This window comes from Tachypleus tridentatus, chromosome 7 (genome assembly GCF_004210375.1).
Source record: "Tachypleus tridentatus isolate NWPU-2018 chromosome 7, ASM421037v1, whole genome shotgun sequence".
Lineage (NCBI taxonomy): Eukaryota > Metazoa > Arthropoda > Merostomata > Xiphosura > Limulidae > Tachypleus > Tachypleus tridentatus.
Genome location: NC_134831.1, coordinates 54,726,299 through 54,791,399, shown reverse-complemented (window position 1 = coordinate 54,791,399; position 65,101 = coordinate 54,726,299). Strand labels below are relative to the sequence as shown.

Here is a 65,101-nt window from a genome sequence, read left to right as displayed (position 1 = left end):
ACGTTACATACTTTTCGACAGCATCACACTTTCTAAGAACACCAAATCACGTAAAATTATAATTTTGATGCATTCCGTCCCACTGCAGTTTCATATGGCCTGTGAATTTCACGTGAGTTGCTGTTTTGCATATTCAAAATGTTTTTGTAATAACGTTCTCATTTCTCTATATTTACCATTCAAAAATATTCTGATATAAACTTTGCAGTATAAACGGTTAGTTGCAAACTCTCTCTTTGTTAACCTGAAGATGACCTAAGGAGGTCGAAACGCTGTTCTCTTCTTAAATGTTGGTAAAAATGTTAATACCCATACCAGCCTTTCTGAGATACATTCTACTTAGTGATGTTTGTTATGCATCAGGAATATTTTCAACATGGATGTTAAGCATTAACGAAAATATTACATCAGTTATTTTCTAAGCACTATTTTTTAGATTAGTACCAGTGGACTGTTCTATTTAATCTCAAGAACTTGTAAAACTTGACAGTGTAAATACATTCATATACAAATAAATACACAACTTTAAAAGGAGTACAGAAATAATGAAGTTTATTTGTAGCGTGGAATTACTTGTACTGAAACATGAGAGAAGTTTGACAAAAGATCCCTTTAACGTATTTTTAGACTAGTTTATCCGTTCGTTATTAGTCGCTTTTTTTACGACGTGAAACTAAAAATGTTTCGAGAAGAAACGTAAGTCTTGCAACACTGAATTATTGAAGTATCCTTGGAATGAGAAGTTTCCTGTCTTGTGTTTTATTAAGAGTTCTTTATTTCTTGATTACAGCAAGATTATACCAAAGCAACGTTTTTGCAACCGTATCAATTGTACAATAAAACAATAAAGTTGTTACAATAAATCAATAAATTATGGACAATAACTATACAGTACTTTAAAGGAGAATAGAAAATATTGTCAAGCATCATTCTCAGTGATGTTAACGTTATTACTTTTCTAAGTGTAAAGTACAAAATTTCTTTAGGGCTATTTTATTTAACTCATAATCTCAGCAGACAATATTTAAATATCTTTAAACAACATTTGCAAAAATATCAAAATAATATAAGCTTCTTTACTGTAAGCCTACATTGCATCAGTTAGTTAAATAAGATCACAAAGTTATCAAATTTGTAATTGTTCTGAACCTAAGTTCCTATGTGACTTTTTTCTTATAAAATTAACTAAAATAACGGAGCAAGACAATAATTTAAAATATTAATAATATTTTTCTTTTGGTGGCTTCGCATATCAATGCAAAAGACTTATTCATATTATATCGAAACTAAAACATAATTGTATTCTGAACTTAAAAATGTCTATTTTAAATCTATCATATGAGTGTACTGATGGCTTAGAGCAAGGAACTTTTTTTAGTGCATATTGGAAAAAATAGTGTTCGAAATCACAAATCAGAAGAGTTATTTAAATAGGTATAAATAACGTAGTCAGAGATTTACAGATAAAATAAATGTTCGATCCTTTTGGGAGTGCTCCTAAGTGCTAGGTGCTGGAATGAACTATTTAGCAGTGTATCAGGTTTAAATGGCAAGCAATCAGAGATATGCTTAAAGAAAAGAGTGGACGAGTTATATATATGAGATAGTTTGTAAGATAAGGATGAATTATACGATGGAGTGGGCTTCACGTAAATCTGTTAAGTAGCAAGTTATTTGGCGAAGCTCTAAAGATGTTAATAAGAGATAGTTTTAAATCCAACCTGTATACTTGTAAAAGAATTTGGAATAAACAAAAGGATAACATAGATAGAGCCACAAGTAGATTCGAAATAGGAGATTTAGCGCATAACAAATTAAATAACAGCTTTAAAAAGATAGGTATATCATATTTAAAGACAAACAGCAGTATAATAATTTAGGACCCTAAGTAGAATGGAAGATTACAGTATAATTAGAATTAACGAAAATTAATTAGATTTATAGAATACTGATAATATAAATTATTTTCAAATTTTAGTTAACTGCATTTAATATTGGTATACTTTCTAAACGAGGGTTTGTTAAATAAGGAATGAACTGTTGCCTGCTAGGATTGAAAAAAAAAATCAGAAAAATGGTAGTCAATAGATTGAATTTATGTAAGATACATTCAAGAATTTCAAAGATGAAAAATTTTAATTGACAATTCTTACGTGCTACGTGTTCAGACAAGAAGTGGTAAATGAGAATTTTGTAAAGAAATCATAGTTGCTATTTACAAGAACACAGACGTACTAATTATGGGAAATTTTATATACATTTACTGGAATAATATGAAGATAACTAGCGATGGAGAGAGCTTTATTGAAGTGATTAAATATGGTTTTATATATCAAATGGTCAAAGCTAATTATGTAGGACGACGTTTGAAATTTAGTGTTAACCGTTAATAAGGTTATGGTTGAAAGCATTACAGTAGGGAATATTTAGGGAAAAATGATCATTGCATTTATTAGGTTCGATATTTTACCATGTGTCGACATAAAAAATTAAATACTAATTCGTATTTACCAAAAGCCAATTCTAAAGCCAAAAAATAATATCCATCATCAGTGAATTGGAAAACGAATTAAAAAGTGATGTGTGATACATAGGGAAATTTTAAAGAATAATTTCTTTAGTTTAAGATAGACATTTTCATAGAAATAGTAAAAGGGTACCAGTGGAAGATCAAACCTAACTAAAGATATAAAATTAACCTCGAAGTATGCTGTTAGTAGGGTTACTATTGGTTACTACGTGATTTACAGGTGAATAACAGAAAAAAAGAAAACTTTGCAGTCAAAGGAACTACTCATACTGATTAATTTTGCAGGTTCACACTTTTTATAAAAAATATGCGCTAATAAATGAAACATAGAACTTGGTGCAGAAAGAGCCCTTTCCGAGCGGCAATCCGAACGTTTTAGTTTTTACGTTTGCCGCTAGGAAAAGTACTGTGACGTAATAGTTGCCAAACAAACAGCCAACACCAGCGCATTGAATGTAAATAAATATGGCCAGTGCATACGGAGAAACAGAGGCGGAGTCTGTTTTGACTTTGTGTTCAATTCGAACCTACTCTGAACGAACCTGGAACAATTACTTTTGACATAGATCTGACAAGTTCTAGTGATGAGGACAGTTCCACGAGCGAGAGTAGCGGAACTGTGAGTGATACTGATAGCGCCCAGTCCAGTTGCGAGTCGGTCATACCTCCAATGGAAGAATGGTAAGCCTAAGTCATGACAACAAATATGGTCTGTATTATTTCACGTGCAATTTTAAGCATCTCGAAATCTGTCTGGTGTTTATAACTTATTGGTACCACAGACTGGGTTTTATTTGTTCATACTTTGCCGACTATGGTAACTAATACTCGGCCCTTCCACAATCATTGTACCGAGCATTTATGACTCGTAACAAGATGGTGGGGACGATCCTGTCTACTACCGATAATTTTTTCAGTCTCAACCTGCCTGGCTTGAAACCCACGGAATCCAAAACAGTGGGATCCGACACAAAACATGAGCGCTCAAAGTGCACTTGACAAAGCTTTGCATGGTGTGAAGAAGTCCAGTTCTTCCTATTGACCATCCGCACCCACTGTCGCCACATTGCCGGTTCCTTCTCCTTTCACGAAAACGAAAAGAAGCTTTTTCCCCATGCCGAACTGTTTTTACAACTATAAGCAACGGATTAAATCATGTTATCAAAAAACAAACATAAAGTAGCAATATCAAGTCAAAACATAATCTCACAAAGTATGTAATCCGAGAAAAGTACCGATAGATTTACATAAAACACCAGCATTGAAAGGAACAATATGGTCGGCGTGCAACGAAGCGTGTTTGGCAACTATTACATTATAGTTGTAAAACGTCACGGAAACAGCCGAACGACCGAGAGGAACTTGAGTTCGAGGACCCGCATATTTTGTTTCATTTTTTATTCAAAAACTAAAGTGTTTAAAAATTTGGCAACCACACAGGAATTATACCTAATCAAAGTACAGTTTCTAAGGCAATTATCAAATTTGTTGAAAATCCACCTTTAAAACCTCTTCTTCTGTTATGTTTTTGCAAGATGGTATCTTAGCAATATTCTTAAATTTGAAACACATTGGAACTGACTTGAATCATTTAGATTTTAAAGGAATGGTGGTAAGTAAATATATTGAGATATTAAGGGTCAATAAAGCATTGGATGAACAATATTTTCCTCAAGGTTTTAGAGGAGGTAAGTGTTCAGATATGTAAGTCTTTTGTATATTTAGTTGACCATTAGAAAGTGAGCAAGTATCTAAAGATTGATCAGTCGCTTATGTTATTTCAGTTTTCAAAGGGAGTGATAAGAGCTAACCTGGAACAGGGTGTTAAGAAAACATTCTAGATAATCTGGTATAATAACTTTACAAAATAATTTATTGAAATATAATATCATAAATAAAAGATAACATGAAATCAACAAAGGGAAATCTTGTCTTGCTAACATGTTATCTTTATTTTGAGAATGTTATTTGTTATCTAGTTGAAGATTTAAGTGCCCTTAAAGTGTCACAAAGTTTTATTTATCACTATAAATAAGTACACTGATTATCATTTAAATAATTTAACTTGGCGTACTTAAAGTTTCTAAAAGCTTGAGATAAGGAATCACATAAAAGAATAGATAAAACTATTACCTTTCTAGGTGTTGGGGATGAATTAGTTAATTGATTTATAGGATGGATGGTTTGGAGAAAGCAAATGATTGTTAAGAACTGAGCCCACCGAAACTGAATTCATAACTATTACGACTAGAGTCCTTCAGGCCTTTGTTCTGTGTATATATTAATGATACTGATAAAGTTCGTTGTATCTAGGATGATAAGGAGCTACAGAATGACTTGGATCAATAGGTATATTGGACAAATATTTGGTAGATTATATTTAATTGTGTGATCTCAGTTAATCTAAATGCATTATCTTGTAGCTTATATAATTAAATGTAAACCAACTCAGTATCATGACTGAATAAAAGAATATCGGCATAGTGGTGAATAAGTTACTGAAATCTCACTATTGTTATTAGCAAAGTTTGTTGAATGGTTCACTCTTGTTATTAGCAAAGCTTATTGAATGGTTCACCATTGTTATTAGCAAAGCTTATTGAATGGTTCACCAATGTTATTAGCAAACCTTATTCAATGGTTCACTATTGTTATTAGCAAAGCTTATTGAATGGTTCACCATTGTTATTAGCAAAGCTTATTGAATGGTTCACCATTGTTATTAGAAAATCTTATTGAATGTCAAACTGTATTTATAGAGGTATTGATAACAAGCCACAAGAGTAATTATTTCTTTATACAAATCATTCTTTTGGCCTCAATTGCAATATTGCATAGAGTTTTGATCTTCTTATCCAAGAAAAGATATAGACTTACTGAAAGGATTAAGAGGAGAGCTACTAGGATGATTTCATGAATAGAAAAGCGATCTTACAGGGTTAGGGTAAGATTTCTTTTACGAGAAGAAGGGTAAATGCTGATTTTATTTGAAGTTTATGAGATTATCCAGAATATCAATATCATGGAAGTTTATGGTTTCTGAAGATAATAGGACGAGAAAATGTAAGTTTTATGTTTGGAAAAGGCACTCCAGGCTCCAGCTAAAAACAAGTTTGATTTTCTAATAGGATGGCTGGCTTATGAAATGAATTGATGTCGGCAATAGTGGTGGTAAGCACTTTAGAAAAGTTTAAGTAAAACATCGATTGGTTATTGAAAAATAAAGAGAGGATGAGTTTGGAAGGATAACCTTGAAGGACCGAATAGTCCATTATTTTCCATAGTTTGTGACATGTGAACTTAATTACGCATTTGATCTACATCGCACTCAAAATTTTTTGATTTTTAAGTAGTTTACCATTAAAATCTCACTCTCTCTCGCTGTGTACTATCTCTCCTTTTCTCTTTCTTTATATGTAAACTATCATTGAAAATCGGATTATATACCAAAAGATCAAACCATTCATCTACCATTAATCTTGCCCAAAACCAACTAAATACAAACAAAAAACAACTACACATACAAATGTATGTTTGGCTTCCCACCTCATTTTTTTCCTATCAGAAAAAGTAAACAACGGCAGATGCTCTCTTCGCGAAAGAAACCCCTTCAAAACAGCTACACATACAAATGTATGTTTGGCTTCCCACCTCATTTTTTTCCTATCAGAAAAAGTAAACAACGGCAGATGCTCTCTTCGCGAAAGAAACCCCTTCAAAACAGCTACACATACAAATGTATGTTTGGCTTCACACCTATTTTTTATCAGAAAAAATAAACAACGGTAGATGCTCTCTTTGTGAAAAAACAACAACTACACATACATGTGTATGTTTGGCTTCATACGTATGTTTTTCTATCAGAAAAGAGTAAGCAATGGCAGATGGTCTCTTCGAGAAAAAAAAAATTCACATTCACGTGTATGTTTGGTTTCACACGTTTGTTTTTCAACCACAAAGTAAGCAATGTGTTGGTCTTTCTTGAATGGCAGACACTTTCTTTACTAAATAAATAATGTGCATGTTGGGTATAGCTTAAAAAGTTCGAAACAGATGGTTGGACCTCATTTGAAAAGTATATTTGCTGTTTGTGATATAAATAACTATTGAAACTTGTCTGGTTTACAGTTCCAAGTGAGGACCAGGTGTTTGTATAGCTCTTTCTATATGACCAACTTTTTTATATATAAAAACACACACACGTTTACACGGAAGAATTTGGTCAATTTCTCTTTTGAATAAATTACAAGTTCTTGTTAGTTTTATTAATTAAAAGTGTGTGTATACGTGTATTTAAAAAGATACACATAATATATGAACACATTTATCTTCTGATGTTTGTTATTACAGGATAACTCTATGTTCTCCATCATCTTTCTTATCACGATATTTTAATAAACATTGAATAAAGTAGCACCACTTAGCCTAGAAACATGATATTGTTTCAGAATCTCTAGATGAATAAATATAGTTTTCATATTCTCCTTCTTTCTTGTTTTTGAAAATTAAAATTATATATTAAAATAGATAAAATTAAGCAAAATGTATGCATGCTTGGTATGACGTACAAACGGGTCCTACTTTATACTAACAAGGAAAAACAAGCATTGGTTGTGACGTGCATAAAAATGGTTGTATACAGTTACTTTCACTATAGCTTTGATAAGTGACTTATAATTATTGATATGTCTTTTCTATATTAATAATTAGATGACATTTACTCCTCCCGTTAGCTGTGCATGACTTCAACACATAATGTTCAACATATCTAGATGCAGGAGGAAGTCAAACGAGGTTTAAAATATTAATTTTACAACTGCCCTAAAGAATTGTGATTCACCTCATCAACATGTAACTTCATTTTTAATAATAACGAAATAATAAACATGTTAAAGATGATTAAAATGTCAATACGACTTCAAAATGTCGATTTCTAATTCTTGAGATAATCAGAATTTACAAGAACGAAATCTACGTTTTTAAACCAGTTGATAAGACTGATAAAAGTGACTTTTCTCTTATGTAAACTTTGTTATGTTGAAGTAAAAAACAAACCATAAATCTGTCAGGAAATTAAATAAAGTGCGAAGGGTTGGTGCTGAAAGTTAGGACTTGTTGTCAACCTCGTGGCGTTTCAGGTAACAAGTGTAGGTGATTGAATGTCAAGAGTTAGGACTACCAAGGTCAAATAGTAGTTTTGTACCTTAGTAACTACGATATTTTATGGAGTATTTTAAATTTCAAAGATAATTTTGTACGCGTAAGGAAACTATAAAAACTACCACAAGTATCTGAATTAATAAAATTTTTGATTTGTGAAAAGACATCAACAAATTTTACGATATAACTGAAGCCTCCAAGAAACAGTTCTCGGTTTGTTTTTTTAAGAGCCTATAAGGCGGTTCGATGGTTTTCTTTAAGGCCTTAAAAATGGTTGAGCGGACTCCATATAGAATTTATAAAACAATTGTTTTTTTAGCACACTATGAAATGATTTGATTGATTTTCTTGAGGCCCTTCAAAATGTTTATTTTAGTGCTTAAGGTACTTAAAGAGATTAAGGCCCTACTAAACACTTGAGTTGGCTTGTTTAGTGCTGAAGAGATTTTTAACGGTTGGTTCGTGTTGAAGAAACAAAAAGTTTGACTCACATGCACTTGCAATATTATGTGAATCTTTGCGTTTGTTTCAGCAGACTATACTAATATTATTTAAATCGATGAAAAATGGAAATAGAAATTTAAAAAATTGTTATAGTCTAATTATTGAAAAGTTGATCTTAGGATTGCAGCGACTAAAAATATTTTATGGACCGATATTCTGCTAGAAACTTCTAATGTGAAAACATGGATACTTTTCAACTTTAAGATTTTGCAAAGCAGCTAATTAGAAAACACTAAATATGCAGCAGTATAAGTAAATTTGTTCAATTTCTTTAATTGATAATATTTTTGAAACGATTATCTCATTAGCAAGCGACAATAGTTTAAAGCAGTTTGACCTGTTATTTATTAATCAGTTTATTTTGTCTCCAGAAACGTGGTATAAGAGAAAATGATAAGGAAAATTTCTTGTTTACTGTCAGACAGATTTACTCAAACTCGGAAAAACTTAAGTTGAAGAGGAGAATACTCATCGACTTTTAGAAAACCTTAAAACTGATCTTCTTTCAAATGATATTAGATCATTCAATCAGAGTTTAAAGTAAAACTATTGAATCAATTATCTAACTGGAGTTATTTTGGAGAATTTAAACTTTTTATGATAATACTGATCAGTTTACTGCCTTTTTTAAAAATAATTTATAGCGAGGTTAAAATATTTGAATTTGTTATTAAACAATAAAACTATCAGTTTTTATCATGCGTTTTAAGACAGAGTATTAACAGCCGACTTGAAATTACTAAAATTCTAAGCACATTTATTTTAAGGAGTCTTTATATACGTATTATATTATATTAAATACGTATTAACGGTCACTGTCCTATTATAATTCCGAAAGCACGTCTATAGCTTGAATAACGAATATGAAACTGCTATTGAAATATACCATGTCTTAACATTGTTCAAACAGTAATGGTCAATGCAACAATGATAATAAAAATTAATTTACAAGAATTGTGTGTGTGTGTTTTTCTTATAGCAAAACTACATCGGGCTATTTGCTGAGTCTATTGAGGGGAATCGAATCCCCTGATTTTAGTGTTGTAAATCCATAGACTTAACGCTGTACCGGACTTACAAGACTTGATATAATGATTAAACTATTTTACTGGTACATGCACTTCTAGTTTTATACTTAATGTTGCTTACTCTAAATTATTTATACCAATGTTAAATGAATAAATCAAACATGATGTTTTTTAGTGATTAGGCGTGTGTCAGTCAATGATGGTTAAACCTCAAACCACCATGGAAAAAAGTCATTAAAGTTCAGTCTAATCGTTCACAGCTTTAAGAATAAGTTTACATTTCACAAACTGAGGAAACAAAGGTTTAAAAATAAATATCTTCCTTGGGCTCTCAGCAAACTCTTGTTTACCTTCAATTAAACCAGATACAGCAAAGATCTCGTAAGAAAGGACACTGTCCAGAGTTTAGAACTTTTTTAGCTTTAGAATTATTTGCACAAAACTATAAGTTTTGAACTAGAGATAGAAGGAAGTTTGCGAACAGCTCCTACAAACATCTTCAGATCTGCTCAGTGGGATTTTATTGTCACAGTTCCAGCACGATCACAAAATTTGGAATGCATTTTTCTGTGGCAATAGAACGTGAACCATGAATTTTCGAATTCACAGGTTAGACACGTTAGCCACTTGGAAACACCCGGCTTACAATTTAGTGATATGACTTATGAAATAATTTCTTTATATTACAACCGTTATAGTGCAAATGCGACCTAGTTTAGCATTATATATATATATATTGTTTATTACAAAGCTACAGAATGGACTTTTTGTGATGTGCTCACTGCGGCTATTGAAATTAAATTTCCATTGTTATAAGTTCTCAGACTTACCAATAAATCACTAAATAGTTTTGTGTTTACACATTTTTTTTTATAATTTTAGAATAAATATTACTTCTAGAAAATAAAATTACGAGACGGTTTTATTTCGGATTTCAGTTGACTTTAATTAAGACTACAAAAAGTAATGAAAATTGGCCGAAATTCTAAAAACTATTATTTAAATATTTAATTATCTTTATATATTTTTATATATATGTATAATCTATGCCAATTTTTGACTAAGTTATATTAGAATATAAAAGAGGCTGATCTATGTTTTTGAAATGAGTTAAATAGACATCTGACCAAATTTTAATTTTTGACAAAAATTGGGTATCTAAAGTAACTCCAACAAATATATCGATGCGAAGAAAAATTGTCTTGATAAACTGTTATTTGGTAGGTAGCGATTAAAAATAATCAAAGTTACAAAACATAAATACATCTAGGCACGTGGCTTAAATTTTTATTCAGTTGATTTTTTTTGTGAACTAGAACACAAGTGTTTTAGAGTTACTTATGGCTATTTCCAGTGGTGAAAGTCAACGTATGTTTATCGATTGATCCACAAGTTCTAGATTCACCATCAGGTGGCGAAGAAGTGGCACGTGCCTTTCGCCATTTGGTCCTCCTATTTTGAAACCACACCTGTGGAAGATAACATATGTACACTACATATAAAAATATCACTGCAGAAATTTTATAACATATAAATGTTTAAATTAACATAAACAGCTAAGTTCTAGCGTTAATTTCTGTATCGATTAATTCAATTTCAACTCCAAAACAGTTAATATTGTTTTTAAAATAAAATATTATTATAATAAATTAAACCACCGACTTTGAAACTATTATTAAAAAATTACGAAGGTTGACATTGAAAAAAAAAAAGGAACAATTAATAAATAAACTAAGCAATTAAGAATAAACAAAGGTGTTACTGAATGGTTACCAAAGGATTAGAGCCAAAGTTTATATCGAAAACTCGACCTTAATTATGCTGAAGGATATCGAAGAAAAATATCTGTAACATATATTTTTGTTCGATATTGAATGAGTTTTAATAGCTAAACAATTTCGCTTCCGCTTACAGTTTAATGCAAGAATTATCTCGTTCAATAGTGTATATGTATAGGGAAAGCATATATTAACAAATAACATAACATTACATTGTACTTCGTGTTTGTACAGTACAAAAGTCGGTTTAACTAAAGTTAAAGAACACTTTGTTTTGGAAATTTTCAAACAAAGGTTTGGAATACAAAGCTATTCATCGACTTTCTACCAGAAACTAACTACTAAGTAGGAAAGAGCAAACACTTTATTATTTTTATATGTCTGAGAGTAACATAAGACATATTATAACATTACAAATTTGATGATGGATGACCTAAAGTAATGTTATTTTGCTTATATCGCTAGAAGCAGAGTTTCGACACCCGTGGTAAGCAGAATACAGATAGCTCATTGTGTAGCTTAGTGCTTAACTTCAAACAAATAAACGTAGCTACAAAAATTGCAAAATGCATAAAATACCTTAAGTATTGACTTTCTCTTTAATTTTTTTTTTAGTTTTAATTACGGCTTAAATGCTTTGTTTGTTCAGAATTAAGCACAAAGCTACACAAGGAGCTATCTGTGCTATGCCCACCACGGGTATCGAAACCCGGTTTTTAGCTGTAAACCCACATACCACTGTGCCACTGGGGGGGGGAGTTTAAATGCAGTTATTGCTATTAATACTCAACGGATTAACTATCTTAGGAGTTGTGTGCATTTTATATGTGGCTTAATAAATTATTTATTAATGCGTTAATTCAATTTGGAACAAGCACAAATAATTAAATCAAATAATACCAGAAGTTTAAAAAGTAATAATCTTATTTGAAAATTTATCTAAACGTTCATTCTCTCATGATGACGAATAACCCACTTGAAGTAAAATGTATTCTCAACACGACTGGTAAGGGTATTAAAATTTTAATAAAATATAAAGTACAGAACAAGTTTTAATACCATTACCAGCCGTGTTGAGAATACATTCATTCTCTCAGTAATCTCATCAATACGGCAGCTTTACGGTTGATATTTTGTCACCTGAGTAATATGTAATACCAACCTACGTGACTTATAATAAAACTTGACATAGTACAGTGGAGCGCCATTACGTTTCGGTACCAGTAAACCGCAAAATCGCTTAAGCCGGTGTAACAAGTCTTGTGAGCGAGGATTATCGCGGCTCACCGCTAATTTAAGAAAGTGTAAAAACGCGGCTTACGAATTTAATCCTGGCTTTATAACTTCAAGGGGATATTTAAAAAGAATTTGCTTTAATTTGGGAAATAAATAAAATATATTACAATAGAAATCGACCGTTAATCTACCTTATCCGCTCTCTATGTCAGCTTTATGGAGGCCGCCATTGTTACCGAATCACACCTCTCCATATATTAAAGTTAATCCGCGGTAAATCCGTGAAAAAAGTGATCAATAATTAAAGTATTATTTTTAATTCGATAATCCGATATAATGATCACGCAATGGCCCGGATGAGGCTACTCGGGGGAGCTGTTGGCGACTTCGGCTTTTCAGTCACAAAGGTTTAATCCGCGGACCACTCAAGCCGCGGTTAAGCAGTTTGACCCCCCAAATACCGCGACTTATCGGCACTCCACTGTACTTAATGGAAAAGCTAAAATTCACATAAAATTATCTTACAAAATTAACACATAACAATAATAGACTTGTTTAATTAATCTATGCCATACATGCAACTAATTACACTTAACACACAGACTAATATTTTGTTCTTAATATGCTAAATATTTAGCACAGAGGCTGAAGTTTCAATATTTCCTGTACAATTTATGATGTGTAGTCATTAGTTCCTGTTATTAATTTGTGTTATAGCTAACATGCTGATTGTAATTCCTGCTGTTAATCTATGCTATACCTAAGAAACAAATTGTGGTTCCTGCAGTTAACCTATGCTGTATCTAATGTAAAGATTGTAATTTTCTAAATATATATTTAACCCATGCTATATCTAACATTATTATAATTTCATACATATTTATCTGTGCTAATACTCAATTACAGACTGTAGTTTTCTGTAGTTAATAATGTTATACTTAACATCGAGAGTTGCTGTTGTTGTTTTGAATTAAGCACAAAGCTACACAATGGGCTATCTGTGCTCTGCCCACCACGGGCATCGAAACCAGGATTTTAGTGTTGTAAGACATCGAGAGACGTTTAGCTTATTTAGAAAGAGTAAACTCTTATATACAACTTGTTTTGTATATAAAGACGGGACAGCAGTTTCCTATAATTAACATTACAATACTCAATACAAGCCAGTAGTTTTGATAGTTAGTTATCAATATAAAAAATCTACGTGACAATCTCCAGTTGCAGTTTAACATTTTACATCTTAAACTTATGTAATCAAATAGTCAATTGCTACAGTAAATCATCACGAACCGTATCAGCTAGCTACTAGCTATGTTTATTATCATTACAATGTATAAAGCTAGTTAACATATCAAGTAATCTTTCGCCCATGGTTGAGCACAGAAAAGCCAGCAGACAAGATAAATAAAAATACTGGGTATTTAAAAACATACAAATATAGGTTGTAAAAAACATTAAGCAAACAAGGTTAAAGATACTGTAGATATTATTTACTCAAACTATAAATCTCTATTTTGACTCCAAGAAATGTACTGTTATCCTTAATTGGAACTACTGACCATAAAAAGATGTGGAAATAAATTATCCACTTAATAGGATTGATTGCCATGGTTATAATGCTTTTACGTCCGAAAGTAGGAAACGTGATTAGTATCATATCGCGAATCGAACCTTGGACCTTCCATACTCATCTAACACTATAAGTGTTAGTTCATAACAAGGTTCACGAATACAGTAAGAATATAAAAGTACTCGAAAATTAAATGTTTGTGTAGTATGCGCATACTATCCTATATAAACGTTGGATATTTTTACTTCGATAAGACAAAGTACAAAAATTATTTATTATCAAATGTTCACTTTCTTCTTAATAAAATCACTTATTTTTATATATGCCTGTAAGGATCATATAACTTATTCTTCGGAAACCATCCCATACATGTATATTTGTATATGCAACTGAAACTCACCAGACAAATTATTACAAGCATCATATATCTCATTTTGTAGCTTAAAACAAAAAGTTAAGCAATGGAGAAAATACATGAATTATATAACACATTAATTGCAGATAATTTTGAAAATATATTTCAAAATAATCGTATTATAGAACTTTTTTTTTCCGATTTTTGCGCAAAGCAACTAGAGGGTTATCTAAGATAGCCACCTCTAATTTAGAAGTGGTACATCATAGGGAATGTAGCTTGTCAAAACAAACCACTATCATTTCTTGGGCTACTTTACCAACAAAAATGGGATTGACAATCAGACTATAACTCCTCCACGGCTGAGAGGACAAGCATGATCAATGACAGTATTCAAACACATAAATTGCGAGTCGAATGCCAGACATATATGTTGTTTGTGTTTTCTGTAAGTTTGCACAAAACTTTCATTGGTAACGATGTGACATGCCTCAATAGCATCAACATTTGTTTTTATGTTTAGTGAACAAAAAACAAAACAAGTAAACAGACAAATGATTTTGAGTTTTAGTTCTTATAATGCTTTTATAACATATTACTAAAGATTTAGGTAGAAAATCGGACAACAGATGTCGCCTATGTTCATAAAAATTACTCCATCAGTTAGACATTTAACCTTCGGACATTTCGGTTATTGTTTTTTAGCACAGTGAGTTACTTATCTACACTCTGACCATCGTGGAGATCAAATCGAGCAAAAGGACAATAATGACTAATTAAGAAGGAATGTGTTTGAAACCCTCTGATCCGGGTTCGATTTCCTGCGGTGTACACAGCGTGTAGATAAATGTGACATTGCTCTAAGACGGCCAAACAAACGAACCGTTAAAGTTTTGAGACATAAGATAATGTGGGGTTATTGAGAAATTTATATTGATTTTTATTTTCTTGTCCTTTGATGTTGTACTGGATATGAACAGTTCGGAAGATTTATATAGTTGATTTATAAATTGTAGCCAGAAAAGTGTAGGATTCTGTATTTAGCGTAAAAACTACTGAATTTAGGGGGTAGGGAAGCACAATGTAGCCTATGGGCTTCGCACTTTGGACTCGTTGTTGAATTGTTGCAAGTTTGCTTTAAGCTGTTGTGTTCTTGGATAAAACAGTTTATCCCAGTTGTTTGAGTCTACCCAGCTGTACAATGGGTAACAGGAGGTAGCTGAGGGTGTAACTTGCGATGAACTGCGTCACCATTTGCTTGTACCAATTATGCAGGAGTAGTGCGCCAGATCCTGTGTCATATCGGTATGGATGAGACTTGAATCTGACTATTGAAATTAGGTTTAGTAAATGTAATCAACCAAACTGAGAATTCTATATTTAGGCCAAGCATTATTAAACTAAGTTATTAATCATAACTTGGCGGATCGTTAAACAATGTGGTCTGTATGAAAGGTCAACAACCTACAGCTCTATGAAGAAATGTTGAGAATTTATCAGGCACAAAAAGATGTTAAACATTTAATCTCAACATTTGCATTTTTTTATGCAGAATATATTCGTGTTGTTAACATTATGGATGATTCCTAAAAGCCCTCCGCTAGTACAGCGGTATGTCTCCGGATTTACAACGCTAAAATCAGAGGTTCGATTCCCCTCGGTGGGCTGAGCAGATAGCCCGATGTGGCTTTGCTATAAGAAAAGCACACACAGGCTCCTAAAAATATTTAGAAGTTAGACAAAGAAAAAATTCACTTAAGAAAATCCAGTCGCTGATATTAACGTTGTAAATTCAAAAATTTACTCTCGAACCTTTTTAAGTTAAATCATTAGGGAATAATGTGTTTTTCAAATATTTCAGTCTTAGACAAAGACAAAAAAAAAAGATCTTTTTTGAAGGGCATCCATACCCCTGGTCTTGATGTTTATTTAGTTACCAAGTAATTGAACTAAGTAAATATCTTATTTTAAGACATTTTACTATAAAAGCAGTATCATCCTCAGATTTAAATAAAACAGCTATGAATTAACCAGTGTTACTTATATCATAGAAAAACATGTTACAAACAATTTTAACTTTATTTTAATCAAATATGATTTACGTAACAATAACTTCGGAAATCCTTATAACAAACTTGCTGAGGTAAAGGTAATTTTAGTTACCATACTTAACTATCTTATTTATATTAGTATGTTCAAATGTAACGAGAAAATTTAAAGTGTAAACGAATGAAATTGCATACGTATCAAATAATTGTAAATACAAGAACATAAAAGATAAGTAATATTTTTCAGGTAACATTCAAATTTAGTTAAACAAATCGCTCAATATTTCATCGACGTTCTTTTATTAGTTTCGATACTGCGATTAAGAGTTTCATTTAAAAAAAATTCTGTGTGAATAACATCTTCATTACATTACAGTCATTCTGCCTTGGATAGCATCTTTAACTTTTAGGTTCAAACACCTACGGTGCCTTCTTTGTATAACGTTTTTTTTTTTTCTCTGAGCTTTAAGAGGCTCCAACCGACTGTTATATTTTTAACGTCCGAATGCCTTTGTCTCATAAATATCCAGCTGCTGAGTTACGTATAAGGAGGCCTACGGTTCGATCCACGATATGCTACTGAAAACTTTGCTTAAGAGCAGCTGCATAACTGTCGGTTGCTGTTAATTAACTGGCTATCGTTCTTGGAGTAGCATTTCTAAATCAGAAACGTCTGTGTCTAAGCCTTGAGATCACTTATAGCCAACGAATCGCATAAGGTGTCGTTCAGGTTAAAAATATCATATACTCTTTTCTTTTCTGTAGCGATTTCACTAATTAACGATACTGATCCCTGAATTTAAAATGCCGTATGTCCTAATTGACAATCTTCTAAAATGTAGGTTCATAAATTAAACTTATCATTTATTTCGATGTGTAAATGGACAAAATTATCAACTTAGCAAATCCTTAATTTCTATAAAAGATTTAATTGAAGATCTAGAGTCTGCCGGACTAGTTTGAAGTTTGTGAGGAAAATAAAGGTTTAGCATTTCTTATAACATTTAAACCGTGAAAATAGTTGGAATTTACGTTGAGTTACAACAAAAGGAAGATGAATCAGACATGTACTTGTTTTTCTACTGGAGGTTTCTTATATACATTTTTATTTAATTTATCTTGTTATGTCATAAAAAATGAATTAAATTTATTTCAAATATATTCCACAATTCCAAATGGGAAGGGTTATCCTAGGGAATTGATAGTGTAAACTAGTGCCATGCCTTATATTCAGCAGTTCAAGGCTTTTGGTAATTTTTCTGTTTCTCTGTTTGGGGTTTCTGACGTTGAATTTGGGTATTGGGTAACGTTTGTTATTCTATATCGGTCTAAACAGCTTTTCTCACATTTTTGTCATCCACGGGCCCCCTCTTTAATAATTACGGGTTCTTGAATGCACTCCTGTTTTGTTTTAAACGAGTGATTTAAGTGAAGAGATATAATACATGGATACACATTAAAATATTATTCGTGTTGTAGTAATTACTAATTATTTTCACCAATAAAAAATAGTAAAACGTTTAATTTTTTTATTATTGCATTATTGACTCTATCCTTAAACCTCCATCCCTGCTGGACAACACACCCACACTTTGGAAAACGCTGGTCTGCAAACTTAATGAGATATCTACTATTAACGATAAATTAAGGTGGTTTCCCAAATTTTGATTAATCTGATCATTCTATTTATAAGTCCTAACGAACCGTTAATAACTTCCTTCAGTCGTACCTATCGTCAGTTTTATGTTTTTATTATCTAACATTTGAATGCAAGCTAAAGCATATCTCAACTATTTGAAGACATTTTAGTCGTTTTTTTACGTTAAAATTTCTGTGTTTGTGAAAAAATTAAATATGTTTTTTCGCGAGTTTATTTCCACCCACTCTGGAATCTGAATACTTCTATTTATTCGAAAGTCATCACTAAAATGAACTGTAAGTTTCAGCAAGTATTGATTGTTGCGCATGGTTTTCATTTATTTCAAAAGCTGAGAAAGGTAGCCGCTTGATGTTACGACGCTGTGAGAAAGGTTTCTAGACCTCCAAGAGGAGTAGATACTGGGAGCAGTAATGGGTGGTAAGGGTGGCCGACTGACATCAGACTTCATGATCCTAGCCCATTCTTCTAAAAGTTGGCGGTGATTTTTGTCGAATAGCAGCTTGCCGTTTAATCTGTTAGATTAAGTGTGGGAATGATTTTGCTCCGTTAGCTCTCGGCCAGGTGGGTTAAGGCGTTCGGCTCGTAATCTGAGGATCGCGTATTCGAATCCTCCTTGCACCAAGCATGCTCACCCTTTCAATCGTGGGGGTGTTATAATGTGACGGTCAATCCCACTATTCATTAGTAAAAGAGTTTCTAGAGAGTTGGCGGTAGGTGATGATGACTAGCTGTCTTCCCTCTAGTCTTACACTGTTAAATTAGGGACGGTTAGCGCAGATAGCCATTGTGTAGCTTTGCGCGAAATTCAAAAACAAAGAATCTGTAAAGATGTACGGGAAAATTCTGAAACATAATTTTATCTACTATACTCATACTCAAATCTTAAGCTGAGAATATTTAAATGCCTGGCGTGGCCTAACGCGTTAAGGCGTGTGCTTCGTAATCTGAGGGTCGCGGGTTCGCGCCCGAGTCGCGCCAAACATGCTCGCCCTCCCAGCCGTGGGGGCGTTATAATGTGACGGTCAATCCCACTATTCGTTGGTAAAAGAGTAGCCCAAGAGTAGGCGGTGGGTGGTGATGACTAGCTGCCTTCTCTAGTCTTACACTGCTAAATTAGGGACGGCTAGCACAGATAGCCCTCGAGTAGCTTTGTGCGAAATTCCAAAACAAAAGAATATTTAAATGTGTTAATGTCCAAAGGATCTTCTACCATTCAATATAATTATTCTTTATTTCGTGAAAACTTTCGAAATGAAATCACATATCTAACATTAAATCTATCACACACAGCTTTAATTCGTGCAAACTTTTGAAACTAAATTGCATATCTGGCATTAAATTTATTACCAACGGCTTTAGTTATGCACATTTTTGAAGGAAACCACGTATCTAACATTAAACCCATCACCTACTGCTTTAGTTCGTGCAAACTTTTGAAACTAAACCACGTATATAACATTAAATCTATCACCTTCTGCTTTAGTTCGTGCAAACTTTAGAAACTAAACCACATATCTAACATTAAATCTACTACCCACGGCTTTCGTCTGCCCAGACTTTTGAAACAAAACCACGTATCTAACATTAAATCTATCACCTTCTGCTTTAGTTCGTGCAAACTTTAGAAACTAAACCACATATCTAACATTAAATCTACTACCCACGGCTTTCGTCTGCCCAGACTTTTGAAACTAAACCACATACCTAACATTAAATCTATCACCTACAGCTTTAGCGAAAACTAAGATCAAGGCTGAAGCGCAGCACTCCAATTTAATGCTGAAGTTGTGGACTATGACGCAGCCCATTGACAGCTGTAAATGAAAGACATTGAATTTCATTAAAACATTTGATCGTTGAAATTGGAGCGAAAAAGAAAAAACAACAGAAAAAGAAAATTCCACAGAACGAAAAATTTGGATAACTTTTTTTTTTCCGGAGTTTAGTTCGAAAGCGACTTGGAGAATACATGGACTGTATCATTATAACGTCAAATATTAGGGCTGGTTAGGACTTGATCTATTAACTTTGGATTAGGAAGTTGTTAAAGCTTTGTATTTTGATGTTCTGGACAGTGGTGTGTTGCTGTATCTTGGGAAGGATTTTCTTCGTTTATTTTAAGGGTGAACCTAATTTCAAAATATTGCCTAAAGGGAAGACAAACAGTCAAAAAACACGAACCATCTACTGTAAAGGATTAAGTACCATTCTTTTAGCACATCCAGGACTTAAAACGTGGTGCGGGATATTTTGTGTTATTGTACGTACTCGAACCCGTTTCGCTAGCTCCGAAATTTAGAGCTGTATTGTTTGTTTTTGAATTTCGCACAAAGCTACTCGAGGGCTATCTGTGCTAGCTGTTTCTAATTTAGCAGTGTAAGACTAGAGGGAAGGTAGCTAGTCATCACCACCCACCGCCAACTCTTGGGCTACTCTTTTACTAACGAATAGTGGGATTGACTGTCACATTATAACGCCCCCACGGCTGAAAGGGCGAGCATGTTTGGCGCGACCGGGATGCGAACCCGCGACCCTCGGATTAAGAATCGCACGCCTTAACACGCTTGGCCATGCCGGGCCTTAGAGCTGTATTGCGGCCAACTAAGTCCATAGGAAAATAACATATTCCTTATAAAATATGGTAATACGTCGTATCATATTGTATGTGGTTTCAAAGAACTAGCAGCCATGATATTCAACAAACCCTAACCTCAATCCAATTGAGCTGATCCTGAAACTTCACACCTTAGAGCTACTATGAATTGAGTGGTCCTCTGTTTCATTAGATCTACACCCATTTTGAGGCGAACGTTAGCAATAAAGCCCAGATTGTGATTAATGCCATAGTTAAATGAACCCCAGCGTGAAAACACGAGAATCTCATTATCGAAGAGCGTCCCAAAACTTTGACTATTATGCATATACACAGTGTGTATAAGAAACAGCTCACAACATTTCTTTGAAATTAATTAGGACAATTTTCATCATTTAATTCTTGAAATAGAAAGAAAAGTTATGTGTTACGAGTACCAACTAACCTGTGAAAAGAGACCTATTTTGAGACCTGAGAGTCACTCCTGAAGATGTTCTAAGAGTTATTATAGTATTAAAACCTTGTTTTCATTTTTCGAAATCTTTAATTTGAAAAATAAAACTACAATACATTTCTCGCATGATTATTAGCAAGAAAAGAAAAACAGCATGTTTATAACATCGTATCAACATTTTCGTTTAACAGCTGAAATACCTGTGGGATCAAATTTTTATTTTGACCATTTAAGATCGTTAGTTGATTTATGCTTCTGTTTCCATATTTCAGATCTTATTATGTATTGGTAACATCTTTGCGATTCACCAGTTTCAGTTCTTTATTTTTATTTACAAAATTTTATGTTTTTTTCGAAATAGCTGGAAAATAATTCGAAGTTAAAGGTAAAGTATCAAACACTGTATAGAAAGCAGCTGCTGTATCAAACACATTCCCATAACCTGAAGCTATTTTGAAATTGTGTTCAATATTTATATTAAAAAGAAAATGGAAAGTATAAAACTTATACTTTCTAACAAATATGCACATAAATCCAAGTTTGTTATTTCTGTGCACTTTTAATACAAACTGCTATATAAAATAAACATGATGGATTTTATTGATATGAAACGCACGCAAACACAAACAATTTAAATTAAGCTATACGAAACGAAAATAGCATACGATAAACTTAGGCGAACGCTTGTGGATACATGTCTGTAAGCAGACTCACTCTCTTCATTGTATTTATTTGTTTAGTGCTACTTGAATACTTCTTTATCTGAGTGGAATATGAATGCCTAACTACTTGTTTTATCCTGCACGACCCTGGTTCCAATGTTACCCTATTTATAGACATCGTATTGCATGTGAAAAACCAAAATTTTTAAATTATTAAAGTGAAGCGTTAGAAACACAATAAATGTTATCATATTTGAGCATCTCCTTCCAACTCAAAGACAGGCCCGGCATGGTCAGGTGGTTAAGGTACCCAACTCATAATCCGAAAGTCGCAAGTTCGTATCCCTGTCACACCAAATATGCTCGCCCTTTTAGCCGTGGGTACGATATAATGTGACGGTCATTCCACTATTCGTTGGTGAAAGAGTAGATGGTGATAACTAGCTGCCTTTTCTTTAGTCTTACACTGCTAAATAGGGACGGCTAGCACAGATAGCCTTCGTGTAGGTTTGCGTGAAATTCAAACCAACTCAATGACACACTGCTAAAATTCTAATTCTGATACCCGTAGAAGGTACAAAACAAATAACCTACTGTGTAGTTTTGTATTTAACCACAAATAAACATATCTGAATAACGTATATTTTCAAATAAAATGTAGACAGCAAATTTAATGTGTTATGCTATTAGTGCTTGTTTATCCTGTTCAACCGCCTCTTTTCAATGAAGAATTACTTCCACCATCTTGTCTTTTGAAGCAGTATAAACGAGACACTATTTTCGTTTTCACTTTTAGATTATCTGATCGCTCGTGTTATAATTCATCGTCCTAGATCATATTATTTTTGTTCATTTATTTGTTCATTGTTGAAGCGCATGTAACTCATCCAATCACATGTTTGTAGTTGCTACTCGTATCTTTGCTCTGTTGCTCAAACATTCAAAGCTGCATACCTATTATTTTCAACACTATTTGCATATCTACTGTTGCACTACAGTTTAGCTACTATGTCTGATATGAATTAAGTGTTCATTGTTGCAATATAAAGCTTACACATAAAACGCTACGATTTAACGTAGAAATCAATAGGCCTAAACTTTATAGTAGATATATATATATATGTGTGTGTATCTATTTACTTTCAAAATTTAAAGCATTTCAGACATATGTTTGACACTTACATATCGAGGAATATTGAGTAATAATCGAGGAACACCATAATGAAAAAGGCCTTTTGGTATTTTTATACCTATTCAGTTACAGGATTAAAAATATATATATACTGCAAAGTGCATATTGTGTTGCCTAAAGATAACATGGAAAGAGGCCACAACATGATGTGATAAATTTAAATATGAATGATATAAACATTAAATATTAATGAAGTTTTAACAGTCAGGGATGTCACGCGTATGACGACCAAACTTCAACTAGAACATCAATAATCAAAATAGTACAATATTAGTTACACCATAAGCTGATACAAATGTATAAAAATAGTATTTTAATCTGTTGCCCTTAAGCGAATAAGTTTAGACCCTCTAAAAACAAAAAATATACTTGAGTATATATGTTTGGCTAAAAGGGTAAGAATTTACTCTCGTATAGTGCCAGGGAACAAAACACCAAAACAAAACAAATTATATTAAAATGCACGTCAGTGCTATGAATTTAACATGTTTAGATAGCCTCTTGCATTAGTAGTGAAATTTACGTCTTCCTTTTTCTTTAGAGATGGCCTCTAAACACGGTTAAAACTATTTTTCATTAACAAATAAGATAATCAGATCGAAAAGATATCTACTATATTATTTCAGTCTAAGTTTCAAGAATAAATAAACCAAGTTATTATTTCATTATTCAATGAACTACTTGGGATAAAGTTTGGTTTCGTCAAACAATCCTAAAGCTGACCTAAATTTCATACACTTTATTTTTGACATAATTATTGAAGTAACTATCTAGAAGTCCTTTAATATTATTTTTTGTATTTAGCTTTAGTTTAAGACTTTGTTTGTTTGTTTGTTTTGGAATTTCGCACAAAGCTACTCGAGGGCTATCTGTGCTAGCCGTCCCTAATTTAGCAGTGTAAGACTAGAGGGAAGGCAGCTAGTCAGCACCACCCACCGCCAACTCTTGGGCTACTCTTTTACCAACGAATAGTGGGATTGACCGTCACATTATATACCCCCACGGCGAACCCGCGACCCTCGAATTACGAGTCGCACGCCTTACGCGCTTGGCCATGCCAGGCCTAGTTTAAGACATAAAACAGAATAAAATTCTAAAAAATTGCATTATTACTCTAAATAGGCGTGACTAGGCTTAAACTGACAATACTAGGCCTAACATTGCAGATACATAATTTCTGTGAATGATAATTACTTCAAAAAGTAGTCCTACAAAACAATTTTTAATTGTTTTTATCTATAATAAAGATCTTATTACTTGTTACAATATTATTATAACATTTGAGTATAACATAAAATATGTAATATTTCATACAACATTTAACCTATAATACACTGTATGTAATAAATAACATTTAAATCAAATTAAATTGGAAATTATTGCTAGAAGAAGTTTGAAGAGATTTATGAAAGGCAGTCGTCAAACTCTTCAAGCGTATAACAATAATTGAAGTAATAATATTAACATAACAATATTTACTCTGGGTACTTGATATTTAAAAAGATACAATAATGATAATAATAATAAAGCGTATAACAATAATTGAAGTAATAATATTAAAATAACAATATTTACTCTGGGTATTTGATATTTAAAAAGATACAATAATGATAATAATAATAAAGCGTATAACAATAATTGAAGTAATAATATTAAAATAACAATATTTACTCTGGGTACTTGATATTTAAAAAGATACAATAATGATAATAATAATAAAGCAAAAGAAGTAAAAGCTAATTCTGCTTTCCTATTTTTGTCGGTAGTTTGGAATTAGGGACAAAACCGAACTATTTGGTCTGCGTACTGGCAAAGTTGTAGGGAGAAAAACCCCATAATGGGAGGGAAGAACCCCTATTTTTGGTTGGAGGTAAATTCTTCCAGCAGTATATCAAATCAAGAATAGGTGTGATGCTTAGCATTTATACGAATGTGTAATTTGTTCCAAACTTTTCGATGTGCGGGTAGACTAGTGACTGACTGTACGAGTACGTTATGCTGTATTCCAACAAAGAGTGTTCGTATAATGAAATTGTTTAACGATGTGGAGTAGAAATACGTAATATTTTGGATAAAAGAAATTTCAATATTTTACAAGGAAGCGAGAAAACTTGTACGATAGAGAGTTTAGCGCGGAATCAACTATGTAATAAAAAGTAATTTGAACCCATCAAAAGCTGGACTTAGATTGGTGGCTAGCTGGCTCGAACTTTGAATCCGAAAGTTTGTGATCTGCATTCTGTTACCACTTTAGAATTAGACTCAAATCCTACCAGTTGCTTAGACAAGAATAATCCAAGAAATGGCGGTAACAATTTCAAATATATTTATTATTATTCACAAGACGATTTTACTTCTGTTAGTGGAAATCACGATTAGATAAAGTTTGTTTGAACGTAACTGTAAAATAGGATAATAACTACATTTTTGTAAAATTAAGCATGCAACAGTGATTTATAGTTTCAGTAGCGCAATTTTAACAAAATCTTGGAGAGGAGGCAAAGTTGAAACCTAATTTCTACAAAATACTTGAGCTGTTAATAACCTGGCACTTTTCAGAGGTCACACATCAACTGCAATAATTATAATGGAAATAGAGGGTTATGAGTAACAAAAGAAAATCATGCAAATTTTCTCTTTGTACTTTTTATAGATTGATACGAGTAATTTACCAAAAACGTGTGTGTGTGTTTTCTTATAGCAAAGCCACATCGGGCTGTCTGCTGAGCCCACCGAGGGGAATCGAACCGCTCATTTTAGCGTTGTAAATTCGTACACATACCGCTGAACTAGTGGGTGGCTTACCAAAAACATAACCAATTAACCAGATATTGTTCAGGCTACTAGAAAATGCCGGACAGTTAATATAAAACACAAAATCAAAGTTGTGGACAACTTATGCACAACCAAATGTACCAATTTAACGGGCACTGTAACATAAGCAGGAAATCTAAAGCAACATCTTATATTGGACTATATGATGCTACTAAGTTGAAAAACGTCAATCCGTGGAATAAAATACTCAATTAAAGGAGATATGGAATTAATTGTTACTCTCCGAACATTTTAAAAACCTTACCTTCACTTGGCTTTCAGACAGACCAAGTGAGACGGCCAGCTTCGTCCTCTCCGGACCTGCTAGGTACTTAGTGTGTTCGAATGTTTTTTCTAAAAAATAAATCTGTCGGCCTGAAAACGTAGGTCGGGTAGGTTTTCTGCTGCCATAGTTGGTGCCAAGCAAGTTGCGTTCTCCTAGTATGAAAAACAAAAGGGATGAAATATGTTTCAAGCCTGTGTATGTGTGTTTTTAAGGGTAACTACGAAGTGCAACAATTATCAAGATGATAAGGGTTGATTTTTGTAAAAAGCTGAAAACGTAGATTGAAATGTGTTAAATTGGAAACAACCTAAAACACATATAAATGTTTGCTAAAAGTATTTTAATACATAGTGAATGTAACCACAAAAGAGAAAAGACTCAAACTTTGAAATCATTGATTTAGTGTTCAGAAATCAATTTTGTCTAAGGCGTGTTCGTATTTCTACGTGTATCTAAAACCAATAAACGTATATAATGCAATGTGGAATAAGCTAAACAAGAGGGAATTCTCAATAGTCATGGAATTTGAAATTCTTTTAGATATAATTTGAATACTTTAATTTATAATGCCCTTTTTCACCTTTTTATTAGCTATACATATATTTATGCTTCAGTGATATCAAGCGTGAGGCTCGTGTATACACAATTCGATTTTATTACTCATTAGGATATCTACAACATTACATTCAACCATGAGAAAGCCGCAAAGGCAAAGTGTGGATTTAAAAAATACGTGTATATATATATATATATATATATACACACACACACACATATAGAGTGTAAACATAGTTTTTTCTAAACTCTTTTTACCAACAAATTTACCTTCAATTTGAAATTATTTTGGGCAGGATTAGAGTAAATTAAGCTATAAAATCTTGGGCATGGCCAAATACATCAATCAAAAGGTTAGATCTCCTGAGTCTAAAACTTTAATTAGATATCAGATCAGTCAAGAGATGACGGTACTGTAAGCTGAACGTTTGTACTTGAAAACCAAAACAGATTCAAACCATTTTATAAGATTCTATGCCGTGGATAAAAATTAAACTCAAAAATAATTATCATCTGCTGGACGAATTCACTTGAACCCAATATTTCACACACTCAGAAAATGTCTTATTATAATAACGAAAATACAACAACTAACAGCTACATATAATAAACAAAACGAAAACTGTAATACCATAAGTAACAAAAATACATTGAACATTGTATCCAAGTTCTAATTAAATATATCTAGGGAAAGCTTGCTTTGTTTTCAATTTCGCGCAGAGCTACAAGAGAGCTATCTGCACTAGCTGTTTCTAATTTAGTAGTGAAAGACTAGAGGAAAGACAGCCATCACCATCCTCCGTCGACTCGTGGGCTACTATTTAACTCACACATTACAATGTCCCCACGCTGAAAAGGCAAACACGTTTGGTAAAACAGGAAATTCAAGCTTGCAATGCGCAGATTGCAAATCAAGTGCCATAACGACTTAGTCATGTCGGGCCATATATAGAGAAAATAGGATACTTGTAATAAGAAATTAAGAAACTACAGGAGGTGCACAACATATTTCATAAGATGATGTAACTAAAATCATGTAAAGTTTAGGTATTTATGAAAACTGATGTTGAAATTAGGATGTTAGATTATATTTAAACAAATTTCACGGAGTGAGTCCTAAAAGCATTTAGTTTTACATATTTTTCTGTTATCTTATAAAAGATATAACAACATTTTAAGGGAGAGGCACTTTTTTGTCCACACTCATTATATCTTAATATTATACGAATATTGCATTGATAAAATGAAATATCGCCCAGACGAAAGAAGAAATAAATGTTCATATGAAGTTGGTTAGACCTAAGTTCAAAACATATGTAGTTCTTCTGTCATTCCAAAAGTGAATGTTGAGCTTTGCCTGCATGCAAAGCTTTTCAATCGGGTGATAGACGAACACGCGGATAGACACGACAGTTCGTGATATCATACTATAATGGAACTTTTGCTTATATGATACTGGAAAAAACGTTCTTATTACGCGATGTGCAACTTGTAACTTCGCAAAATTATTGTCTTCTTGGATATAAATTTGCAATAGGGGTCATGATTGTCCCGTTTCTTCTCCGTTTTGCGTCACAGAGAACCTTATATTTCTCCATTCATGAATACATCACAAAAGCATCTAATACACTGACACCACGAAATATTTTTGTCCATAAACTTCACAAGTGTTTCAAAGTTCATTAAATCGGGTGTTTTGTGTAAATATGATAAATAATTTTAAAAAGGTTGAAGACTGTGCACTACATGCACTAATAGACAAACTATTATTAATAAATTAAGAGGCCGATACAATTATTTTACTTGGTCATGTACATTTTATAATCAATGCACACAGTTAATCATTAGTTAAGCTTATTGTTAAGAATATTGAGATAAGTGCTGCCACCTGTAGTTAGGAATAACTCAAGGAGAACATTATTCATGACAGGAACAGGAAGTATTGTAATGTCACACTTTGTATTTTTTTTGTACATGTGGACTCAATGAATAAACACATATCAACATGTTATGGGCCCAAGAGCCCATATTAGAGCATTCTAATAGTGCTTAAACAGATGAAACTGTTTTAAAATTGTTAGTACAAGTATTCCAGGAGATACTGAGGATTACTGTAGAACAGTTTTGGATGACAATTTTTATTGAATGGCACAGGATTTACATGGATATTTTATCACAAGTGCTGGGTGATTTGTTTCCTTTGTCTGGAAGCCATTGTGAAATACCAGGATAAACTGTAAGTAAAATATTGATTGACACTCTATTTTCTCAAGTCATATAAAGGGAGAAATAGATCTAAATCAAAGAAAGGAATATTACAGTTGTGGTTGAAATAGTTTGACAATGGAAGATAAAATATCAATTGATAAGTTGGGAGAAAATAATTGGGCCACATGGAAATTTCAAATGGAACATTTATTGAGAGGAACAGGACTATGGGGCCATGTGATTGAAACAGAGGTATTGTCAGAGACAGCCAATGATCAAACAAGGCCAGATTTCAACAGGAAAAGGGAAAGAACATTTTCAACAATTGTTCTGAATATTCAAAGTGCACAACTCTATCTTGTCACCTCATGCACAACTCCTAAGGAAGCATGGAATGTACTGCGTGCTCACTTTGATAGAAACACACTAGCCAATAAACTATTCCTGAAAAAGAAGTGTTTTCGATGTGAGATGAAAGAAAGCATGACGGTCCAGGAACATTTGAAACAAATGAAGAAATTAACGGATCAACTTGCTGCGGTTGAGACGGAAATAGCAGAAGAAGATCAGATTGTTACCTTACTTGGTAATCTGCCAGCTAGCTATGATACAATTGTAACAGCCCTAGAAACCAAAATTGATGATATCTCTATATGGTTAATTCCACTAGTCATTAGTAAAAGAATAGCCCAAGAGTTGGCAATGGGTGGTGATGACTAGCTGCCTTTGAATTTAGAATTTGTGCAACAGGCACTGATTAATGAAGAACAAAAGAAGAAAAAGACCACATCGAATGAAACACCATCAACTGCATTAGCCACTTGCAGCAACTTCAAACCACATGGAACACAAGAAACAAATAAAAGGGGTAACAGCTTCAAGTGTTACAAGTGTGGAAGAGAGGGACATATAAAACGCAATTGTCCAATACTGAAGGAAATGATCCACAAAGCTAAGAATGTGAATATCAATGTGGCGGAAGATTATACTGATGGAAACAATGATGTTGCCTTTGTAACAAACCAGGATAAAGGAATAGGAAATGGAGAATGGTTGGTGGATTCTGGTGCGTCTAGGCATATAACACACCAGAGGAACATATTATCAAATTATCACAAGTTTAGCACACCTCAGCAAGTTAGGATTGGTGATGGAAGAACTGTTGAAGCTCTTGGAGTTGGAAGTTGTAAACTAGAAATGACATTTAAAGTCAGTAACTCAAAACATGTCACAATGAAGAGTGTCCTTCATATACCAAAATTAGCTAGCAATCTATTTCCAGTAGGAGCTGCTATTGAAAAAGAAAATATTGTGCAGTTTGGAGTTAATCGCTGTTACATCCGAGGTAAATTAGGACAACTCCATGGCATGGGTACAAAAAAGCATGATGGTCTATAACAACTGGACTGTAAGACCAGTGTTACTGAGAATGCCTCAGTAGCCTCAAACAGCAGCATGAATGGCTTGGCATCAACGACTAGGGCATATCAGTGTTTCACAATTACAGAAGCTTGTCAGAAGTGGAAATGTAAGTGGAATCAAATTCCAGAAGTCTGATAAAGCCAGTATTTGTGAGAGATGCACTGAAGGTAAAATGCACAGGAAGCCATTTAAATCAGTGGGTGAAATCAGATCAAAGAGAAGGCTACAACTTGTACACAGCGATGTCTGTGGTCCTATACAAACTCCATCTATTAGAAGTAGCAAGTACTTTGTTACATTTATTGATGATTACTCAAGATGTTGCAGAGTGTATTTCTTGAAATAGAAGTCAGTAGCATATTGTCCAGAACAAAATGGTGTTGCTGAGAGAAGGAACAGAACTCTTGTGGAATCAGCAAGAAGCATGCTGTCACATGCTAAGATACTAAGAATGTACTGGGTGGAAGCTGTAGCTACTGCAGCGTATGTGGGTAACAGTGTATCCACATCGGCAATAAAAGATGGTAGTACGCCATATGAAAGATGGTATGGGAAGAAACCAGATGTAGAACACATGAAAGTTCAAATGTCTTGCATATGCACATGTGTCAGGTGCGTCAAGACAGAAATTAGACATGAAGTCTATAAAGGCACGTTTCATTGGATATGATAACTGTACCAAGGGATATCGACTGCATGATGAAAAATCCAGGAAGATTTTCATACGGCGAGATGTTATCTTTAATAAAACAGAATTTGGTCAAGAGCTTGTGACAAATGAGTATATCTCATCAAGTGAACAGATAGTGGACCAAGAAACAGAAGTTAAAGCTGAAGATAAAGCTGAACGACCAGCAAGAAACAGGAAACCGCCCATCCGCTATGGATATGATGAGTATGCTGTTATGGCAGCAGCAAATGAATTAGTTTGTCACACTGCAAGCTTATGCAGTATGTTAGAGCCAAGCACATTAAGTGAAGCAATTGAGTGACAATGCAAAGGAGTGGAAGTCAGCCACAAATCTATGAGTGTAAACATGGCCTACATGGTATATAATGTATCTATTAGGGTAACCATGGCCTACATGGTATATAATGTTTCTGTGAATATAACTATGGTCTGTATATAGTATATAATGTTTCTATGAATGTAACAATGGTCTATAGAGTATATAATGTTTCTGTGACTGTAACCATAGTCTACAGGATATATAATGTTTCTATGAGTGTAACCATAGTCTACATGCTATATAATGTTTCTATCAGGTTAACCATAGTCTACAGGGTATATAATGTTTCTACTAGTGTAACTATGGCCTGTATGGTATATAATGTTTCTACTAGTGTAACTATGGCCTGTATGGTATATAATGTTTTTATGAGTGTAACCATAGTCTACATGGTATATAATATTTCTGTGAATGTAACCATGGTTTGTATAGTGTATTACTCTTAAAATTTATAAGTCTCATGAGATCCACAGGATCTAAAAGTCAATACTTCGAATGAACGTCCAGATCTCTTTCACTCGCCGATCTTATCGACTCATAAACATCTGAACAAGTGTCTACTTCAATAAACTTCACGGCTTTTCACGCCTGCTCATCTCGGTTTCTCTATTACACTTTCATAGAAAATCTAACTAACTTCAACAAGCACAACTGCAACTAATGGAATATTTTGATATTTTCTTTTCTTTTCTCTTGTTTTAAACTAAATTACTGCTACGTTTAGTTTTTAGTGTATTTTTTAACCTCTGTGTGCATATCATATTAGGTTTATATTAGTGTGTAATTATTCTCTTATTTTGCCTATTGTCTGTATGATATATAATTTTATGTGATTCTGATCATGGCTAATATAATATATAATGTTCCTTTTAGTGTTACTACCATCGATATAGTGTATAATTTCGTTTGTGTGTGTGTGAAAAAGGTTTGTGTAACATACAATGTTTCTCCTCGTGTGACAGTGTTCTGTGTAGTATCTAATTTTTTGTGCGTGTGACAGTGGTTTGTGTAACTTTCAATAGACGTCATCATGATCTGTATAGCAAATAGTACGTAATTTTGTTATGACGTAACTTTATGTTGTGTGAAATAATAGAAGCAAGTTGTTATGACGTAACATTATGTTGTGTGAAATAATAGCAAGCAGCTGGTATTATTTATAGAGAGCTAGATACTGTTATCATACTAAAAGTAGTACAATTTAATATTTACGCAGTTAACGTTTTTTCAAGAAAACGACCGGAAATCACATAATATTATTGATTCTGAAACAAAAAACAGCTATTAATCAGTGGTGTCGAGAGAACCCACTTGTAGAGAAATATATATGTAAAAACGGCTCGTTTCGGTTGAGAAAATATTTTACGTAGAAGAGCGAACACCGTTTTGACCTTCTTTGGTCATCGTCAGGTTCACCAACTGTTAACCTCAAGAAGAATATAAAGTGAAAAATGATAATTTTGTACTGGAATTATGAAATGCACAATATAAATTTGAAATAACTTTACTATTGTTACTGTTTTTTGTGGTATAATTACTAATACAATACCATCGATCAGAAGAATAATAACAAGTGAAATAAGTAATGAGTAGAAAATAAACAAAACAGCATAAAAGTTATTGTTAGTAGACGTACCTCTCACTGTTGACAATGACATTGACTGTCTTATTGACAATGACGATTGTGGTGGAAACTGAGAATGACAGACGGAAAAACCACTGTCGACGGGCTCGAAGAATACGCCGGAAGGTAAGTCAAGCAAACTGTGAAACAAGTCGCAGTTGGGAACTGGAAGAACTTCGCTAGGCCTAACTCTAGAGTAAGAAGTTTGCGTAAGTATCTGTTCTGCCATGTGGCTTGGCCTTATATCTACGGATGTTAGTGCACTCATGCTTGATAGAGATGGTGGTAGATATGGCAAATAATAACTTGTTTCAAAAGAATTGTTATTCATTGTAAGTTAGAATCATATTGTTGTAAAATTATTACAACTTTATATGAATTGTATAACCGGAACGTTTGAGAGACTAAAGTGACTATCACTTTAATGGATTAATGAACTGAACTTGGTACTTTATGTCCACATTTTACATGTTCTTTTAGCTCACTTAAAAAAAAAACTTTATATCTTAGTGTGTTCGTAACATTTACCAGAATATCTAGGAGTAACTGGCTAACGAAGTTAAGTGCGTGAGTAGGAAATTGATAACACTCATAACCAAGATCAACATGGAGATAAGACGTGTGTTTGTTAACTTTAATACAAAAATCAAAGGGATGTGAAATGGGAAAAGTCAACATAATAGGGTTTTATCAAACTCATAAATATGTCTAACCTGCTACGCCGTTGTAAATTACTGAACGAAGCCTTAGACAGCATACTGCAATTGTTCAAGTACAGTGTAACATATTACTGTCAAAGCGATATTCCTAAGCCTAAACCTACCCAATAGAAGTGGTGTGTCAAACTTACAATAATTATTTTTGTAACAAACACGTCCAAAATTTTTAAGGCCAGTTAAAATTTCATATATTTCTAACCGAACTTTTGAAAATTAAATGGAAACGAACTATCCACTATTTTTTTCGAAAGATATCTCATGGTATGAATTTAAAGGAGCGACATCTTCAACCTTTCAAGTCGGAGATGCGATTTGAGTTCAGTAACACACAACAACTTTTCCAACGCGTTTGTCTTTACGCAATTCTGCTTAGTGTCTGATTCTGGAATCTGATTAGAAGAACGAACATTAAACGCCTTACAGATAATAGTTAATATTAATTAAATCTTAAGTTCTCTGTAAATCAACTAGGTTACTTTTCTCTACAAAGATAGTACTTTTGTTTGTTTTAGCGAAAAGCCACACAATGTGTTATGCTCACTATTTCTACCGGAGGAATCGAACCCCGGAATTTACTCTTGCAAGTACTTAAACTTAGCCCTGACCTTCTGGCTCATAGAGTTGTAGCTTTTAAGTGTTATGTGGAATTATGTTATTTTGCTAATATAACTGGAAAGAATGAATTTTGAGCATACCCATGGAAAGATCTTTGTTATCAGTAACCTGAAATATTATATTAGTAATCTTGCAAACGTTCGACAATATTTTCTGAAATATGAAACGTTTCAACTTCAAGTTAATATGATAAGCATCCGTTTCGTGATCGGGTTCATTTATGCACCTCATTTCTAAACTATTTAAGTACCAATTTGATTTTGAGTTAATTGCTTCGATGATTCCTGGGTTAATAATACCATATGAATCACATAAAAACTTAAACAAAAAATCGCGAATATTACAAGTAATCTTATAATTTCTAGGGTTCTCTAGGTGTGTTTATTTTACATATAGAAAATGATTAAGTTTTACCAACTATTTTTGACAACGTCTTTATAAAGGCATAATCAAAAAAGCAATTAATATTATGGACTGTATAAACTTCAAAGAAGGTTTTGTTAATGTTTACTGTCTTCATTTTGCACGTAAAGTTAGATCATAAACAAATAAACCTACACAGTGTTTTATGTACCGTTTTCAACTAAATTAACAGACACCACATAAAAATCATTCTAGTGTCCATTTATTTGTTCTACGAAGTCAGATCGTCAAAACTGCGTGATTCGTGTACGTTATTTCTTATGTGATTGTACATAGGTGCTTTTTTTATTTTGTTTCGGACACATAATGCTAACTTAGTCGCCCACATTAGGTCATGGAATTGCTAAGTTGACCTTTAATATGCCCCAAGGAATTCCACTTACGCTTGCGTGAAAAGAGTGAGTGACTGCTTCGTTTTACGAAACTACTGAAGCCCTCAAACTCGGTCGTACACTTCATACAGAACACGATTCACAGATCAAAGACAGGAAGATTTCCCCATCTTAACAAGGTGATGATCTTACATTGATGTTCAGCTGTTTGCGCATCACTGAATTACATCCTTCATTGACTGAATTCGATTAATGGATGAGATTATAACCATTTCAGACGTTGCCGGTCGCTGTGTCTGATAGTTATGCAGACAATTTATGCGCCCTCTTCCGGCGAATATTAAAAACCCCAACGGAATCGATATATTTACAAATTTCTGAGTGGTTTCGCGGTAAACTTTCTGTCATTTCAAAGTTTGGTTATATTTTGTTACGTAGTAAAATAAAATGTCAAATATTCTTCCAAACTGTAAAAAAATTCTCAAAGAAATAAAAATATCTATAAATTTCTGTTTACAAACTATTGGTTCGTTTAAATAGAAGTTTAATTTCGTGTTTGTTTAACAGTATAAAACCTTAAATATTCAGCAAACAATATTTTATGTGTAAATACAATTTGAAATTATAAAAGTTATTTTCCTTGATTATATATTTTTTTATGTAGACACGTGTTTGTGTGGTTCTTTATTTAGAACTGAAAAGTGTCATTAGTTTTCGAGACAAAACTATTAATTATGTATACATCAAAGAGAGCAAATGCATATAAGAAAGTCGTGTCCTATGAGTATCCAAACACATTTCAAAATGAGACCAGTCTACAGATCACACAGTAACGAGATTAATTCGAAATCTAACATCGCCTTGAAAACTATAAAATAAATAACAACTTCCCACTAGAAAAAACAAGAATAGTCTAAACATGAATAACATTATTTGGTAGAGAACTATTGTACTGTAACTTAAAATACTCACATGTTTTGCCCTAAAATAATTGTCTACTCAATGAAAGTTGCTGTCCGTTTAACTAAATTTCATCATAAATGCTCTACCAAAAAAATCTATCAAAGAATTCTTTACCGACTCGTAAGTTAATTGTAACTTCACTCTATGGAAAAAAAGGAAAAAAAAAAACACTTTATACACACTAATATGATAAATGTACTCGGATCTTGAAATCATAAACAGTTTCAACAGATATTCTTATACGGCTCAATTAAACTCGTGACTTGAAGGTATGGTCCATCTTTAATAGATTATTCCTACAAGGGATTTTAAATATCTTTTATATGATTGAAATATTCTCTCCGGGTGGGCCATTTAAGACACCCTAATGATTACATTGAAACTAAACATAATTCATATGTATATTTTAGCGCATAAAATTATCTTGATGACCGTCCAACTTCATTTATTTCTTTGTTTGTTGTTGATTATAAAGCAACTTAATGCATTATCTCACGAGTATTGAAACTCGGATCTTAGCCTTTTAAGTTTTCAGACTTCCCGCTGAGCCATTAGGAGGAGAAGGCTTAACTCTAATAACATTTTATAAAGTGAAATTGTTTTACCATGATTAGCTTTCGTTCATTCGGCTTTACCCTCACCAATGATATTTATTTCCACTGTAATATATGTCATTGCTCTCTACTAGCGTTCGCGTTTGTTTGCGTCATTATCCTAGATACATAGGTCATGACCTTCATGATCCCTGCCGAGAGTATTTAAATGATAACTTAAGTGACTTAAGTCCATTTGCTAAATGTAGCATTTATTTTAAATGTTAATTTCTATGTATACTATATTACTCTATGTTGAGATTTCGTTTTATCTAACCATGGAAGAGCATTTTGATACCTAATTTTCGTTTTAAATAGAAACGACATTTATAATCAAACTAGGTTAATTTTAAAAAGCTTTTGATTTTTCACAACACTTATCTTAATTGAATATATCCAAAGTTAAAGCTAAGGTGGCCGTCTTACCCCATCTTTGTTGCTATAACTACCTACCACACCTGGCACAACATAACCACATTTGCGTAATATTACTTTGTAACCATTTTAAGTAGTTCTCGTCACTTCTGTTAGAAACAAGTAATAACTAATTATCTATAATTACAGTAAAACAAGCCTAAATACTCTCAAAAGTGACTTTTTGTTTGAATACCCAAGTTTCTCCAAAGCACTTATATTCACGGAGAATACATTACAGAGACTTGGAGATGGCAGTTTATTCCCAACTGACCACATTGCATTCGTGAATCATCCCTGACTATTTGGAAAGGATGATTTATGACTGTTTTTAAAAGGCCTAACAAAAAATCTAGGCTACAATGAGAGCATTAATGTCTGGCTAAACATTTTTATATCATATGCTATTAATTTCTTATTATAGTTGGATGGATTTGCTCAGAGTATTATGAGTAACCAAAGAGTGAATGTATTTCATCTGTAAATTGGGAAAGCTTCAGCAACCAATAAGTTTAAAGTTCACGGAATTCGTGTGAACTTCTTAAAATACTGATACTGGATATTCATTATGTTGTAACTTAGTATGTTATGTGTAGATTCTAAACTGTTAAAAACACAAATACTTCTCGATGTTTAGAACAAACTGTACTTTTATGGGGCGTGCAAAAATGTAACATGCATGATATCACTGTGGACTGGCTCTTTATAGAATGAAAAGTAACATAATAAATTGTGTGGTGATAAATTAGAGAAACTTAAATATTTTGATAACCCAGACATTCCTCTTTATTTTATCAATACATATTTAAACATGTACGAAGTATTGGTTTGTTCCCATTGGTGATTTCATACATTATGTGAAACAAACTGTTTGTTTTACTGTTAACCTATCAAACTAATAAACTGACCTTTTACATCACTGAGTGATTAGACTGTATCACCAGCTAGTCTTAGAATCAATCAACATGGCAAATGACTAGGTTTCTTAAAGTGATAATATCCTGGTTTTTGCCCGATATGGCCAGGTGGTTAGAGGCGCTCAATTCGTAATCTGAGGGTCGCGCGTTTGAATCCCTGTCACACCACACATGCTTGCCTTTCAGCAGTGGGAGTGTTATAATGTTACGGCCAATTCTACTATTCGTTGGTAAAAGAGTGGCCCAAGAGTTAGCAGTGGGTGGTGGTGACTAATCTTATACTGCTAAATTAAGGACGATTACCGCAAAATGTCTTCGTGTACCTTTGCGCGAAATTCAAAACAAACTAATTTGCAAAACTAAATGTAAAAAATAGCGTCTTCGGTGAATTATATATATCTTAGGGAATACTTACCCACATGGACTGATATATGTAAAACTAAAAAAGAAACCTAGCAAGCATAAATACACTGCTGGCCAAAATCTTCAGGCCAATGAACATAAAGAAAAAATATGCATTTTGTGTTGTTAGACTCAACCACTTATTTGAGTAATAAATATGAAAAGGGAAAATAAAAATTAAAACATTTTTAGTATTTAATAGGGAAAATGTGAACACTGTGAAATTAGCCTAAATACTAGCTGGTCAAAAGTTTAAGACCACACCAAAAAGAAGTCCTAAACAGTGTATGAAATGTCAAAACAAGAGGTCTCACTGGTGAATTGCACGGCCGTCATTGCGAATAACTACAAACGCTTATATTGACCATGCCAAAGCGAATGGTTGGAATGTTGTTCTAAGTGGTGAAGATGGCTTCACAAAGATCATGCACTGTTTGGAATTGACGTCCATTTCTATAGACTTCCCTTGCCGTCCACCCCAAACATTTTCAATGGGGTTCAGTTCGGGCAAACACGCTGGATGGTCCAAAAGAATCACGTTATTCGCCATGAAAAAGTCCTTTGTCGTGCAGGCATTGTGGATTGCAGCGTTGTCCTACTGAAAGATCCAGTCATTTCCACACAAACGAGGGCCTTCAGTCAATAAAGATGCTCTCTCCAACATGCCATGTAGCCAGCTGCTGTTTGACACCTCTATATAGCCTGAAGCTCCATTGTTCCATGGAAGGAGAAAGCACCCCAGATTACAATGAAATCTCCTCTACTGTGTCGTGTAGAAAATGTCCCCAGCGGGATATCCTTATCGTGCCAGTAACGTTGAAAGTCATCTGAAACATCCAGATTAAAGTTTTTCTCATCAGAGAACAAAACCATCCAGTTTTTTACGTCCTATGTTTGGTGCTTCTCAGCAAAGTTTAACCAAGCTGTTTTGTGGTGTGAAAGGAGGCGTGGCCTTTGAAGACGTTTATGGTTTTTGAAGTCTTTCTCTCGTAGATGTCGTCTTATTGTTCTTGAGCTGCATTCTGCGACCGTAAGGGCCTTAATCTGGTTCTACGATCGGCTGGTGTCTTGCCAGACAACCCATCAAATCCTCCTGCTCAACGCCGGCGAAATTTTCTTGGGCCAACCACCTAAAATTTTCGTTCCGTATCCCTCAGGGTCTTTTAAAAAATTTACAACAGCAGTTTTACTACGCTCAATCTCACCAGCGATGGCATATTGAGAAAGACCTTGCTTTTGCAGCTCGACAATTCTGCCACGTTCAAACTCTGTCCACTTTTTAGCCTTTGCCATATTTTTACCCAATGTAACACAGGAGATGTCAGTGGGAGATGTTGACAACACTAATGCTTGTACTCAACTGACTAAATTTCGTTATGTGTGTACCGATTAACGCTTCGTTTCAGTATGGTCTTAAACTTTTGACCAGCTAGTATTTAGGCTAATTTTATAATGTTCACATTTTCCCTATTAAATGCTAAAAACGTTTTTTTCCCCTTTTCTTATTTTCATCTTTCTAAGCTCTACTCAAATAAGTGGTTGAGTCTAATAACGCAAAATACATATTTTTTCTTTATGTTTATTGGCTTTAAGATTTTGGCCAGCAGTTGTAAATAAGATTATAAAAACAATGCTATAATTAAAGATCTATCCTGCCTCTACCAAAGAATCTATATGTTATAAATATCACGTGAGTTTTATCCATAGTTCCCTCTTATGATGATCGATTTTTTTCTTAAAAAGTGTATGATTTTGAAATTTTGCTGTTTCTGCAAATATTTATATTTATCCTATAGAGTGACATAGATTAAAGACATACACTGAGATGAAAGAAAGTAAATTAATTTATTTAAAAGTGTATTATATTCAACACTGACACCTCACTTGCTTTCAAACGTAACTCATTTTACTTTTCTGTTAACACGACTAAGCCAGAGTAGGGTTAAAATACTATGCACGGTTTAATCATATAATATATATTATCGATTCAATAAATACAACTTCGTGTATGCTAAAAACTTGACGTAAATTCCTAAAACTCTTTCTCTAAATAAATATCACGCTTTCTGAATATTTGTTTGAATAAATACCAATACTTATATAGTATAATAAAAGAATTAAGGGAATTAATCCGTATATGTTTTTCAAAATCGTCTAAACTGTTTCCAGACTATAATATTTGGACGGTTGCTAATTAGAAACAAAAAACTACTGATAATACTTTGCAAACGGACACGTAAGTTTTCGTTATAAATTAGAAAGTCCAAATAACAAGCTTAGTCGGATTTGGTAATTCCGAGATAAAGTATATAAGGCATGACGATTTTTTATATATATTTTTTCTACCTTAATTTACCTCCTGAACAATCTATAGTACGAACATCTTTATACCATATCTGTTTACATATTTTACATTGGATAACTGAAGCTTACTATCTACTTTTGTGTATTTACTTCTAATTGAACGGACCAATGAGATTCATGCATAGCATATTTATCGAAATAGATAAAATTGATAGAGAAGATAAGTTACAGTATTCGTTCAAACTTGTATTGAAGTAGACATGCTTACATATATTTAAATTATATTTTTGTATTTCTTCTCAGCATATTTAAACATTTATTTATGAGCGTGTGTGAAGATAATAAATATCCCCGAACCACGCGACTCACACGTTTTTTTGCATTTTATTTTTCTGGCTTATCTTTACTTAATACCACATTCAGGCAAGACTAGCCAAAATTTCACAAATCCTATTAAAGGCTTTTCGGAATTTTACAGTTCTATGAGGTTTAAATATATTTTAAGTTTTTAATATATATAATACCTTTTGTATTTCTATAATTAAAGTCAAGTACTCTCCATTACCCTTGTAACTTTATGTTTTATCAAAATATTGATATTTTACTATCAAACAGCGGTAGAACTAAGGACATGTTACATATTAAATATATTCCATTATAAAGCTTTGTGCTTAAATATAAAACAAAGCCAAATAAATAATAATATGAGTGAATGAGTCAAATAATAAGTCAATGAGATAATAAGATATTTAGCGGGAATCAAAATGCATTTTATATTTGCATTATTAACCGTGGATCTGTTTTTAAACCGGAGGTAAAGCAGTGTTTTGGAGTGGCAGAGTAGGAAACAAGAAACTCCGGTAATTGTTGTTGCTTCCACTAAGAAGATAGTCCGGGGTCTGTTGTATCAAACTGTGCAATCCTTGTGATGTTGAAGTAACGTATTTCTGTTGGGAGTTGTATGCACTAAGAGAAACATGGGTTTATGAAGTGTTCGTGCCACTTTACCAGCAATAGTCAAACATAAGACACTCAATTCAAATTATGCAACATTTGTTCATTGTCTGTTTCAGGTCGTTCTTTATTTTCTGATCTGGCTATAATTATTATGACTACTGTCCATGTCATAAATAAACATATTTTAGAGAATCTCTATGTCATCTTTGGGCTTAATGCGTAAATTTCCTTCAACAAAGGCAATCAAAAGAACCATCATGATCGCATCTACATCGGTTCCACAGGCTGCAAGTCGAACATCTAGGAATTTAGCACATGTAGGTAATAGAGGGAATAATGGTGACTGACTACCGCCGAAGAGTAGCAGGGTCAATTAGGCTTGTAGTTGTCTACTAAAGATCTGTATTGGTCTGGTACAAAAACCGAACGCAACGACAAACGAAGAAGAAGGTTGTCGTTGTAGACACGTTGGTTAATCAACAGAAAGTATAGTAAAAGGTCTCTGTTGACAATGTGGTCAGTCATAGCTGAACTAATTTTTGTCATATTTGGAAGGTGTAAATTTTGGGAGTTGTTTGTACATCACGATATGCTACAACCTACATAAGTTTCAACAAAAAAATGGAATAAACCCCAAAAATTTACATCCAATTCCTATAAGTGAGATGCCTCTAATCGAGGGAGAGATATTGTGTTAAATAATAGAAGTAATTTATTCATCGTTACCAATAAGTCGTAAACGATATTTTCCAATCAGTGAAACATTAAAATTTCATTATTAAAATATCAGTAATAATAAATTGTGAACTCTATACTTGGTCAAGAGGCCACGTTGGCACGAGATGTAGCAGATAGATTGTGGTTGACATACTATTGCAATCTTATTTATTTTTACATATAAGTTCTTATCACTTTTATTCTATACCTTTATTTTTACCTTAAATCTACATTAAAGGTTTTCACATTTCGTATCTCTTAAAATGTGGTTTCACGACTGTTGTTCTTTAATGAATGGAATTGAAGAGTCCAGTTACCCATGTCATCCATTTACACAGTCTAGTCCCTAAACTAAGTCTCTCAAAGTAAATACTCTGTACTCCATAATTTCAATGCAAGAGTAAGAATATATTATCTCATTAATTATTTCTTTGACCTCTCTTAATTATTGTATATATTAGTGATACGTTAAAAATATTGATTTATTCTACATAAAATTTATGATGTAAAGTACACTAAATAAAGAAAGATAGTATGATTGAGCACAACTAAATTTTGTGTCATACAAAATAGTTCACACGATGTAAGTCGGTTAATATTAGGCATAGATCAGTTGCTTTGTGGACTAGAGTTGATTTGTTTAGAATTAAGTACAAAACTACACAATGGGTTATCTGTGCTCTGTCCACCCCGGGTATTGAAACCAGATTTTTAGTGTTGGGAGTTCGCAACATAACACTGTGCCACTGGGAGGTTGCTAGAGTTTGATCTAATATAGATGTATATAACCCTGATATTATTCATATTATAACCTAGTTTGTTCCAATGTGCCTCTTATTAGGAATCCTAACAAAGTCTATCAAACTGCAAAAATTCCTTGTATAAACCTAATAGGAATAGGTAAGCTTTTTTTTAATCCTAACACATATCCGAATGTTAAAATTTCTTTTATAACATAGCTGAAAGCAATATTCGTCTGACAGAAATATCTAATTATTAGAAATTGCATCAAAACAATCACTTGTAAGCACTTCTATTATAACTTACTTGCTAGGGTTACTCTTGTTACCTGTCCGATATTGAGGCTCTTTTCATTACCTGGTTGACACATACATTTTTATTTCCTCTCCAATTGAAGTTTAATTGGACCCTTCCGTGCAGTTGGGATATATCTGCCCCCACACATGTTTGCGCAGGAGTGTTGTACAAGTACAACTTTGATTAACTTTGTTTGTTTGTTTTCGAATTTCGCACAAAGCTATTCGAGGGCTATCTGTGCTAGCCGTCTCTAATTTAGCAATGTAAGACTAGAGGGAAGGCAGCTAGTCATCACCACCCACCGCCAACTCTTGGGCTACTCTTTTTACCAACGAATAGTGGGATTGACCGTCACATTATAACGCCCCCACGGCTGAAAGGGCGAGCATATTTGGTGCGACCAGGATTCGAACCCGCGACCCTCAGATTACGAGTCGAACGCCTTAACCCACCTGGCCACTTTGATTAAGAACTACTGTTCTTGCGTTACTTTCACTTTACAATACATACATATATATAACAAGTTTTCGTAAGTAGCTGCTCTAACACATGTAATCCAACGATATCGACTGTTTGGACACATATGTCCCACATACAAATTTCAGACATTGTACATAGAAAGAAGTTTCAAAAAATACGGGAAGTGTTAAACGTATATAAAATCTAGGCTGTAAATGGTACATTTATTCTTTCTATTTTGATAATACAAATGTCTTACTGAAGAAGGTTACAAAAAATTAACATTTTTCTGCTTATATTTTAACACTTTTGAAGACATCTTATTGTATAAGAACAATTTATTCAAACACCTTTCCATAATGATATAATTCAACGCAAATCTTCACGAGAATGTTTCTTTTATATATTACTTAAAAGCTTTTGCTGGATATTGTATCTTAGTTAAAAGTAATATCGTTTTGTTAAGTCTTCTGTTGTACTTATTTTAATACAACGTTATTTTGGTAAGAATTATTTTATGAAATATAGTTTGGTAGGATTTTCATTATTGGGCTTCATCGAATACCCTTAATAAATCCATAACTTCACTTTTAGAGTTTTTCCGCACGTTCCGTTTTGGTTCGATTTCACGTTCTTATAATATCTAAGATGGTTTGGACAACATAACCACAACTCTTTATCATGAGTCTAATTATAACATGACCCAATATAACATTTGAATGCAATATCTGTTTGTCACAAATCTTATTTGGGATTAAGTAAATATCATTGATGATTTTCAAGACAGATATTATAACATGAATGAAAGAACATATTGTTTATTGATACAAAAACATCTTTTGGTGTAACCAACACTATGACCAACAGTATTTATTTTTTGAACGTATGAAATTATCTTTTTGAAATATAGCATTCGTTTATTATTTACTATTGTTCTGATCTTGTTAGGCACAAAAAATTGAACTTTGGACAAAAGGCTATTTTTATGAAACTTATTTTAAAATGGTTGCAAAATAATTTTTTTTTTTTAATTTTGAAAGGAAAGTTATAGCTCAATCACAAACGTTTTATATTTTCATACATCTGGCGACGGCTGTATTCGAAGTATTGTTCAAATTATATATATATATATAATATTGATTTATTGTTTGTTTGTTTTTTGAATTTCGCGCAAGTTAAACGAGGGCTATCTACACTAGCCGTTCCTAATTTAGCAGTGTAAGACCAGAGGGAAGGCAGCTAGTCATCACCACCCACCGCCAACTCAACTCTTGGGTTACTCTTTTACCAACGAATAATGGGATTAATCGTCACATTATAACACCCCTACGTCTGAAGGGGCGAGCATGCTCGGTGCGAGGAGGATTCGAATCCGCGATCCTCAAATTACGAGTCGAGTGCCTTAACCAATCTGGCCATGCCGGGCCGTATATTGATTTAATATTTAGAAATATTATGAGCAACGTGTGTTTCGAAATACAAATAATTTGAAATAAAGCTATAAGGTGTTTTGTTTATGTGTTTTTCTTATAGCAAAGCCACATTAGGCTATCTGCTGAGCCCACCGCGGGGAATCGAACGCCTGATTTTAGGCGTTGTAAATTCGTAGACTTACCGCTGTACTAGCGGGGGACGAAAGCTATAAGGCTAATTTGTTTTTTATAATCAGACTTTAATCACTGTTTTGTACCTTTTCCACTGAATAAAACATCTTCAATGTATAATTTTTGCGATGTAAGTGCTGTTGAAGAGTTTTAGAACTAAATAATTTATTTCACGAAATTATTACAGGGTAAAGTAATTACTGATTTAGTTTACTAAAAAGTATTGGAAAAAACATTCCATACGATTCAACTGGCAATTTATTTCTTAATTATTACCCACGATATAGCTTTTCTTTAAAGAAAAAAAAAAAAAGACATACATCTAGGCATCTTGCGCATGCGCAAAGCTATTCCATTTATTAAACACTGTAGATCATTGTAATCACGTGACAAGTTATATGAGTATATAAGAGCTGTCATATTTAGGTTTTGGACAAGATACTATATTCAGGCTGAAGAAGTAGATTGCTGGATCTTATCAGAGCACAACAGTAAGTAGAATAGGTTGATTCTTCTTCTCATCAAAACTATTGGTATTATCTTAATACGAAGTTCAAAAATCTTACTTTTATTGATTGAACACAGGTGTTCAAATATTTGATTTGATAGATTTAGTCTAATGAGTTGAATGCCTTGGAATTTTTCATATCCAGATCGAAAGTAATTTAATTTCAAAATTAACAGGAAACTGAGAAGAGAAGAAAAATGAATAACAAACTTTATCATTAAAAAAACTTGAAATGAAGATGGAAACTTAATTTCGCAAGTTTAAGTAAATAGTCTTTCAAATAAAATGAATGTGACTGTAAATGAAAAGTTACTAACTTTTAGTAATTAATGAGAATGTTCCATAAAAATTATATATTTAAAAACGGCTGGTATGGGTAGAGAAATCACTAGTAAAGGAGCGAACAATGTTTCGACCTTCTTCGGTCATCGTCAGGTTCACAACATATACCAGCCGTTTTTTAAATATATAATTTTCTCCCGAAGTGGGTTTTCTCGTCATCACAGATCCCATAAAATCTTCACACCAGAATCGTAATGTCCTATCATATTTTTTACACCTTCAAATGTTGTCTTTAGAAAAGTTTAGTTCTGGAATTATTAAAGAGAAAACAGATTATCAAAAGAGAAACCTACTGTATTGAAAAGTTCAAAGATTTTCTCTGAAATATAGGGTTCGCAGAACGTGGATTTATTGTCTTGTATTTATTAGGAGGAAACGTATTTTATAAATATAAGAATCACGATATTATTCATTTGAGATTTGTAATTAAAATGAAGTATTTTCAAATTATGATGTGCAAATATTGCTTTACATATTTTTCATCTTCCGCATTTAAGCACTACAACAATGTCCAGCCTGTCCAGAAAGAGTTATTTCCTGATCTGTCTCCTAATCACACTGGTCGTCGTGAACGAAGTTACGTTACAAATCACTTTTCCTCGAGGATGGAGGCCTGGAAAACGATCAGATAACTGCAAGAAACTTCAAAATGATTCTGTATCGAGGCTAGAGCATCTAATTAAGGTATCTTGAAATATTTACCTTCTATCTCTTCATTTTACTAACGGTATTAATGAAATTATTTTGCTAATAAATAGATGTGAAGTTAACGTATAATAAAAATTTAAATACAGTGTCACTTGTAAAAAAATATTCAAATGAAGTATGTTTTATTATTTTAAAGACGGGCTATGCCTGTTTAATTCTCACTTTTGTTTGTTTTTTTAATTTCGGTCAAAGTTGTATCAGGGTTAACTGTGCTAGCCATTTCTAATTTATCAATTAAGTCTAGAGGGAAGGCAATTTCCTAGCCATCATCACCAACTCTTGGGCTACTCTTTTACCAACGAATAGGAGGATTGACCTTCACTTTTTATAACGTCTCAAAGAGTGAGTATGTTTAATGTGAGGGGATTCGAACCCGCGACCTTCAGTTTATGAGTCGAGTGCCTTAACCACCTGGTCATGCCAGGTCTTTTCATTATTGCATTTCTTTACACAATGAACTGTTTTTTAAACTTCCTTATGTCGCCTTTGTTAAAATTTAACCACTTAAACAATTAACCCAATATTTACTGCTTTACTTAAACCTATAATTCGTCCCACTCATACAAAAAAAAAACTATTAATTTTATCACTATGACAATTTCTAAGAAACCTTTAATCCTAGAGTCTGTTTGTTGAGAAGTACACAAAAACTCTTGATACACAATATGTATAAATACTTATAATATTTATTTTCAAACTATAGCTACTTGGGTCTAGAAATGGATAAATATAAAAACTTCCTAAGTTGGACATTCATGTTATTTATATTTGTATACAAATAAATCAATTAGCTCATATCCAGATATTCCTTTAACATGGCTTATTTCATTAAATCGGGATTTAAATTAATGCATGATTGAATTTGATGAATTTTCTAAATCTTGTGCCCTCTTGTGCCACATTGATGTGTCTGCAGACTCACACCTCTAGAAACACCCGAAGTGGGCAGAGCACAGATAGCTCATTGTGTAGCTTTGTGCTTAATTTAAAACAAACACGAAAAAAACTTATTCTTATAGAAATTACTTTTAACATATTTTAATTTGATGTCTTCTTTTCGTATAGGATGAAATCATTAGACTTGCTAAATGCTACTATACCTACAGCTTCCAAGATACCAGTAATCTACGTTAAGGCAAACTTCATCTGAAGCAAAATTTTGGGAACCAGTTGGAATTTCTTCTAGCAGAGCTATGTCATATATGAATATTGGTTGAGAAGAGATTGTATTTACTTTCTTATGTGTGATACGTTAAAAACCAGATACAATACGTAAATATGATATTATATATTAATGTTACTTGAGAAAAGACTGTATTTAGTTTCCTATCTACAAGAAATAAACTGCATGATGAAGCTCATACGTTGAATTTGTTGAAACTTTCCGATTTTCCGGAAAAAAAATCATTCAACAACAAATTATTCTGAAACAGTTGCAACTTCTTTCTGATAAGTTATTCGTACATACCTAGTATTAAAATAACTATTTTGATAAACAATGATAATACAGTTTCATTATTTTTTAAATTAAAATAAAATGTTTATTTGAACAAATCATTATTAGGGACTGGATATGGTTAGACAGTCAGGCACAGTTACGTATACCATATGTGTTTTGTTTTCATAGTTTCTTTCACTTATAATATCATGCCATCAACTGACGTAAAAATTGTAATTAAATATTTTTTTGATAAAGGCTTGCAGAGTATTTCATTTACAAATTATTTTAACTTGGATATTGGACAACAATTTTGGATTACGGACGATTTTGTAGATCACGTTACGAAATTTCACATGGAAATACAGATATATATATTAGAAAATGATATATATTATTTTACTAGTTGGTGTTAGTCTTTTTCTTTAATATATATATGCTCACTAGTGTCAACTCCGTGTATTAGTTTAACACTGATCGACTTATTTGTTTCGTTTTCAATGTCTCGTATCTTCGGGTAATTGATTTGGTTTAACTCTTTTTCTTTAACATACCTTAATAGGTAAAATATATATTTTTTGAAGAAAAGCTCTATCAAATTCAAATTATGACATGAAACTATTAATAAAGTAAGTCCAGCTTTTTACTATGAAATAATAAATACTGTCTAAGATTGACGGTCAGATTCCACTATTCGATGTGATAAAAACTAGCATTGAGTAATTTTGATGATGCCTTCTCTATAGTTAGTCACTTCAAAGCTAAGAACGTCTAGTATATATATAGTTGTTTTGTGCGAAGTACAGTTAACAAAATATTAAGCTTATTGTTAAAAAATCGAAACGAACACAAAAAAATTAATCTGGAATCAGAGGCAATTTATTAACATAAATCTTTTTGCAACCCAAACCAGCAGTTTTTACATATATACGAACATATCTTTGCTTATTATATGTTAATATATGTATATTAACAAATCCCAAACGACCCAGTGGAGGAAATTTTTTCTTGAAAAAAAAAATACCTTATCCAGTTTTTCTTACTTTGAACCGAAATTTTTGGATACTTTTTATTGGCTAAAATAAGGTATTTCCACAACTCTTTTTGGTGTTGGGGGTAGCGTCGAAAAGTAATTTATTTAAGTATTAAGGTGACTGAAATCTACCAGTGCATCACAAGCTTAACGGCCAAGCACAAGAAGCGTAACATACAGAGGTATTCAGGAACCGTGTAGAACCACCTTCGTAGATATTGCGCAGCAAACTAAGTACAATATTATGCCTTTAGCTGTTTTCAAAATGTTCCTGTCTGCTCATCCTACTATTGTCTATGGTGATAATTCAATTTCTCCTACTGAATCGCAGGTGAAATAGTTCGTATTTCAGTTGAAAGCTAAACATGAAATGGTGATAGCAAAAGCATAAAATATTGTCAAGTACTTAGTTAATGATACTGAGAATGTGGTTTTATTAATATATACTAACTTTACTCCCTGCAGAGACTTGAAGATGCTGTAGTTTACTTACAAAATTGTCAACTGAAAATCGAAAACTTGTGTGGAAAAATACATCCCAAACCACCTTTTTGAGAGTTTCCGGATTGAACTTACTTTTAACATTCAAAAAATCCTAAGGTAAAGAAACCTTTGGTTCTTGAGAAGCTTGTTAAAGATAACTCAAAATACTTTTGTTTGTTTGTTTTTGAATTTTATGCAAAGCTAATTGAGTATTGTAAGACTAGAGAGAAGGTAACTAGTCATCCTTACCCAGTGCCAGATCTTGGGCTACTCTTTTACCAACGAATAGTGGGATTGGGCGTCACATTATAAGGTCCCCACTGCTCAAAGAGCAAGCATGTTTGGTGTGACGGGGATTCGAACCCACGACCCTCGGATTGAGTCGAGTGCCTTAACCATCTGGCCATGCCGGGTCATGTCAAAAGAACAGATTATCGATGTTTCATCTCTCATTTGTAACAGGTAATTTGTAGCGAGTTTATAATGGAGATGTTGTTAAATAACTTTTGTAGGTTTATTAGATATTTGAAATTTCTGCTAGGCCCAGCATGGCCACGTTGTTAAAGCACTCGACTCGTAATCTGAGGGTCGGGGGTTCGAATCCCCATCACACCAAACATGCTCGCTCTTTCAGTCGAGCGGGTGTTATAATGTGACGGTCAATCGAACTATTCGTTGGTAAAAGAGTAGCCCAGGAGTTGGCGGTGGGTGGTGATAACTAGCTGCCTTCTTTCTAGTCTTACACGGATTTGGGTCTGCTTGCTGGATGCTGGTTGGTTGTCGTCATATTAGTTGTCGTAATACGTGTTGTATGGGTCTAGACCGTGGTACTTGTTAACTTCAGAACTGGTCGTGTCTGAGTGAATTTGTGGTACTTACTAGAGTTGTGATAAAGTTGATCTTAATAGTTTAATACGCGTTTATTTCTATTGCGAAAGTAATGGTTCTAAGACTGTTGTTGTAAAAATAGTATTTATTTTCTTTACAACAGATTCAATATAAGTTGAGTTCAAAATAGATATTTTATCTAAAGAGTGGGTAAAGAAAGCTCTTGTTATCTGATTAGTATGTTTAGCGAACTTTTCTTTCTAAGGACCCCAATGAACGTTTACTATTATAAGTTCGTACGCTAAAGCTACTTGTATAACAAATAGCCACAAAACGTTTACATTTGAAAGTTCGTTCAACACGTTTAAAATTGTAATGGATTTACCTTTACACCTCTATTTAAATGTCTACGCTTATTTCAGTATAGTTTTCTTTATTTCATGTAACGTATATTGTTGGTTGGGTATTGCACAAGTTCCGTCTGTTCTGTAAATTTATAGATTCTTGAGAGTAAGAAACAACAATATTTGGTTTACGAAAACGCGTTGAAACATTGTTGAAATTTCTACAAACTTGTGTAATTCGTGTGAAAGCAGTTTGCGAGGGACAGAAGAAAAATATTATTGGACAGCTATAGTCATTGTGCTATAGACCTCAGAAGCTATAATTGTGATTAACGCCCATTACTCAGAAAACTACATAATTTAACCAGGAACGTTTCTAGATTTCAAACATTACAAACTGTTCAACTTCAGTGGATTAACTTTGAACGTCAAAATTTTTATAGGGACATTAAATATCTTCGCTGGAAAAGGTCAACTTGAAAGTGTGTGAGGGAAATCAAGCTAGCTGGTTTAAGTGAGATGTGGCAATATCAACTGAGAATTAATTTGCTTATCATGGACTTGGATCAGTGATAAAATATCCAGTTCTAGACCGGATATGAGACTCAGTATTATATGTAAATTTGTGAAACTCTTGTATATACATACAAAGAACTGCACTGCACAACACAGTTTATGCTTCTTGAACACTGTTGGGCGTTCCTTATAGAATTTTGGCTGCTGATCACAAAAATGACATCCAGATTTGCCCATCACGTACCGTTTTATCTAAATCTTGGTTTCACCAGGACATTGCTACAATGGAAAAACGATATCAAGGCAACTGGAATCCGTCAATGCTTGCTGACTACTGTTGGACACTGCAACGTGATGCACCGGACATTGAAAATCAGGAGCAAAATACTTTTAATTATGTTGAACTTAATAGCGTATTAGAAACATAAACGCAATTAAATACATTATTGCCGGTAAACAGTTAACTGTCTATTTCTCAGAGTTCCAACGTGATGAAGCAAAACCAAAACTATATTTGTGCATACCCACCAGGGGGTTCGACTCCCCATCACACTAAATATGCTTGCTCTTTCAGCCGTGTGAGCGTTATAATGTAACGGTCAATTCCACTATTCGTTGGTAAAAGAGTACCCCAACATTTGGCGGTGAATGGTGATGACAAGCTGCCTTCCCTCTAGCCTTACACTGCTAAATTAGGGACGGCTAAAGCAGATAGCCCTCGAATAGCTTTGCGCGAAATTCAAAACAAACCAAAACCAAACTGTTAACTGCATATCTTTTCTGTGATTAGTAATCCAAAATTAGTAGGTTCGATTTAAATATCCCACAATCTGAGTTGTTTTTTGATCACACTAGAAACAGTAGTGTTGATTTTGAACTTTTTTGAACTATTACTAAAGACACAAATAATATTGAAAATAAATTCCAGTCATTAATGAAATTGATGAGCGTTACATTAGGTATAAAAGACGTATTAGGTAAACTAGTCTTTTAGAATAGTCTCTTGCTGGTAGAGCGGTAAGCCTACGGATTTACAACGCTAAAGTCAAGAGAACCTTCGGTGGACTCTGCAACTAGTCTGATGTGGCTTTGTCATAAGGAAACACACACACGTTTTGAATATAAATGAATCTTATTTCTTACATACTTTACGATGTGCAAATGTAAAAAAATTACAGTTTTATCGTAAAACTTTAAGTAAACTTTTGTATCTGATTACAATTATTGACTTTTACTTCTCTATCAAAAGGTAGTGAATTATATTTTTTTATGGATTAATATTAGTTTTGTTTGTGAGCCTTTTAAAAATAAATGTTCATATTAATTAGGTAAAGTCTCCTCAGAAAAAACTTTAAAACTTTAAATACACTTTATTCTCTAGAAATACAAAAATATTTTTACTGGGTATCAGTGACATTTCTTGGGAACTTACCAATAATTTAAAGGAAAATAACAAGTTCATTTAAAAATTCTAGATTAGTTATTTAATAATAATAATAAAATTTTTGTTATCGAAGTCTGCAGAAACATCAATTAGTTTTGAATTCTGTATAAAGAAAAATAAGAAGAGGTAATTTAATACCTTTATAATATTAAACTTTAGTGATAATTATACTTATCTTTTATAGTAAATCATAAGTTTTTGATTAACAAGTAGTGTAGTTTCTCAGGCTAATATGAAATTATTTGTTTTATTTCTGTCTCCTGTCCCGTAATAGGACTGTGGTAAGTGTACGGATTTACAACGCTAAAATCAGGAGTTTTGATTCGCCTTGGTCGACACAGCAGATAATATGATGTTGCTTTGCTATAAGAAAAACAGACACACACGTCTGTCTTCAAATGATATTGTATGTGAAGCGTGTATGTGAAATGAAGTTATTAGATACAATACACTGTGTTTTATGTTTTATTAGTCACAAAGCAAGCCACTGAATACACATAACAAAGAAGCTCCCTGCTGGTACAGCGGTAAGTCTACGGATTTACAACGCTAAAATCAGGGGGTTCGATTCCTTTCGGGAGGCTCAGCAGATAACCCGATGTGGCTTTGCTATAAGAAAACACATACACACACATAAAAAAGAATTCTTCTACTCTTAGCTTAGATTTTATCAGAAAGAATACCTAATATTTTAATCTACTTTTCATCTTTAAAACTACTTCAAAGTTTTTTTTTTTTTCAGAAGCGTTGTGGAAATAGTTGTACAAGTAGTTTCATCCGTTTTTATTGACAGTAAAGCAAGGAATGACATAAATAGGCATCCCCGTCGCGCCAAACATGCTGGCCCTTTCAGCCGTGAGGGCGTTATAATGTGACGGTCAATCCTACTATTCGTTGGTAAAAGAGTATCCAAAGAGTTGGCGGTGAGTGGTGATGACTATCTGCCTTCCCTCTAGTCTTACACTGCTAAATTAGCAGTGATAGCCCTCTAGTAGCTTTGTGCGAAATGTATAAACAAAACAAAGACATAAATAGTTCGAATTTTTAAAATGAGAAATGTTTTTAAAATTCTAAGAACGTTTTTGAAAATTAAATATAAAAATTCCGAGAAAAACAAATTTGTTTTATGGTGATCCGATAAATATTTTCTACTCTTTGAAATGATAGCTATATTACTAACATTTTTCTAACTAATCTTTAGTTTTATAAAGATTCTCCAACGCAATGATTAAACAATATCTAGATTTACGGGGAAACTGACATTTGTATCAATTCAGTGCCTTTTATCAGTATTACATAATACTAAGAAATCTCGACAGTCCATTGGTAGTCCTCGTGTCTTTAGTCCTCTAGAAATCCGGGCTGCTTCAATGTATCAACCAGTTTCACATACACTATCTTTAATACAAAAGCTAGTTGACCTGTGAAAAATCTAACTTCTTCAGACTTTAGAATTCTAAATACACAGACAGAAATAGCTCTTTTAGACTTTAAAAATGTAAATACACAGACAGAAATAGCTCATTTAGACTTTAAAAATGTAAATACACAGACAGAAATAGCTTTTTCAGACTTTAAAAACGTAAATGCACAGACATTAATAGTTTCTTTAAACTTTAAAAACTAAACACAGAGACAGAAATAGCTTCTCCAGACTTTAAAAATCTAAATATAGAACTAGCTGGCCCGGTATGGCCAAGCGTGTTAAGGCATGCAACTCGTAATCTGAGGGTCGCGGGTTTGCATCCCCATCGCGCCAAATCTGCTCGCCCTTTCAGCTGTGGGGGCGTTATAATATGAGGGTGAATCCCGCGATTCGGTGGTAAAAGAGTAGCCCAAGAGTTGGCGGTGGGTGGTGATGACTAGCTGTCTTACACTGCTAAATTAGGGACGGCTAGCACAGATAGCTCTCGAGTAGCTTTGTGCGAAATTCAAAAACAAACAGAAATCGCTTCTTGTAACTTTAAAAATCTAAAACGCACAGACAAAAATAGCTTCTCCAGACTTTAAAAATCTAAATGCACAGACAGAAATAGCATTTTCAGACAGTATATTATTAATTTTACATCCGAGGCACTGAAAATTCAACATGTAAGCCTTGTAAGGGAAACTTCTCAATACGTAATAAAAAGAAAACATAAGGATTTTTGGTTTTTAGTTTGATAACGTTTTAACTTCCAGAACGCACTACAGTTGATTGTTATGCGTGGCTATTTAAAAATATTATGTACGCATAAAGAAAGAGAAGTATGTTGTTCTAAAACACTGATTATAATTAAATAAAATATCGAAATAATGATTGAATGAATAGAGATCGAATTGTCTCTCATGTCAGTTTATTTTCACAAGTGTATTCTGTTTTTCTCGTTGAATCATTTTCAGTCACAGAAATCCGGATTATCGCGTTGTAAGTCCGCAGACATACCGCTGTGACATTCGAGGGGCTGATTACTTGATATATATATATGTATATAACACTGAAGATTTGTATTTCTTTTGAATTAAACCAGAATAGATAACTGCTTAAACACATAAGTTTGAAGCATTAATTAGAAACACATAATATATTAGTGGAAAGGTATAAAATTAATTTAGGGTTCATGTTTTAACAATAAGTAGACGTTAAACACAATAATGGAAAAATATCTCTTTTGAAAACCAATATATGTAAATATCTTGCTATTAATCAGCCTATACACCACACTGAGTACAATGTACTTTCAAAGCTACTTGTGTTTTCAACTACAGTATTCTAAATATATCTGAATAGCTTATAAAAAATGGATGAAAAATGCAGCTTCTGATAGCGCCCCACTGTCATCAGTGGTACACTGTAGCCTCCTACCGCAATCATTAACAGTTGGGACAGCACAATTAGGGTAAAACTGTGGGCTTCTCTATCATAAAGATACATTTTTTGAAGACGATAAACCCACTTGAAACTAAAATGTATTTCAAAAGGGCTGGTATAGGTATTAACACTTTTATTGATAAGGAGAGAACAACCTTTCTTAACCTGAAGATGACCTAGGGAGGTCGAAACGTTGTTCTCTCCTTATCAATAAAAGTGTTAATACCTATACCAGCCGTTCTGAGATATAAGGATACATTTTCATGCAATGCTTTGAATTGCATTAAGTGTGTTTCACCACTTCACAAATATTTTTGCTAATCGTTTTGGATTCAGTGCGGTCGTGTTTCACGTCAAATTAAAAATTCTAACTACCATTAAAAACGGTGTATCGCTTGCATGTCCCACTTTCTCCCAAATGTTTGAATAAACGTTTTGTCGTTTGTTTATTTTGAATTTCGCGCAAAGTTACTCAAGGGCAATCTGAGCTAGCCATCCATAATTTAGCAGTGTAAGACTTTCAGACGTGAGTATGTATGGTTCGACGGGGATTCGAACCCGTGACCCTCAGATTACGAGTCGAACGTCTTAACCCACCTGGCCACTTTGATTAAGAACTGCTGTTCTTGCGTTACTTTCACTTTACAATACATACATATATATATATATAACAAGTTTTCGTAAGTAGCTGCTCAGGACCATGTCAGGGTTGTTTTTTACTAAGCACAAGCTACGCGAATATTATCTGTGCTATACCTGCTACAGGTATCGAAACCCAGTTTTTAGCAGTATAAGTCTGCAGACATGCCGATGAGGGCCAAATGAATAGAGAGCATCTTGCAATGACTTTACAGATAATGGGTGTTTATTTTCGGTCGTATGAAGGCTTTGTAATGCTCTTGAAATGACGAATTAGAGAGGTCAGGAAAAGTCCAGGGAAGTAACTATAGGCCATATGTCAGAGCCCTTTTTCTGACATATGCATTTTTAAATATAACGCTATGAATTTCTAGATATATTAAATTGTTTCGTGCACAACATATCATTCCAAACATAACAAATGTTTCACGCTTAAATTTTGACATGTCCAACAGTCCTTAATTTTTCTTGTTTTAAATTTATGTAATTCGTGTAAGCAGGTGATTAAGTAGAGATGATGTACGTTTTACTAAAACGATGCTGAATATGCAAATGAGCAATGTAGGCCATAACAACTGCTGATGTAAAAATGGCATTAACTTACACTTTTATGTTGTTTAACACTTATGTACAAAAACAATACGATTACAACAAAAACAGACTGTTTCAGGAAAGGTAGGTAACTGTTTTTTTCAATACAAAATATCCGTACACTAAGATCATAAAGATGTAGAACTTCCAAAACGGGTATATGCCCTGTACTTAATGTTACCATGATACAAAGGAATATGAATCAACTTGGAGTTCTAGGGCCATTTCATAAATTTTCATATTTAGTACAACAGAGTGGAAGTGCTTGAATTCAACAAACAATCAATATTATGTGCGCCCCCTTTTGTTTTAATAACTGCAGACAGCCTTTCATGCATTGTTGCAATATATTTAATGAAAGTGTCGATTGGAATGTTACGACAAATGTCTCTAGTACACTCCCATAAAGTTTCTTTAGAAGTAACATTTTTGATCCATCAAATCCCAGATATACTCAACTGGGTTGAGATCGAGCCACATTGTGGCCATTGCATCATTTGAATGACTCTAACAGCTTCTTTCTTAGCGAAGTAATTTCTGCATAGATCGGATGAATATTTGGGGTCATCATCTTCTTGGTAGTCGAATCCTTTACCAATAATACCCAAACCACTGGGTATACTTTTGCTGGTCCATTATTTTATATATTTTACAAACATCTCCTGTCGCCTTAGCAGAAGAAAAAATCCCCAAATCATCACACTGCTTCATGGTAAGTGTTATGCATTGAGATGAGAATCTTTCACTTTTCTTTTGCCAGATGTACAACCTACGCTTTAACCCAAATATTTTAAACTTGGATTAATCAGTCCATAACACTCTTTTCTAATTTCCAGTTTTTGTATTTTTTAACAAATTGCAGTTTTTACAATGTTTTGAGACCAAATTAAATGTTTTAACTGCTACACGACCAAACATTCCATTCTCATTGAGTCTTCTTGATACTGTATATCTGGACATTTTTCTGTCATTTGGTACATGATCGTTTACCTCATGCTTGATATCAGTTGTAGTCTTCCTTCTGTCCCGAAGGTCGCATAAACGAGATATTTAACATAAGTATCACTGAGATTAGGTTTTGACTCTTCCTTTCCTATATTCTAGCTTACCTGACTCTAAAAATAGCAGATACTCTAAAAAGAGCGTTTCTCGTACATCTCACACTTTCGTTTTGATCCCCATCTTCTTGGACATCAAATTTCGGGCAAATCGATTGCTTGCCTTTTCCTTACGGACCAATCGTAGCTATGGCTATAATCGCCTCTTTACACAGGTGGAACTCAGCTTGCTTTTCATTGGTCTGGCAGTACATCAATCAGACCTCTTGATGTTCACTATGAGATGCTACACTATCTCTCTCCTGCCCTTTTTGCTATTTATTCTTCTATTTAATTCAAACGGATCTGGCAAGAGAAGTGTCGTCAGGTTCACAAAGAAAGAGGTAACTGACCGGAAGCTGACCACATGTTTGAAAGGGATTGTGTAACTGAGTGTTGGAATGTAGAGGGCGGTATTAGATGTTTGAATATATAATTTTATTTATTTTATTATATTAATATAGGTATAAAGGCGTTCCTTTATATTGGTTTATTTTGGGTTTAAGTTGTTGTATAAGTAAGGCTTCTTTAATTTTGCGTTTGTTTATGTTTGTTTCTTTATTTAGTATTTGAGTGTTTTCTATGGTTATGTTGTGTTTATTTGACTTGCAGTGTTCGAAAACGTGTGAAGGTGACTTTTATGTTCTTTGAATCTGGTTTCCATTTTCTACTTGTTTCTCAATATAGAAGTCGTGGCAGTTATCACATTGTATTTTGTAAATAATGTTGGTGTGGTGCTTGTCAGTGTAGTTTTACATAGTATAGACCTCAGTTTTGTGCCTGGTTTTGAATAAATTTGGTAATAACTGGAATGTCATATTTTGTTACTAGTTTTTGCCAAATGTTGGTTATTTGTTTGCTGATGTCAGGAATATATGGTATACAGCAGTATATGGTTTCGTGATTTTTTGATTCATGAGATATATTTACTTTTGTTGGTTGATTTTGCTTTCTGTCTAGGTGTGTGCGTATAATGTTTTCTACGGTTTGTGGAGGAAAGTTATTGATATTGATGAAGTATTGTTTTATTTTGTCTAATTCATCGTTAATTTTATCTGGAGAGCATAGTTTTATGGCTGTGTTTATTTGTTTTCTTAGTATGTTGAGTTTTTGTTTTATTTCATGTGCTGAGTCTCAAGGAATGTATAGTCCAGTATGGGTGATTTTTCGGTGGATTTCTGTTTTGAATTGTGTGTCGGTTCTTGTAATTTTGAGGTTAAGAAATGATATTTGATTGCTTTCTTCCTGTTCACATGTGAAGTTAATGTTGAGATGTATAGAGTTAATGTGACTGAAAAAATTAAGTATGTGTTCTGTAGATCTGAATCCTGCACCCGTGTCATCTACATATCTGTACCAGTATAGTGGTGGATGTAATGCTGTGTTAATTGCTTGTGTTTCAACTTGTGCCATAAAAATATTGGCTAGAACTGGTGATACTGGGTTGCCCATGCTTAGGCCATTTGTTTGTATATAGTTTTGGTTGTTGAACATGAAGTTTGTCTTTATCGTGGTGAATTATATGAGGGTTGCTAACTGGTTACTGGGAATTTCTATAGTTGGGTTAGGATCTCGGATATAGAGTTCTAAGGCTATCTTGCAGGCTTCAGGGGTTGGAACTTCTGTAAAGAGGGATATAACATCGAAACTGGCCATTAAGGCTTTATGAGTAAGTTGATTTAGATTGGACTTGAAATTAAAAGAGTCTTTGATGAATGAGCTGGCTGATGTTACATATTTGGAGAATACCCATGCTTTGTATTTACCAGATTGTAATTAAACGATTCATGGGTAGACATTATTGGTCGTAATGGACAATCTGGTTGTTTTCTTGATGCTTGGTGCCGAGCTATTGTTCTCTATTTCTCTAAGTCTGGGAAAGACCTAACATTTATTTCTAATGATCATCCAACTACTCTGATGAGCTGTCGCTGTAAGAACTTAGAGAAGATAATTACTGCTTGTCTTGCTTGTTTACTAGAATCAAACAGCATTCTCTTGTCCACCGAGTGTGGGTTTCGACGACAGCACTCCATCATGGACCATCTGATTCCACTTGAAACGTCGATTAGGGAAGCTTTCCTCAAGAGGAACATCTTTCCTTGTTATTTGACTTTGAGAAACTTACAACACCAAGTGGATGTACTGCATTTTCTAGGATTTCTACTTCTTGTGAGTTGCATGGCCAATTACCCAATTTTGTCTACAACTTTTTACTAAACAGTCGATTCCAGTTCCATGTGGGTTCAACGCTTTCCCATTATTTTCTACAGGACTTGGAGCCCCTTAGGGCTCTGTATTGAATTTCACACTTTTAAGTATCGAAATCAATGCTATTACTAAATAACTTACTCTTATTGTTATAAATGGGATCTATGTCAAAAACTTCCAGACCTCATGTTGGTCATTGAAAATAAATTGTATTTAGTTGCCATCCACTAGGGCATACATCCTGATCCTGCACTCAGTCTTGGTGATGTTGTTCTTCCCATGGTCCCTGAGATAAGTTTCTTGGGCTTATCTTTGACTATAACTTGACCTTCATTCCATACATAAAGCAGCTACGTGTCACGTATGCAAGGGCGAGCGCTGAACATCCTTCATATTCTTTCTTCTTTTTCTTGAGAAGTAGATCAATGTTGTATACTCAAGATATATTGCGTCTTCATTCGATCTAAACTGGTCTATGGATCTCTTATCTATGGTTCTACCAGTCACAACTGCCCACGTTTTACTGTCATGCCGCCGTTACGACGAATGAGGGCATTATCTTAGACATATTTGTTTCCATGGGTTTACTCCTGATGCTGTACAGTGTCATTGGTGATGATGATACTGTACATTGGCCTTTTTAATTCTAATTAGGTTTTTTAACTGGCCGTTTAACTTTCTTTAGTTTTACTCTGATTCATTTTTACATTTTATAACGGTTTTATCTTACGATTATTCTACCAGTTGTTTGGTGTAGAAAGCCCAGTTGTTTTGCGCCAATAAACGCCAAAAAGCCAGCCAACTAGACTCATCATGATCTGACTATTAGGGCCCCATACCAGGAAAATTATGAAGTCAGCAGCAGCAGGTTGATAGATGAGTTTTGATAAGTTATGTCATTGACGGTCACACTTAGCATATTGACAGGCAGAAGAATCGTTTTCGTCAATGGCTGGCAGTAACTATTTCAGTTAGCGAAATACTACGAATGATGGTGCCATTATAAAAATACCCACCAACAACAACCCCATCCAGTGCGTTAGTCAAGAGCCAAATTTTCCATTGGAGCATGAAAAGTAAAAGAAACCATAGTGTTCAAGGCCAGATAGAGCATTATTTAAATGGATTTGTTTGTTTGTTTTGGAATTTCGCACAAAGCTACTCGAGGGCTATCTTTGCTAGCCGTCCCTAATTTAGCAGTGTAAGACTAGAGGGAAGGCAGCTAGTCATCACCACCCACCGCCAACTCTTGGGCTACTCTTTTACCAACGAATAGTGGGATTGACCGTCACATTATACGCCCCCACGGCTGGGAGGGCGAGCATGTTTAGCGCGACGCGGGCGCGAACCCGCGACCCTCGGATTACGAGTCGCACGCCTTACGCGCTTGGCCATGCCAGGCCCCATTTAAATGGAAGAGAGTTGATTCTGTTTCGTGACGTATTTAGTTTAAATGCAATGGGAAGATCATAGACCAATAATTGTATTTATAATGTAGGAACTTATGATGACCTTTAAAAATTACTGTAAGAGAATAAAGAAATGAAATGAGATATCTTGAAGAAAAGTGAAACTAAAATAATTAGAGAAGGCTTGGTAGAAACGAAAGAAGTATGGATACATGTGGCATAGAAGACAGAACAAAAACAACAAGTAAAATACGTAGTGTTTCTCATCCATCTAAAAATGGAAAACTATATTACAAGCTATCACACACAGTCAACCAGAGTGATACCTCTAGATATACGTTTCAATGAAAATGAAACAATGAAAGTAGTTCAAGTTTACTTTCCAATATTTGATAATTATAATGATGAGATAGAGAAAATTTATGATGATTTGCAAGAAGTACTAGAGAAAGCAAAGGAAATTACTCATAAGTTATTTCAATGTCAAAATAGGAATTCAAAAGACAACGATCCATTCTAAAGTATAGTTAAACATGGCATAAATCAAAGTAACAATTGAGAAGAAAGACTTATTGAGTTTGTAGAAAATAAACAGTTAGTAATAAGAAAACTTCTTCAAGAATAAAGAGAGATATTGGATATGAGAAAACCCAGCTGTAAACATGAAGACCAAATTGACTTCATACTAGTGAACAAAACGTAAATCATGAAACATTGTGAAGTCATAATTAAGGCAGACGTTGGAAATTATCACAGAATAGTGAGTATAAGAAGTAATATAAATAAAAGATTGATGAGACTTAAAACTATTCTATAGAAGAAACCTTTCAAGATCAATATTAACCAGCTAAGTGAAAATTAAAGACAGTTTATGAGTTGAATGTATGAAACATATTTGGGGTACAGGAGGAAGACCAAGGTCAAGATAACTTCAGTAAAAAACTAAATGAGATTTTAATCGAAGAAACAAAATAAAAGGTTTTCAAAATGAAATGAGGTGTATGAGCTATATAAAGAAACTGGATGTCAGTAGACAGGAATTAAAACAAATAGAGAAGGAAGAGAAAGTTGAATATATTGAGTTAACAAAGATAATGAGGAAGAAACAGATCAAGAAAAATAAAGAAACAAACGGTTTTGAAACTTGTAGAGGACTTGACGGTATCAACAGGGTGATTGTAAACAGTAAAGTAAACTTAATAAAAACACATAATGAATCACTACAAATGATGGAATGGAAATAGTTTAGATACATGCAGATTTGTACAGTTTTATATATATCAACTGTTAAAGGTGAAATGAAAAGAAAACTGATTTGTGATAATAAAATAGCGGATAGAACAGGAGTACCAAACATTTTAGCCTGGGAAATAGAGAATGCATTGAATGAGATGAAAAGTAGAATATTTTGAAAGGAGGTAAAACTGAAACACTAAGGCAGGTAACAAAATTGTTTAACAAGATATTGGAGTTAAGAGAGATACCAAAGAAATAGAAAATATAAATATAAATATAAATATAAAAAGAAATATAAAAAAGTGACACAAGCAAGATATAAAAAATTTCTGTTCCATAAGTCTACTATCTCACTTATATAAACTATTCATGACAGTATTTCAAAAAGATAAGAAAGAGAACAAGGAAAATATAAGAAAAAATCTTAACAGCAGACTATTTAAATGCAACTAAACAAATAGTAAAAAAAATCAAATGAATGCAATTTACCTTCATAGCTGGAATTTATAGGTTATGAAAAAGCATTTAACTCTGTATAACACAATGTTATATTAAATGCATTAGCTATAATAGACGTCAATCTATCGTATATCGAAGAGATATGGATACAGAAGAAACAGTAAAAATACATCTTGGTAAAGAAATACCACAGTAATAAAGATAGAAAAAGGGCAAGACAAGGTGATCCAATATCTCCAAAAGTGTTTATAGCAAAAGTTACAAAATAAAGGTACAAAAATAGATGGTGAAAAATTAACAGACGTAAGTTTTACAGATGATGTAGCTCTTTTTAAAAATTCAGCAAAAAATATAAAAGCGCTATTATCTAGTGTGAATAACTAGCAAGAAAGCGGAATTAAAAATACATGGGGAGGTCAAAACGTTGTCCTCTACTTTTTTTTAGTAAATGGTTTATTACCTATCCCAGCTGTCTTGAGATACACGAATATGGCTATACTTTGAAATGTATATAAAAAAAGTCTAGATAATCAAGATATCCTCATTACTTTGAAGAAAGAGCTCATGAATCGGTGTGTATTACCATCCTTAACATACGGCAGCCATATGTGGGAACACACAACAGAAGTAAAGATAAAGATAAAAACCTCACAAAGAACTGTTGAGTGAAATATACTTCCTATAACACTACAAGACATATGAAGAAATAAAAGAAAAGAAAACCAACATATATAATAGATACAATAAAGTTCATTCTAAGAGCTAAATGGTAATAGGCTGGGCATGTAGCAAGATATTCCAATAATAGGTGGACATTTAGAACAATGGAATGACAACATACGATAGAGAAAAAATCTAAGGGAGGATTAAAGAGAAGATGAAGGAATGATATAATAGTAGAATCAGCAATCAGGTGGATACGATATGTTGAGGATAGGAAATAATAGACTGGTCCCAACGTTTTTATTTCAAGAGGTAGTAGTTCAAGTCTAAGTTTTCTCCTTTGAAAGTAAAATTCAAATATCCAGATACGCACTTATGAGTTATACTTCTCACAGATCTATTCGAAATATGGATTAGGATTATTATCATTCATTACTATTTGAAACGTCATGATTCTTACATCTTTAATTACATTATTTATATATACAATACCTACGAACATTATTATTTTCTCACCAGATATTATAATGTTTCCAAATTAACCTATAATAATCATATTTTCATAGAATCAAAATTTTCTGGTCAATAGGCTATTTATTTGTTACTTAAATTTGCAAAGAAATGAAAACAGTTGAAAATTATAATGGGGTTATAGAGATAAGTATTAAATTACGTTATGAAAAAAAAACAATAGTAAGGTTCTTAGAGAAATACCTCTTTCATTCATAACCTCAAAATGATCAATATTCCATGGATGTTTCCAGGACTTCAATTAGATTACAACAGAAGGAATGACAAAGAATCCAAAAACACAATAAAAAGAAATTGTGGTTCGTTTCTTAAACAAAAGTTTCTTGTTGGATTAATGATTGTACTGTAGCTGTCTTATCTGAATTGTATTAAGATTGATGTTTCAGGTGTGAGACTTAAAGTAAATATTCAACTATACTTTCTCAAAAGTGAAATGTAGCTCCTGACATTGGATAAATATAACTGTTTGATTATTTAATGAAACTTAAACAAATACAAGTTTCACTTTATTGAATTGTAATATATCTTGAATGCACCTAACATATTCTATTTTTACGATAAATAATATGATTAAAAACATATATTATTATGACTAACATTACAACATATATATCTTAAATTACT

The 65,101-nt window shown here is 33.3% G+C and overlaps 1 protein-coding gene across 1 annotated transcript; it reads right to left on the bottom strand.

Moving 5' to 3' along the window:
• Nucleotides 1-10,493: 10,493 nt before the first annotated feature.
• Nucleotides 10,494-33,243, bottom strand: LOC143255688 (homeobox protein ceh-9-like). Its single transcript, XM_076511745.1, has 3 exons — nt 32,702-33,243; nt 25,850-26,022; nt 10,494-10,691 (listed from the first exon to the last, which is right to left on the bottom strand). Exons 1-3 carry the CDS (start codon nt 33,018-33,020, stop codon nt 10,557-10,559), a joined length of 627 nt encoding a protein of 208 aa, XP_076367860.1. The 5' UTR covers nt 33,021-33,243; the 3' UTR covers nt 10,494-10,556.
• Nucleotides 33,244-65,101: the final 31,858 nt, after the last annotated feature.

Bases quoted from the DNA above. Each gene is read 5' to 3' on its own strand.
- LOC143255688 (XM_076511745.1), bottom strand. From the start codon at position 33,020: ATGAATAACAATTCTTTTGAAACAAGTTATTATTTGCCATATCTACCA. The intron at 26,023-32,701 runs GTACGTCTACTA...TTTTCATACTAG, and splicing joins GTCATTGTCAACAGTGAGAG to GAGAACGCAACTTGCTTGGC. The intron at 10,692-25,849 runs GTAAGGTTTTTA...TATCTTCCACAG, and splicing joins TGTCTGAAAGCCAAGTGAAG to GTGTGGTTTCAAAATAGGAG.